General features: G+C 42.3%; 1 long non-coding RNA gene across 2 annotated transcripts; it reads left to right on the top strand.

The window, feature by feature from the left end:
• Positions 1 to 33,633: 33,633 nt before the first annotated feature.
• LOC134808827 (uncharacterized) lies at positions 33,634 to 63,992 on the top strand. Of its 2 annotated transcripts, none has more exons than XR_010152652.1 (3): positions 33,634 to 33,934; positions 34,052 to 34,292; positions 63,605 to 63,992. It is a non-coding gene; the product is annotated as an uncharacterized LOC134808827 (long non-coding RNA). The 2 variants fall into 2 exon arrangements; XR_010152653.1 differs by lacking the exon at positions 63,605 to 63,992 and adding an exon at positions 54,837 to 55,190.
• Positions 63,993 to 72,089: the final 8,097 nt, after the last annotated feature.

Here is a 72,089-nt window from a genome sequence, read left to right as displayed (position 1 = left end):
AATCTCAATTAATGAGAGAGTCAGAGTATTTTACTCTGCTGAAACCACACCATGACTGCTTTATAGATCTTCAGTGCTTTACTTCCTTGGACAAAGACTACAATGCATTTGGAGATCCTGTACGTTTTACTGAACAAATATTGCAACTTCTTTCAAAGATATGTTTTCGGTATGCTTTTCTAAAAGCCTGAATGAAGTTTGCTAATTTATGGCAAGGACAACCTTCCTCTCCCCCACTGCACATCACAATACTTCATCTTTCTCTTCCAAATGTCACAAGACCCCTTCATCCCCTGACAACCACAGGCCATGTTCACTGGGACTTTCTGTTGTATTCATGGATTCTTAAGCCTGTGACTTGAGATGTTAAGGGGTGCAGTAGCTCCAGACCCCTGAGTGGTCAACACTTCCCTCCTTCCTGAGAAGCAGTTCTCATAAACTACAACATTTTCTTAGAAAAACAAAATAAAAAGGATTTTTTTCCTGCAAAAACTTTTACTCCATTGATTAAAAGCAAAAAACTGACTTTTCTAACTTGACCCTCAGCTCTCCCCGGCACAGAGCTTGTACCCACTATGTTAGTTATCTATCGCTACCCCAAAACTTGGTAGCTTAAAACAACAATAAACATTTACTATCATTTAGAGTTTCAATGGGTCAGGAATTCAGGAGTAGCTTAGCTGGGCATTCCTGACTGGGGGGTGTCTATCAGCAGCAAGGACTTGGCCAGGATAGCAGCCACTTGAATGTTTGTCTTTGGAGGATCTTTCAGAGTAGCTGCCCACATGGCTGGCAAATTGGTGCTGGCTGTCTACAGGAGACCCCAGTTCTCCTTCACCTGGGCCTCTCCAGAAAGCTGCTTGAGGTTCCCCAGGTCATGGTCACCGGATGCCCTCAAAGTAGGAGACCCAAGAGGCCAAGGTGGAAGCTGCCATGCCTTTTATGAAAGCCTGAGAGATTAACAAGCTGTAATCATGGCCATACTTGATAGGCTCTCTGAGTTACTTCACGAGCAGACTACACAAAGGCATGAACAGTAGGGGGCCAGGGTCACTGGGGGCCGTCAGGGAGGCTGGTCCTCCCACACTAGCCCTCCGGCCCCTCCCTCCCCTCTCTGCTTCCAGTCACCACTTCACCAATCCCCGCTTAAGTTCCTGGAAACCCATATAGGTTGTCCACCTGGCTGGAGCCTCATCATGCCTGTTTAAGCCACTGAAATTTTACATTATTAAAAAATATTAATTACAGAAAATTTCTTCCCTTATCTTAAATACAAAATGGAAAAATAGTGAGAGCCAAATTGGTACCAGCTCATAAGAGAAAAGATTCATGAGTTGACTGTAAGCTCCGCCAGCCCAACATAAAACACAGCTGGCAAAAAGAAATGGCCAGTGTAACTCGAGACGATATCAACAGGTATAAAGTGTGTTTTTCAAAGAAGGTGATTATCTTAGTGATGACTGAAATAGTTAAGGCGACTGGAACCTTGAGCTTAAATCTTTTATCATATCAAGAGGGACTTGGACAACCCTAAGTTCAGAGGTAAGGAAGAAGGGGTGAAATCCAAACTTAAAACATATGAAGGTCTGGGCACAGTGGCTCACATCTGTAATCCCAGCACTTTGGGAGGCCGAGGTGAGTGGATCACTTAAGCCCAGGAGTTCGAGACCAGCCTGGCCAACATGGCAAAACCTCATCTCTACTAAAAATACAAAAAAATTAGCTGGGTGTGGTGGTATGCACCTGTAATCCCAGCTACTCAGGAGGCTGAGGCAGGATAATCTCTTGAACCCGGGAGGTGGAGGTGGAAGTGAGCCGAGATCATGCCACTGCACTCCAGCCTGGGTAACAACAGAGCAAGACACTGTCTCTAAAATAAAATAAAATAAAACAAAATATATGAAGGATGCCAATTATCATGTCCAATGCACTGACCCCTTCTTTTTAATCATTGCATCCTCCCTTCCCTTCTTACCCAGCTTTTATCCCACTTGAAATTCCCTTCCCCATAGCCTCTCCCCTGGCCTATGGAAGCTTCCTAGTTTCACCCTCTTTTTTTTCTCAGTACCCCACGGTAGACCATCAGACTCATGGGTCACAGCAACGACAATGCTGCACACAGGCACAGCACTTTACAGTTTACCAAGTGCTTGCACATCTATTATCTCATCATCACTGGTGTAAGGCAGCTTAGCCTTGTCCTCTGGAGCCCCACAGGACAGAATCACAACCAATGGCAGGCACTTTCAGGAAGATAGCGGGAACTATGTATTTCTTTCTTTATCCAAGGAAGAATATCTTAACACATGGACTCATGCAACCTTGTGAAGCAGGAAGAACAAGCTTCTCTACCCAGAAGGAAACTGAGGCCCAGAAAGCTTCAGTCACATGACCACTGCCTCACAGTATGTTGGTGGCAAAGGCCAAACAAGGAACCCGGGTCCTGGGACAGGAGTCTGCTGCTCTTCCCCCCAAAGAAACTCCTTCATGGGGAGGCAGAGGAGACAGGAGGACCACAGAGAAAGTGCTTTGCCTGTCTCGGTGCAGAAGCTCAGGTGGTGGCACCCCTCACCTGCTCCCAAGAGCTGAGGGAGATAATGGTTTGCTCTTATCAGTCCTCATTCATCTCCCCGTCCCCCTGTGACACTCATTATTGAAAACACAAGCAGCAGGGAAGGGCAGGAGCTGGAATTGGAAGAATGCAGGGGCACCCTTTATAGCCGCTAGCGGCTTTCTTTTCCATTTATAATAAACTCTGTTAAAAGCCTGTGCCCGGGAGTGTAAAAAAGTGGAGTGGAAGGAACAAAGGCAAACATCTATTTTATTTGTGTAAGAAAGGCTCATGGGAGAAGCTAGCTTTAGCATAACAACGTGCCTCTTGTCCGAGATGTTACAGGAGCGAGAAAATTCAAAAGAGCTTATGGAAAGACATGGGATAAGTTGGAGCCTTGGTAGGTTTAGGGAGCAGAATATGACAGACTCAACCCAGGTGAGGGGCCTAAAAGGGTAGAAAGGGTTTCAGAACTGGGCAGACGGAAGCACGGCCGCCTCACCCCCAGAGGCCCGGTCCAGGGGGAAGAGGGCTAAGGAGAGGTTGCCAGAGGAAGCAACCACCTGAATGTGGCCCTGAATTCATAATCCCCCAGTAAGGTGTGAAGTGGTTTTGTCCTTCCCACTCCCATGACACAGCGTGGTAACTTCTCACATCTCAACACACAATCGCAGAGTACTCACCAGGTCCAGCAGTATAAAGGACTCTTCTAACAACACAGAGGAAGCAGCAGTAGGAAGATGGAGGAGTCCTCAGTCCCCAGGGCACCCATAGAAGAGGACCTCTGATGCTAAGGTGCCTACTTCTGCTCATTCCACTCCCTCTCTTCATGTCTGCAAAGAAGACCCAGGTCTCAACAGAGTTTCAGTTAGGATGAGTAAGTCAGCGCTTCCCCAAGTGTAATGAACAGCCTGGAAATCAGGGTGAAATGCAGGTTTTACTTTAGCAGGTCCAGAGTGGGGCCTGAGATTCTGAATTCCTAACAAGCTCCTAGGTGAGGCTGATGTTTCTGGTCCACGGACCATACTTTGAGTAGTAAGGGAATCAACTTCTGTTCTCCCTGCTGTAAAACAGATTTGATTAATAATGACTAATGTTTAATAATGGTTAGTGATTAATATGGTTATAATACTGTTACCAGAAATGGGTCCCAATCTTGACCCCCAAGAGAGGGTTCTTGAATCTCATTCAAGAAAGAATTCGAGGTGAGTCCATACAGTAAAGTGAAAGCAAGTTTATTAGGAAAGTTAAGGAATAAAAGAATGGCTACTCCATAGGCAGAGAAGCCCCGAGGGCTGCTGGTTGTCCATTTTTATGGTTCTTTCTTGATGGTATGCTAAACAAAGGGTGGATTATTCATGCCTCCCCATTTTAGACCATATACGGTAACTTCCTGATGTTGCCGGGGCATTGATAAACTGTCATGGCGCTGGTGGGAGTGTAGCAGTGAAGACAACCAGAGGTCACTCTCATTGCCGTCTTGGTTTTGGTGGGTTTTAGCTTGACTAAGAATGCCTTAACTTACTGGGAATGCAGCCCAGCAGGTCTCAGCCTTATTTTACCTAGTCCCTATTCAAGATGGAGTTGCTATGGTTCAAACACGTCTAACAATACCATCCTCACTCTCTCATCACCAGAAGTAACTAAAACACTGGTTCCAAAACTGAGGGGAACCTGTAAAGAACCCTACATAGGTAGTTAATATTTCTGGGGTCCTCAGTGCACTGCCCAAACAGACTTGAAATCCAGAGAAATGTGCTGTAGAGACACAATGGCAGGGGGAAATGATGGGCCACTGGAACACCTAGATGATGTTTCTCTCCATACACTGGAGGGGCAGATTTGGGAAAGAAATTCAATTCCACAATCCTGTGTCCAAATCCCTTTCTCCTTTTGCTTTTTTACTATAATTGTAATAGAACCAAAATTAATCATCTGTAGGGATTCACCAACTTTCTCCTTCCCCAACTCAGACAGAGCTTTCAGGTGCCAAAGATGATTGAACAGGGCTGCCGTGGGTGAGACAGGGCTAGGAGGAGTGTGAGACCACAGGCCATGTGACAGATCCAGACACCAGAAGAAAAGACCATCAAATTGACCATGGACCCTCAGAACAGACGCTACCCCTTAACACCAATTCAGAGCATGCTGGCAGCTTCTTACTGCAGAAAACTGCAATAGATATTCTGCCTGATGGCATTCTCAGGCACAGAGAGCTCATTCCTTGGGTGCACAGAGCAGGCCAGAGGAGCCAGAGACTTGATGCCCCCAAAAGTAGCCATCAAACATTGACTGAAACATACGGTGCAGGCAAACTCCAGTTTCCTTGCCCTGCAGGTGAGACCACCAGAAGTGCAGTACTTAGGTCTCCAGGAGCCCCTCAGTTGCCCACAGAAGTAGCTGGTTTATTAACACACCCTCGATAACTTCCTTACCTTCCCTGTCGTATTAATTTCCTGTGGCTGCTGTAACAAATCCTCGTAAATGTGATGGCTTTAAGCAACAGAAATGTATTCCTTTGCAGTCCTGGCGGCCAGAAGTCTGAGATCAGGGTGTCAGCAGGGTGTGCTCCCTCTGGAGGCTGGAGAGGAGAATCCTTCCAGCTCTGGCAGCTGTGGGGATTTCTTGATTTGCTTCTACACCACTGCAATCTCTGCCTCTCCCATCACATGCTCTTCTTTTCTCCTGTGTCTCATCTTCCTTTTCCTCCTTCTTAGAAGGGTATATGTGACTGTATTTAGGGCTCACCCAGATAATCCAGATCATCTCCCCAACCTAAGAGCCTAATGTTATTATATCTGCAAAGATTTTGCAATAAAATGTAACACTTACAGGTTGCAGAGATTAGGACAGAGATGTCTTTTGGTGCCATTTTTTAGCCTACCGCATCTGCATCACTCTCCTACTTCCCTACTGGAGCTTCCTGGGATTATTTCCCGAACAAATTCTTTGCACTCAAATCCTAGTCTCGGGGTTGGCTTCTGGGGAAACCAAATCAAGACAAGCCCCCTCAGTTGCTTGAGAACATGAAGAGAGACTGGAATTGCCACCATACTAGACTTTGAAAAATACACACTCACCATGGGATTAGACCACATGGGCCAGGGCTTTCTCAGTGCCACACAATGAAAGAGAGACTCCTCACAGCAGAGGCGGGGTCTGCTGGCTCCCCTGCATGCTCTGGCCCTCCAACTTTCTCAGCATCCGAGCGGTCCTGAGGGTCTCCTCACTGTCTTGGTGTTCAGTCTTCTCTCTTTGCCACCTCCTTCTCCAGCAACCCACTCTCCTGCCTTTCCCATCTTAGACAGGAGGTGCCACCTGCAGATAGGAAGCAAAGGCAAACCAGGATTGAGGTCCAAGGGGCCAGGTGACAGCCCACTTCACTGGGAAAAACAAAGCAACCTTACTTTTTTGCCCTTCCCTTGCCCTTCTCTCACTGAGAGAAATAAGGGGGAGAAGCTCAAAGGATCACTCTGGCCTCTCCCTTCTGAAGCCTTAAAGTATGACCCCACAGGGGATATCAGCAGGGTTCTCTATTATTTTCCTCCAGATCCCTCACATTTTCTTGAAAAACATTGTGGACCAAACAAGGCTTGCTTAGGAGGTAAGGCCTGGAAGGGCATCATAAAAGCTGCTGTTCTGCAAAGCACCTTCTCTGCCTGTCACATCCCTGGGGAGTAGTTTTATTTCTAAAGTCCCCATTATACACATAAGGAAACTGAGTCATGTAGAAATTAGCAAATGAATTCATAGTCTTGCAATTAGGAAGTGAGGGAGCAAACATTCCAAGCAAGTGGTTGCGCTTCTGACCGCTACTGCACACACTGCCCACATCGCAGGGTCAGCTCCTAGGCTCAGGCTGTGGCTGCTCGGGACTGCCCAGGGCTCCAAGCTCAGCTCCACACCCACTACCAATCCCCACGTACTCACCCCAAGTCACCTCCCAGTGCCTCACTGGTTCTCTGAGCTGCCTCTGACTGTTTCCTGGAAACTGACATCAAGGTTGACTGATAGGGACAAGAGCTCAGCCTTGGCCAGAAGGAAAAAGAGGAGGCCTGACTGTAGCAAGGGAGTGTCTCTGACTCTCTTGGAGGGAGTCTGCCAGCAGGCACCTTATTATGCTGTGAGAGTACGCGCAGGCCCCCCTCTGGCCCATTCATCATTGTTCCGCAAAGTCCATTGCTTTGATGCAGTAGCCTTGAAGGCGGTTTTTCCTGCTGCTCCTGGCTTCAGCAATCTAGAAAGCAGGGCAATGGGTAATCAGTCTCACCGTCACTAGGCCGAATGGGAGAAATGCTCCTGTGGACATGGCCTCCCCGTGTGGGTGAGCAAAAGGGCAGGCTGAGGTTTTTAAATGAAAAGGCTGGCTTGTGGAAGCCTGTCTCCAAACAGAGGCAGCGTGAAGATGAATGGTGTAGCTGCCTGGAGCCCAGACAGTGTCCTTCTGCTCAGACTTTGTCAGAATCAGGGATGGGCTAGGGATAGGCTGTGCTTGGAGAGCTCAGTCACTCTGGATGGCAAGAGAGTAGGCACTGGTTTCCAGAGATAGCCATGAGAGGCTGCCTGGAGAAAGTTCTGCCACATGTAGGACTAACCATCAACAGGAACCCAGCACAGCCGTTAGCACACAAACTCCAGAGTCCGGTAACCTAGGCTTCATTCCTGACTTCCCTATTTTTCTAGCTGTATGATCTTGGCCATATTACTTGGCTACTCTGAACCCAAATTTCCTAAACAGTGAAATAGACAAAATAAACATCACTGGATTTTTGAGGTTCACAAGGTATAATCCATGTGCATAAAGTGTGCAGGACATAATAAGTCTTTGATAACTATTAGCTGTCATCAGCCTTATCATGGACAGAATATAGGGCTCACTCATAAGGATACTCTGGTCAGCCTTAAAGATGAGAAAGACATATTTGGGTCCTCAAATCGTCACCATGTCCAAGCAAAGGCCCTGGAGGCATGGGAAGGTGAGAGACTTTTATTATGAGACTAAAAAAATAATAAAGTGCTTTTAATCAGCATAGCACTAACTGCTTGAACAAATAAACCCCCAAATTCCAGTGGCTTAACAAAATATAAGTTATTTTTTACTCGTGTAACCGACCAGGTGTTCCCGGTTGGTAGGCAGCTTGGCTCATCTTTAACCCATGGCCCCAGCCCCACCCTGCTCGTGAGGACAATGAGCTGGTAGAAAGGGAGAGAGTGTTGAGGAGAGAGTGTGGGAGGTATGCATCAGCCAGGCCTGGGAATGGAGCGAATCCCATCAGCCCTCATTCCATTGGTCAGAACTCAGTCACATGACCTCATTGAGCTGCAGGGGAGGCTGGGAAATATCTTAGGGAACATTTGCAGAAAAAGGAAGTGAGTTTGATGGACACATTTGATGAACAGAAATGTACAATTAGAGTATCACTTCTCAAGAGGCCAGGCCCACTGCTGGAGCCTTGTCATCCAGGTTAGTAAGGGATTCGGTGTGGAGAGGCACTACTGAGCCTCCATATCTTAAAATTTATCAGAGTCATGTGGCCCCTAGTTGATCCTTTCCTTTTTTGGCCTGCCTTCGGATTCTGAGCCCATGCACATGGCAGGACAAATGTGGGACATGTCCTCTCCTGAAAGAGTAGCAATTACAGACATGACATCAAAGAGAAGTGAGAGAAGCTGACCTCTGTTTTTCTTGAGGATGAAAAGAAAAAGAGGGACCCAGTGCTGAAAACCAAGCTTTAAGAAACTAGTTGATACAAGAGTCCATATTCTTTCATTTGAGTCCATGAGGTGACACATGCCCAGTCTTAGTTGGTTTTCCATTGCTATAAAAGAAGACCACAGACTGCATAATTTGTAAAGAATAGAAGTTTATTTGGCTCATGGTTCTGGGTGCTGGGAAGTTCAAGAGCATTGCAGTGGCATCTGGTGAGGGTCATCTCATGGCAGAAGGGCCGAAGCAAGTATGCAAGACAAGATATGGGAGGAACTTGTATCACTCCTGTGATAACTAAGCCACTCCAAGGTAAGAGCATTAATCCATTGGTGAGGGCAGAACCCTCAAAAGTTAATCACCTCTTAAAATCCCAACCTCTTAATACTGTTACAATGGTAATTAAGTTTCAACGTGAATTTTGGAGGGGACATTCAAACCATTGCATGTCCACATTATTTTGGGCAAGCTGACCAAACCAGACTCACTGAGATTATACTGACACTGGACTCTCAGTCATCTTGGTAGCTGGGAAAATGTGAGTCAATCCTTGAACAACAGATTATGTTTGCCACATTGTCACAGCTTGAAGCCAGAAGATGGTCATGGTATGGTCTCCTAAGAACAAGGCTTAGGTTTTAATGAACAATTCACTGATTTTTGGAAAGAGAAAAGATTCAAGACTGTGTCATGTAATCCAGTCACAAGCTATCATCCAATTATCTGATGGTCATTTTAATCAACTTTCAACAGGTCACTATGTGGTCAATGACATCCAGGCATTCACTGGATGATAGGAGAGTCATTCTGGCTCTTTCATGAGAATAGCTATATTTGATGACCAAGTATATGGAATGCAACAGATAGCCTTGTGAATAACAATTTTATTGTTAATATAGTATGTTTTCTCTGAGTTTCAACTGCGAACTATTATACAGACATGGCATTGATCTCAATGTGTTTCAATTTTCACATCTAAAAAACAGAAATTTAATGTTACTCCCCATACAGATTAGCTTTTTAATAAATATTCACTCTCTTTCCCTAAACTTTATGGGAGCAGTGCACTTCCCTGTCACGCAATATTAGACTCGACCATGTAACTTGCTTGGGCCATCGGAATCTGGATATAAGTGACAGTACACCACTTCTGATCCTAGGTCCTGAGAAACATTGTGTAATTCTACTCACCCATGTAAGGACCTCCACCATAAGAAGGCCTTCCCTCTGCCCTAGATAAATGCTGCCCCTTCACCGTGGCCCCAGTAATGAAAATGTGTAGAACAGAGCCACTGATCCAACACCAGCTACCTCACAGCTGTATAAGCAACAAATACTTATTGTTATATTCTGCTGAGTTTGGGGATGGCTTGTTATACAGCATTACGGTGGAAAAGGCTAACTGATACATTCTGCATATGGCAAGAATATAGCAGCATGGTCATTTTGTAATAGAAGACAACTTACATAATCAAGGCAATGATCGTGAGTTTCTTAAAAGCCCTAAGGTTGGACCGTGTCTTTGAACATGAGCTCTTCTCTATTGTCAGATCAGTTCTGTGGGTCAGGTACCAAGGAACTTGTTTTCCTTCCAGCAGGCAGTTTTGCATATGGCTCTGTCTTCATTTGCCGGACAAGCAAAGTCAGAACTCAGAGCTAATTCTGTTCTTCATTTGGAAAGTTTATCATTTTATTTTATATCTCGAAAGTCAGGTTGGCCACACAAATCCTGTTTTTGAGAGTGCAAATTTTCTCCTTTCCAAGGAAGGCAGAGATAACGACTCTAGCACAGATGGAGGAGATTTCTTCAGGGAACGAAAGCAGCATTTAGGTTGGTTAATGCCTTCCCTGGTGAGCCATTGTATTCTTGTTTGGGGTTTCCCCGCCCTCAATTTGGATACAGCAAGGCTCTTCATTGAAGATTTATGACATGGAAACAGTCAACAAGAGCACATGAATCAATCTGGGAAGCCATCTTGCCCTCCACATAGTACACTTCCTTCTGCTTCCCCCAAGTATTTACCCTTTTCTTGCAATCATTATTTATCTGATGAACCATATTAAAGCAGTTTCATGGGTATATTTAGACAAAGGTTATCATAGTACATGCGTTAATATGATTGCTGCCTTGCTCAAATATGTGGTTTTATTTATGATCTATTTTACAAAACATCGTATATTTCTATTATGAATATGTGCTACGGAATATCACCTTGGGTCCAGTCATATTCTACATTGCAGAGGGAAGTGGGTAACTCTGAAATCTCCTTAGTTGTTTATTCTTCACACCAATATTCTAGGAGAACTCTTCTCTAGCCTGGGTTCCAAACAAGGAGTATTGTTAATGTTGGGAAGATCTACGTGGAATGCTGCCACTTCCCCTCTCCAGCCTGTGCTCTCCCCAATCCACATACCTTTCCTAGGTGATTTCATCAATTTCCATGGCTCGCTTATAGTTAGACCTCCAGCCAGAACACACCCCTGAGCTCCAAATTCACAAAAAACAACAGGATACTTGACATCTCCATTTTGATCACTTATAGACATTTCAAACATACTATACCCAAATGGAATTCTTAATCCACTCTCTCCACCCACAAACAAACACCACATCTCCAAATATGATTTTCTTCCAAACTTCCCTACTTTCAGTAAATGACATTTTTATCCTTTAAGGCGATTAAGTCAAGAGTCTGGAGTCATCCATGCCCCTCTGTTTCTCTGAGCCCTGATAACTAATGTCTTACATACTGAGTCCTATGGAGTCTATTTTCAAAACACATGTAGAGTTCATTCACTTTTCTCCACCATCACCACTCCAGCCGAGCACCATTAACTCTTCAATGGGCTTTTACAAACTCTTCTACTTGGTCTTCCTCTTCTTGTTCTCCCCATAGTCACCCAGTTGTGTGTGTGTTTTCTTAGTGTGAGTCGGTCTCTATCATAATTATCTTCAAAACTTTCCAGTGACTTCCTCTTGTAAAAAAAAAAGTCACAGATTTAGTGGCTTAAATCAACAAAAGCTGATTATTTTACAGCTCTGGAGGTCAGAAGTTTGACATGCATCTTGTGAGCTAAAACCAAGGTATCAGGAGGTCTGGCTCCTTCCTGGGAGCTCCAGTTGGGGGATCAGTTCCTTTCCTTTCCCACCTTCTGGAAGCTGCCTGCATTCTTTGGCTCATGGCCCCATATCACTCCAACCTCTGCTTCTGTTGTCCTATCTTCTCCCTCAGTCTGACTCTCCCACCTCTCCCTTATAAGGAAATTTCCCACAACATAGGGATCACCCTATGCCTAAAGACATTTTAAGATCCTTAACTCAATCACATCTTCAAAGTCCCTTTTGCCGTATAACATATTCACAGGTTTTGGGGATTAGGATATGGGGACCTAATTGGGGACCATTATTTCATCTATCACATTTCCTATCTCACTTAGGACAAAATTAAGTTGTTTTCTTGGCCTATAAGACCCAACACAATCAGAGACCTTCTACCTCTCAAACTGCATGCCCTGGACTCGCTCCCTTATCCAGTCAAACTCCAACTGGTTTTCTCACCATGCCTCAAACATGTCAGTCCTGCTCTATCTGCTGTAGCTAGGAAGCTCTCCTAAAATACTCACACTTCCTCATGTAATCCAGGTCTCTGCTTAAATGCAACTTATGGAAAGGGCTTCCCTGACCAACTGTCTAATATAGAATCCCTAACCATACATGCACAAACACACACACACTCACATACATATATACACACGCATGTGCACACATACCCCACAAATACCCCATATATGAACATACACACCACACAAACACATACCCCATCATTGTCCTCACGTAATCTTATTTTTCTTCTTTGCAGCTCATATAGTATTTATTTGTTTGATTCTTTATTTATTATTAAGTTATTTCTTCTATGTGTAAGCTCCATGAGAGCAGGGACTTTGCTTTTGTTCACTGCTCTTCATACAGCCCCTCAACAGTGCCTGGTACACAGGAAGCCTTCAGTACATATGTAGTGAAAAAAAAATGAAAGAATAATAGAATTTTATAGGTGCAGTGGGTTACATACAAGGGGTTTAGCTAACTATAATTGTTTAGAGTAAGATTTAATAGAGAAGGGAAAAGCTAGGCAAAATTTTGAGGAATAAATAGACATCCAGCAAGTGAACAAAACACTTATCAACCCTCCCAGGGTTGATACTCCCTCGGTGAAAGGAGAACATTGAATTTGTGGACCAAGAAGCCTGAAAACTCTTTTACCTCAAGGAAAGGAACCAAAGGGCTTCTTCTCTTGGGCCACATCTCTTGCTCAGATGTTCATTGGTTAATAACTGTTTTTTTTTTTTCAGTTCACCCAGGGCTGCATGCCAGTGCCAACCAAGGCAGGCAAATGAACTCAGGTGTAATTGGGGGAAAATATCCATACTGAGTGAGGCGCCAGGGCCTTTCTGGTGGGAGATTTTGAGCAACGGTAAAATGGAGTTTAGCTAGGCTGCATCTTGGGAATGCAGAATCTGTCATTTTCCACTGAATCACATACTGTTTAAGTCCCTATAATGTGCCACATATCCAGAGTGCAATTTTGGCCATTCCCCTGAGGTGCCTATGGTCTAGTGACCCTCTTCATGCTAGTTCTCTGCCCAGGGTGAGGGTCACGGGAGTTAAGATCTCATTCCTCCTGGAAAGGGAGGGCAAGCTCAGCCAGCTGGACTTCAGTTTGAAGTTAGACAAGGTAACTGAATATGGTAACGGGACAGTCAACAGAATGGGGGATTGTGTCTATATTGATTACATTAAAGATCCTACTTTTCCATGCCTTCCTGATTTTTTGGTAGTGTCCTCACACTGATTCTTGTGGCGTGCCTTGACCAACTGGATCAGAGATTCGATAAAGTACCTGAGCAATCTGTTTCTCTCTTGGACCTGGTGCCACAGCTGTGAGACCATGCCCAGGTTTGCCTATAGGAGGAGGTAAGAAATACATGAGGGAAAGCTAATGTGTCCCAATAAAGATCATCCATCCTTAAACAACTGCCCCAAGCAGTTCTGCTAACTGACCACAGATATATTAATGTACCCAGCCCAGATCATCGGAGCCTCAACCAGATCAATGGAACTATCCGGTTGTCAGTTACTCATGAGAAATGTTAAGCAGTTGTTGCTTAAGCCACTAAATTTGGGAGTGGTTTGCTATACAGCAATAACCACCTTATACAGGGTAAAGACAGACAGATTGTCCTGTGAAGGGGCCAACACAGAGAAGTATGGTTTGGTTAATTATAACTGTTTAAAGTAAGACTTAATAGAGAAGGGAAAAGCTAGGCAAAATTGTGAGGGATAAATAGACATTGAGCAAGTGAACAAAACACTTATCAATCCTCCCCATGGTTGATACTCCCTCCATGAAGGAAGAACATTGAATTTGTGAACCAAGAAGGCTGAAAACCCTTTCACCTCAAGGCAAATAACCAAAGAGCTTCCGCTCATGGCCCATGTCTCTTGCTCAGATATGCTTGTTCGTTAATCACTTTTTTTCAGTTCATCCAGGGCCGCTTGTCAGTGTCAACCAAGGCAGGCAAATGAACTCTGGTGCAATTGGGGAACAACACACCAGAGTTCATTTGCCACTGTGTCCCACAGCTCGGTTGCTGACTGCTGGCCCACTGGACAGAGTTCCCTGGCCACAGGTACACATCTAAGACCTTCAAAAGGCAGGATGTGCCACTTGCCTGAGGGTGGTTGGCTTAGTTGTTGTGGTAGTTCTGCCCCCACTGTTCGGACTGGTCAGTCATATTATTTTAGGCATCTAGAAAAACAAGTCTGGGCTGATGCTGGCGGCCTGTGAGAGGCTCAGGAAAAGAGAAGAGAACAAAAAGAAGTTCTCTCTTTACCCATAAGGAAGGATGCTCCTTAGAAATCAATGGCAGGGTGTGATGCTTAAGTCACCCTCCCCTGAAGACTCAGCTGCTACCCAGACATGACCCTGAAGAAGCAACATCTACAGCAAAACAAGCACAATTTCAGCGATTCCCACGACAGTTTTACCAATGTTTGATGGACACAGATAGATATTCCTCAGACAGCAGAGATTTCTCTCTCAGATTCGCCCTCTCCTTGGAAGAAAATCAGCTGGACAGAATTTTTTTTTCCCAAATGTAAAACATCGTTTCCCAACAAAAGAAGTGAGATGTTTTCTACAGCTGCTTCACATCCATTATGCGTTTGCAGAAGCATTGTTTGTGAGGTTTTTATGATGCAAAAAAATAATTAAGATGAGAGGCACTTCTTGTCTCTGAATCTTTTTTGTTTAAACATGTTTTGCAAATGGCCAATATCTCCTGTTACTTAGGTTAGCTTCCAGAAAATGTTAGCACTTGATTATAAAATCAGCAGCTAATGTGCTTAATGACTTTCCATTATACCCAACAATAGCTGCAGTGTGTTTTAAAAATTCATTTGCATTCATACTTCTTCGACCTATCCATCAGAACATTGAGAAAACCATGCTCTAACTGTTTACTAATAATTGCCCTGGTTAACCTGGGGGCCTTCCGTGTGGTGTACCCAGAGAGGGAAGAAAGTGCTTTCTGGAGAGAAGAACAGGACTTGGCTCACAACCCAGCTTTGTCTTTCAAGAGCCCAGAGCCTATGTGTTTAATATTTAATAGGATGCTGGGCTCCCCATGAGCTAGTGAACCTCATGTCTCAATGGGGAAGGTCACAGGGAAAAGGGCCAGGATTGGTGCTGAGGGGAACCCAGTAAAGAGGAATGGAAGATCTGGATGTTGACGGGTGCCTGGGGGCAGAAAACAGAAGAATGAATTGTGTTTCCCCAAAATTCACATGCTGATGTCCTCACCACCAGTACTTCAGAGTGTGGCTGCATTTGGAAATAGGGGCAGGAGAGAGGTAATCAACAAAAAATTAAGTCATATGTGCAAGTCCAAATTTAGTATGACTGTAGTATGACTGCTGCCTCTCCTTATAAGAAGAGGAAATTTGGACACAGACATCTACAGAGGAAGACCACACGATGACATGAGGAGCAGTGGCCAGCTATCTGCAGGCTAAAGACAGAGGCCTCAGAAGAAATCAACCCTACCAACACTTTGATCTTGGACTCCTGGCCTCCAGAACCGTGAGAACATAAATTTCTGTTGTTTAAGCCACCCAGTACTTTGTTATGGTAGCCCTAGCAAACGAACACAGGCAGACTCTAATAACACCCACATCACAGTCCAGACGCTGAGTGGTTTCTGATGGTTTTCAATACCTGTATTCACCAGTGTGTTTCCTTTATAAGCTTCGCTACCCATTTCCATAAAACAAGCTACATGCAATGGGGATTCAAGCTCTCCTTAGAACCACTAGCCCCATCCCATCCCTCACATCACAGTCCGTCCTGTCTTCCGTGCCCCTGGCTCCTCCCAGCACTGGCCACTTATGTCCTCTCCTGCCTTGTCTTCCAGACCTGTTGCTCTGTACTCAGCTAGTTTGCTGCTGTACCTTTCCTCTCTTGCCATAATTCCATAATCACTTTTTGGGCTTTCCTTCCTCACACCATATGTCCTGTTTGTTCCAAACTTGGCCTTTCCCATTCCAGGGCAGGCCCATCAGCAACGTTGCAGACACTCAAGCACAAGCCAAGTAAGTTTTGTTCTAGCACATGGCTTCTCAAACTTTAATGTGCATGAGACACCTGGGGATCGTGTTAATCTTGTTAAAATGCCAATTATGATTCAAGGAGGCCTGACTGCAGCCTGGGATTCTGCATTTCCAAAAAGGTTGTAGGTGTCTCTGAGGCTGCAGGTATAAGGATCACCTTTGAATAGCTCTAGCTTATGGCTTCCCAACCTTAGCACTGTTGGCCTTTGGGGCCAGATAATTCTCTGTGTTAGGGGCTGTCCTGAGTATTGTAGGATGTTTAGCAGCATTCCTGCCCTCAACCCACTGGATGCCAGTAGCACCTCCAGTTGTGACAACCAAAAATGTCTCCAAGTATTGCCAAATATCTCCAAGCGGGAGGTAAGGGGGAAATGGCTTCTCAAACCTCTATGCATAATTTCTAGTGTTACTTCCTGAAGTCTTCTGACCATAGTGTCTATTGAAAAGGAAAACCAACAAAGAAAGCATCCATGATGTACCAGGTAACTGAGGAGGTAGCTTGCTGCAGAAAATGACCACTCCAAGGACTTCAGTGCCCCAGACCCATGATGGCTACGAGGAGCAACTACTTGATTTGTGGGCCCCAGTGCAAAATGAAACTGTGGGGCTTCTTATTCATAAATTATTAAGAAATTCAGGATAGCAACAGCAGAGCATTAAACCAAACGCTATGTGACTATACAGTTCACACATATATAGGTGGCACATTCATAAAACTGGCCCTGCTGGCCATCCTGAAGGCCAATGGAGGGATTCATACTCATCACCTCCACTGGGTGGGATGATCTCCCACAAAGCAATCTCTCTCCCAGTAATGTTAAGATCACCAGTAGCCTGGTGCAAGTTTGATGAGCTGAACATTAGAAGAGCAGCTGTTTTAAACCTATTCTGTTTTGTTCAATTTGTGGTTCAATATATTTCCCACCAAGAAGGTGGAGGACTTGACTCCTTTGTAAAAGCCCCAGTTGGTAGGAAAGGGCCAAAGAAGGCTATAAAGATGCTGAAGATGCTCACTCTTAGCAAAGCTATTTGGTACAATGACAGAGGGGCCAGTGTGGGTGAACTGAGAATCGAATTCATTGACATATTGTGGTAAAAGTTTCCCAACTCAATTTCTCCTGAATAGGAGGAGACTTTCCATGTATTCTCATTGTTTAGCTTCCACTTATATGTGAGAACATGTAGTATTTGGTTTCTGCACATGTACCCATGAGCCTTAAATTAAAGAAAAAAAAAAGAAAAGGAGACTGTCGTGGAGAACTCAGGCTACCAGCATAAGTAGAAAGCCTTCATTATCTCTTCTCACTTTGCTTTAACCAAGATGTAGGGAAATCAGAGCCAGGATTTAGACTAAGGGGCAGCCAAAGAAGGACGCAGAAAAGCCAGGTTCAAATATTTTCTCCCATTCTACAGGTTGTCTGTTTAGTCTGCTGATAGATTCTTTTGCTGTGCAGAAGCTCTTTGGTTTAATTAGATCCCATTGGTTGATTTTTGCATTTGTTGCAACTGCTTTTGGCATCTTCATCATGAAATCTTTGCTAGATCCTACGTCCAAAATGGTATTGCCAGATTGTCTTCCAGGGATTTTATAGTTTTGGGTTTTACATTTAAGTCTTTAATACATTTTGAGTTGGTTTTCGTATACAGTGTAAGGAAGAAGTCTAGTTTCAATCTTTTGCATATGGCTAGCCAGTTATCCCAGCACCATTTATTGAATAGGGAGTTCTTTCCCCATTACTTGTTTTTGTCAACTTTGTCAAAGATCAGATGGTTGTAAGTGTGCAGACTTGTTTTTAGGCTCTCTACTCTGTTCTGCTGGTCTATGTGTCTGTTTCTGTACCAGTACCATGCTGTTTTGAAAACTATGCCTCTGACAAAGGTCTAATATCCAGCGTCCATAAGAAACTTCAATTGATTTATAAGAAAAAAAGGGCCAGGCTTGGTGGCCTACACCTGTAATCCCAGCACTTTGGGAGGCCAAAGCGGGTGGATCACGAGGTCAGGAGATCGAGCCCATCCTTGCTAACATGGCGAAACCCGTCTCTACTAAAAATACAAAAAATTAGCCAGGCGTGGTGGCGAGTGCCTGTAGTCCCAGCTACGCAAGAGGCTGAGGCGGGAGAATGCCATGAACCCGGGAGGCAGAGCTTGCAGTGAGCCGAGATTGCACCACTGCACTCCAGCCTGGGCGACAGAGCGAGACTCTGTCTCAAACAAGAGAGAGAGAAAGAAAGAGAGAGAGAGAAAGAAAGAAAGAAAGAAAGAAAGAAAGAAAGAAAGAAAGAAAGAAAGAAAGAAAGAAAGAAAGAACCCCACTAAAAAGCAGACAAAGGACACAGATAGGTACTTTTCAAAAGAAGACATACACACGGCCGACAAGCATATGAAAAAAAGCTCAGTACCATTGATCATTAGAGAAACATAAATCCAATCCACAAGGAGATACCATCTCACACTAGTTAGAATGACTATTACTAAAAAGTGAAAAAATAACATGAGGCCAGGCATAGTGGCTCACGCCTATAATCCCAGCACTTTGGGAGGCCGAGGCAGGTGGATCACTTGAGGTCAGGAGTTCAAGACCAGCCTGGCCAACAGGGTGAAACCCTGTTTCTACTAAAAATGCAAAAATCAGCCGGGTGTGGTCGCATGTGCATGTAATCCCAGCTACCTGGGAGGCTGAGCCAGGAGAATCGCTTGAACCTGGGAGGCGGAGGTTGCAGTGAGCCGAGGTCACACCACTGCAGTCCATCCTGGGCGACACAGCGAGACTCAGTCTCAAATAAATAAATAACAAATGCTAGAGAGGTCATGGAGAAAAGGGAACACCTATTTACTGTTGGTCGGAATGTAAATTTGTTCAGCCATTGTGGAAAACGCTGTGGCAGTTCCTCAAAGAGCTGAAAGCAGAACTACCATCTGACCTAGCAATCTCAGTACTGGGTACTGAGGAACCCAAAGGAACATAAATCATTCTGTCATAAAGACACATGCACATGTATGTTCATTGTAGCACCATTCACAATAGCAAAGACATGAAATCAACCTAAATGTCCGTCAATGGTAGAGTAGATAAAGAAAAGTGGTACATACACCATGGAATATACACCATGGAATATACACCATGGAATACTATGCAGCCGTAAAAAGAATGAGATCATGTCCTTTGCAGGATGGATCTGGAGACCATTATCCTTAGCAAACTAGCACAGGAACAAAAATCCAAACACTGCATGTTCTCACTTATAAGTGGGAGCCAAATGATGAAAACACATGGACACAAAGAGGGGAACAACACATCAACACACACTAGGGATTACCTGAGGTGGAAGGTGGAAGGAGAAAGAGAAACAGAAAATATAATGAATGAGTTGTAGGCTTAGTATCTGGGTGACAAAATAATCTGTGCAAGCAACCCCCCGTGACACTAGTTTCCTTATGTAACAAACCCGCACGTGCACCCCTGAACCTAAAAAAGACAAAAAGAAAAATCAGATGCCCTAGAAGAGCTGGTAAGCAGAAGAGAGCTGGATCATCATCACTCACAAGGCGCCTGCTGCCTTCTGGCACCAGCCAGAGCAAACCATCAGTGGCGGGATTCATAAATAAGCTGCAGTGAAGCCCCAGTGAAGCCTGGATGAAAGAAAATTACAAGTGGGTTATGAACAGGGGGAAAAATAACTACAGCTCTAAATAGGGATAGGAAACAGCTGAATTTAGAGCAAAGGTAAACAGCCTAATCTCGATAGTCTCGTCTTTCTAATTTGGACTAGAATGCCATTTTCTTCTTTCTTTCTTTTTTGTTTTTTGAGACGAAGTCTCGCTCTGCTGCCCAGGCTGGAGTGCAGTGGCACGGTCTTAGCTCAGTGCAAGCTCCACCTCCTGGGTTCAAGCCATTCTCCTGCCTCAGCCTCCAGAGTAGCTGGGACTACAGGCGCCCACCACCATGCCCAGCTAATTTTTTGTATTTTTAGTAGAGATGGGATTTCACCGTGTTAGCCAGGATGGTCTCGATCTTCTGACCTCGTGATCCGCCCGCCTCGGCCTCCCAAAGTGCTGGGATTACAGGCATGAGCCACCGTGCCCAGCCCCTTCTTTCATTCTTACAGTAAACGTGTAAGTTTCCTAGGGCTGCTACAGCAGTAACCCAAAACTGGGTGGCTTAAAACAATAGAGATTTATTCTCTTACAGTTCTGGAGCCCTGAAGTCTGAAATCAAGATGTCAGCAGGGCTCTGTTCACTCTGGAGGCTCTAAGAGGGAATCCATTCTTGCCTCTTCCAGCTTCTGCTGGCTCCAAGCGTTCCTTAGCTCGTGGCAGTGTCACGCCAAGCTCAGCCTCCATCCACACATGCCATTGTATTCTGTATCTTCTGTCTTTTATAAGGACATTTGTCACTGGATTTAGGATCTACCTGAGTAATCTAGGGTAATCTCATTTTGAGACCTTTAATTTAATTGCATCTGCTAAAGTCTTGTTCTAAATAAGATACCATTCTCATGGTTCAGATACTGATATGCATCTATCTTTTGGGGGCCCACAATTTAACTCATTACAGTACACAAAAATTAATAGCCTGATTTTTTGGAAAAATCCTTAATTTTAAGGAAAATATCTAGAAAGCCAGATTATGTGCTATGTTGAGGAAGACCCAATTCTCCTGCTTGCATGTTTCCATGAAGGGATTTCTATCCCATTCCCTAGAAGAGAGCAGGACTGGGTGCTTCTCGTCCTCCGCGTACCCCCTTACTCACTCATTCTGATGGGAGGGTCACAGGCTAATCTGTTTGGGAAGAGTAGGGAAGGTTCAACATCCCCTGGGCTGCTGACCAAGAATGGGTGAGCATTCAGAGTAACACCATTCCTCCCCCAGATGATGGCCCCCTGGGTAGCTGGAGACCCTCTGCTGGCTGGGAACTTGCTTGGACTAACTCCTGAAAACCTAGTTGCTGAAGACAGGTTCAAGGTCTAGATTTAAGGGTTACCTGTAAAAACACTCGCTTTGACCTCAGGCCTAAGCTGTGTTCTCCAGCACAGCTAATAGGAGACCCTAAATATGAAAGGATTGGACACTGGCCTTGCTCATTAATATAATACAACTGATGTTTCACTTGACAGTCCCCTGGTTCTTCAAGTCTGTGTTCAACTGGATAAGAGTTTAGAGGGGAGAAGAGGGAGGAGTAGAACTCTTAAATCTCCAAAATGCCACTTTTCTCTTCTTTTCTTTTCTTTTGAGATGGAGTCTCACTGTGTGGCCCAGGCTAGTGCCATGGCACAATCACAGCTCACTGCAACCTCTGCCTCCCGGATTCAAGTGATTCTTGGGCCTCAGCCTCCCAAGTAGCTGGGATTACAGGCACGTGCCACCATGCCCAGTTATTTCTTTGGTATTTTTAGTAGAGATGGTGTTTTGCCATGTTGGCCAGGCTGGTCTTGAGCTCCTTACCTCAAGTGATCTGCCTGCCTTGGCCTCCCAGAGTGCTGGGATCACAGGCATGAGTTACAGTGCCCGGCCCAAAATGTCATTTTCATATTTTCTCCGATTTATGCATCCTTAAGCATTGCTCTCATAGCCAAGGCAGGGCCACTACTGCTTACGGGCTCTTAGCCATGAAAACTGAAGTTGTGTTATCTAGAAAAGATAGTCAACATTTATAGGTGTGGCCTTGCCAACTAAGACGGAGAAAGCGATAACACATACTATCGTAAAATCCAAAAGGTGAATTGCATAATAAAAGTTCTGGACTTGACAGCAAAATGTCAACATAAAATCTTAAATATTTACTCAGCCATATGTTGACTGTAAAATATCAAGCATTCCCTAGAATGAAAGACTAAAGAATTACCCTCATAATACTGAAAAACAAGAAACCACCTAAATGTCTGTCAATAACAGATGGTTAAATGAATCTGGCACCTCCATCCTCTGGGGTAGCACACAGCCACCAAGAAAAATAAGCCACGTTATGTAAAAAGAGAAGTTGCAGAACAATATGTAGCATAAGACCCTATTTTTGATAGAAAAAAGAAACCATATGTTTCTATATGTTCCTATAAATGAAATGGTAAGCAAAAAGCTACAGATATTCACACTGAGCTGATAGCAGTGAGTACCTCTGGGAAGAGCAGATGGCTAGGTGGCAGCAGGGCATGAGTGAAAGGAGAGTTTCACATTTGGGGAATTATTTAGATGTTTGATGATTAGAATGTATTCTCTTACTTCTTGAACAATTTAAATAACCATATCAATTAATTATTTTATTTCTTAAAAAGGGCAAGAGGCAGCAATAAATCTTTCCAGAGGCTGTATGAGTCAGGGTTCTCTAGAGGGACAGAACTAACAGGATAAATGTATATATAAAGGGGAGTTTATTAAGGTGTATTGGCTCACACGATCTCAAGGTGAGGTCCTACAATAGGCCGTCTGCAAACTGAGGAACAAAGAAGCCAGTCTGAGTCCCAAAGCTGAAGAACTTGGAGTCCACCGTTTGAGGGTAGCAAGCATCCAGCACAGGAGCAAGATGTAGGTCAGAAGACTAAGCCAACCTAGTCTTTACACGTTCTTCTGCCTGCTTTTATTCTGGCCTCACGGGCGGCTGATTAGATGGTGCCCACCCAGACTGAGAGTGGGTCTGCCTTTCCAGTCCACTGACTCAAATGTTAATCTCCTTTGGCAATACCCGTACAGACACACCCAGGAACAAGACTTTGCATCCTTCAGTCCAATCAAGTTGACAATCAATATTAACCATCACAGAAGCTGTGTACAGGGATAGTTAGGTTTTATCTAAATAGTAGATACTTTATATTTAATAATGATTTATTATTAAATTATTAAATTAATATATTAAATTATTATATATTATATATTAAATTATTGTATATATTATATATAATAAATTAAATTATTATTATATAAGTTAAATTATTAAATTATTATTAAATTAACCCAAACTATATATCTATATAAGCAAATACATATATGCGTATATATGGAATTTTATATATATAGTAAGAATTTATTGACAACCATCTAATTTCAATTTACAGATTACATGGAGCAACTCATGATTCTTTTTCAGAACCTTTTTTTTTTCTTTTTTTCTGTTTCTTTTCTGCTTCCAAATAAACCCAAGTTGCATTTAACAAAAGAGCAATTTCCTACTCCCCCTCCATCCTGGCTCTCCAAGGCACGCCCCTGGATGCCGGTTGAAGTGAATCAGCTCTGTACCCTGGGAGGTCCCAGCAGCCAGACCTCCTTCATGCGATTGGTGTAGGTGGAGAAAGCTCCAGTCATGACTGTGGAATTGAAAGAGAAGGCCACATGACGTGGTAGAATCGGCAAGGATTTGGGAGTCAGATCAACGTAATTTAGGATTCTCACTCTGCCAACTTGTACTTAAATGACCTGGCAGAATAATTCAATCTCACCTATACATTGAGGGATAAAAATAAATACTTCAGAGGGTTAGCATGAAGATTCAAGGACATATAGCAGACATCCAGCTAGACCTGGGCCTGGCAAGAAGTTGGACTGCAAACGTTGTCCCTTGCTATCCACCACCTTTGGAGGATGAGGAAGTCTGTCTTGGTCTTTCATGAGTGAGAAGCTCTGTGCTTTGGGTTAATAAAAGGTGGCATAGAGTAGTAGGGATGGTTTACTTACTAACTTTGTGCCCTTGTGTGTCTTGACCAGGATTGGATATAAATTCTATTATTGGAAGTTTCCAGGACCCTGGTAGACACACACCACCTTCCTCACATCTTTCAAGGCTTTTGTGTGATTTAAAGTACCCCACAACCCACATGAGCTTCATTCTTTATTTAGTCTAATTAACGTATGCTTTCCTTCCTCTTATTTCTGGGGCAAGGCCAATTGCATGAAATCAGTTTCTAGAATTCCTTAAAGAAAAATACCTTCCATTCCAATTGGCATTTAATTAGTTTAAAATTATGATCCTTATTAGTAAGGCATCATTGTCGTTCTTCTTGTTTTCTTTCCCACTCCTCACTGATATCTTCAGCCGCTGGTCAGACCTTCCTTAGTATTCGCAGTTTCTGGATGCTAGGGACACTGCTCAAAATTTCCTTGGGTGAATCAGAAGCTAAAATTAGGGCAGCCACTCTTCCCTTACAAAACCCAGGCTCTGTCCCACCCTCTCATCTCTGTAATTTGCTCATTTGCTGCCAGTCCCTGCCAGCACCTCCCTTTGCCATCTGAAGCTTCCTACGCACCCAACAGACCATGATGAAGAGTCGTGAAGTGGAAGTAAATATTCAAGTGTCAGGCGGACTTTGCTACGCTCATACCAGAAAAAATTAGAGGCAGAAAGGGCGGGTGAGTATTGGCTAGGCTTGCTGTGAGCATTAAATTACATAATGTACGTAAAGTGCCCAAGATAGCACCTGGCACATATTGCTGGTGATGGCAATAACTTGTCTCCTCTTTCTCCTCCTCCCCACTTCCACTCCTCCCCTTCTTTTCCTCCCTACTTCTTCTTCTTCTCCATCTCCTCCGCTTTCTCCTCCTCATTGTTATTATTTTTACATTAATAGCAGCCATCCTTACTTACGGGGCTCTTATTAAGCTAAGTGTTCACCTACAACATTGCATTTAATCCTCAAAATCACTTGGCAAGGCATACATTATTGAGCATCTCCAATTATGGCAAAGGCAATAATTAATAGTTAAGACATTGAACTGCTGAGTCCAAACACCCAAATTTGAATCATCACTTAGCATTTATTCATTGTTGGGCTCTGAGCAAACAGTTTCTTCTCCAGAAGCTTTACCGGTAAAACAGTAAAATAAATACAATAGTTCCCAACTTGGGCTGCCAAGAGGCTCACAGGGCAGGGGCCTAGTGTCTGGCAAATAGTAGGGTTCTCCTTGTCATGACCTTTTCTCCTTATCCCCTTCTACCACTCCTAAGTCTGTAGACCAGCACTGCCTAATGGAATAATAAACATCTTGCAATTATGTGTGTTGCACATACATTAAATTTTCTAATGGTAACATGAAAAGAAAATAAAAACAAACAGAGGAGATCAACTTTAAAAATGAATTTTATCTAACCCAGTATATCCAAAATATTATTATTTCAACATGTCAAGATGTAACCCATGCAGGAAATTATTAATGAAATATGTTACATTCATTTTTTTCATCCTAAGTGTTTGTAATCAAGTGGGGACTTTACATTTGCAGCACATCTCAGGACACACCAGCCACACTGGCCTCATTTCAGCAGCTCCATCACCACATGTGGATAGCGGCTGGTTTAAAATTATGATCCTTATTAGTAAGGCCCTATTGTCATTCTTTTTGTTTTCTTTCCCACTCCTCACTGATATCTTCAACTAGTCACACCTTCCTTAGTATTCATGGCTTCTGAATGCTGAAGACACTGCACAAAATGTCCCCGGGTGAAAGTGTCAGAAGCTGGACAGTGCTGGACAGGACAGTAAGAGATGAAGAGGATGGAGACAGGTCATTATGTAATTGAGTGAACCCTCCCAGCCTACATGACTCACACGTGGTTCTTTCAGGAGTCAGATCATGTCTGTCTCGTTCCACAGGCTGCCACAGTTTCTTGATAGTCACACAATCCATTAGACAGTGGCTCAAGGGCCTAGTTTTATTCCTTCTAGATCTCCAAGTGGAACGATAATTATATTCAAAGGGGGGTGGGAGAGCCACCCCTTTGAATCTGGCAGGCTGCACCCCATCTCTCCAGCCGGCTGCTGTCACGCTGATGTGCACAGGCCTTTCTGTTTGGAAGCCACCTATCTCTCTCGCCCTCTAAAGAAACAGAAGGTTAGAGATGCAGCTGAGCCCCACCTCCCTCACCGTTCTCTGCCAGAGCTCACCTCTTCCCAGAGGCTGGTATGTCCTTTCCACTTAAGACCAGACTCATGTCAGCCTTGGCAAGTCTGAGCTATCCTCAGCACACTTCAGGGTGTGCAATGACTAATCGGTGCTGGTCTCCAGGGACAGCGCGCCACTTGCTTACTCACCACAGTGAAGGACACATAAGCCTCGGGATTTCTCTTCAAATCACTTTGAATTGCTTGGCTCAAGTTCATGCATCTCTATCCCACCACACATGCTCCCTGATCCTTGAACACTCTGAAAAGCTTGTTGGTCTGGGATGATCTTCAGAACAGGAGCCCTGAGGGGTCTGTCTTCACCCTCCTATCCTATTCACTCAGAGGAGGTCGCTGGGAGCCTTGGATTGTTCTGAAAGGTGACAGTTTCCTACGGTCTATACCAACAATTCTCGAGATCTGGTTAGAGATCAAATTTTTGTCCATCCTCAGCAAATGGACAACATTTCTAGTTCTGACATAGAGCTAAATTTATTCAGCATGCAGGCTGATCTTTTTCTGGTGTTCCAGTCACACACTCTTGCTATTATCATTGCAACCAATGTCAGTTAGGTAGGTACCCGGATGGCACAGCCTGTGTCCCTTAAGTGAAAAAAATCTAATTATCTTCTTTCACATAGAACTGAGGATCCTGGCATCCCGGAAGCATGTATCTCAAACACCTGAGCTAACCACTCATGTTAAAAAGAAATGAAAAATCCACAACACTGCATGTAATTTTAGATTCTTCTATGAAATAGTGGAGAGAGTAGATGGTGGTGTGGTGTTTGTCTTTGAATGTCCTTAATTGGCATAAGTTGACAATTCTATTTAAGTTCTCCAGAGTTATATATGTGTAAGTGCCCACACACAATATTGTATTTAATCCTTAAAACTGATCTGCAATGTAGACATATATAGAGCTATAAAATCTCCATGTCTGGGAAATACTGATCGGATACTTGCATAATGACATGAGATGTGGAAATTCTTGAAGACTAACAAGTAATGTACAGGTGAACAACTTTTTGAGGGGCAGCAGTAGAGGAGAGTGACTCAGCTCTGCTCTCGGGACTCATTGCTTATTTCCTTTTCTGAAATGGGTGAACTAGCTCCTTTCTACCAGGACAGCATCACGTATAGCAGCTAACATTGTTTCTGCCAGGCATCGTGTAAAGGACCTGTGTGCATTACCTGTGCAAAGTGCCTGTGTGCGTTACCAACTTTTATTATTATTATTATTATTATTATTATTATTATTGAGACAGAGTCTCACTCTGTTGCCCAGGTTGGAGTGCAGTGGCATGATCTTGTTTCAAACTGCACCCTCCACCTCCCGGGTTCAAGCGATTCTCCCATCTTAGCCTCCCAAGTAGCTGCGATGACTGGGACTACAGGCATGCACCACTATACCTGGCTAATGTCTGTATTTTTTTAGCAGAGATGGGGTTTCACTATGTTGGCTAGGCTGGTCTCGAACTCCTGACCTCAAGTGATCCACCTGACTCAGCCTCCCAAAGTGCTGGAATTACAGGCATGAGCCACTGTCCCTGGCCACAACTTGAATTCTTATAATAACTCTGTTGGATAGACAGAGTATTCCTGCTATGGCAATAAGAATATCAAGAGGAAGCAAGGGAAGGCAACTGATTCAAACCTGGGATTCAAATCCAGTTTGTCTGATTCCAGAGCTCATGTTCATACCTACTGTGTTATAATATATTGTGTAGCTATGTAGAAGTAAACATAACATTATGGGAATGAAAAGTATGTAGAGTATCATGGATTTGGCATTTCTTTTTAACTTGGATGGTTAGCTCAGGTGTTTGGTATATATGACTTTGGGATGCCAAGATCTCCAGTTCTGATGTGGTAAAAATTAATTCGACTTTTGACTAAGGAGACTCAGATTATACCATCCTAGGCACCTACCTAACTGACAGTGGTCACAATGGAAGCAAAGAGAATGTGACTGGCTCGGGGCAAATCCATCCCAACCACTTGCCAGGATGCACAAAGCACACACTCCATTGCAGAAGACAAAGAATTATCTCACCATCTCCCTGAGTCTAGCCTGAACTCTGCAGGCATGGTGTACAAGGATTTTCTGGGTACTTATCATTTCATCACCAACTTCTCCATGTTGCAGTCTTGCTAGAGGAGTTATTATAATCACACTAAAAGTATGAGGTCTAAATGAGATGGTTTGAAGTGGAGCCTCAATCTGTCAGAAGTCTTTACTCCTGCTTTCACTACTGTTTCTCCACACCCCTCTCTTCAAACTGGAATAGTAACCACCACAGAAATAGTCAGCAGATTTAGAGTACCATGCTATGGAAGTTACGAATGCACTTGGCTGCAAAAAGGGGACTCAAGTGAACTCAACTAATCAACATGGCGAGCCACATGGCACATTTCTCCAATTTAGTTCATCACTCAGCCAGCTCCAGGCAGGACTTGAGTCCTTCATTGTAACCTAAGAAAATAGACTTGGCTCCCGTTATCCTGGAAGCAATCTCAGCCTGCTGCTGATCAAAAGCAGAACAACCACACATTCTCATCTGCATAACCTTTATGAGTATCTATCTATGGTTTGGTTCAGATCCAGGCACAAACTTGAATTAAAGGTTGAGATCGATGACTCAGAGCTTAGCTAGAAATGCAGGCGAGAAAATGGAGCTGTGAACTGGAAGGAGAATATGTCTGAGGGTGACAGGCAGAGATGGAAGCACCAAAAGCTCAGACCTACATCCCAGCTCATCTGCCCCAGGAGATCCCATTAAGCTGCGGTGCTCTGGGCAGCAGAGGGCACTATTAATACACTCTGAAGTAATTGGCACACTTAAGGAAGAAAGACGGGTTTAGAATAAGCTTGTGTGTGGCGTTTGGGTGGGGAAGGTCATAGGATTATCGTTTTCACCTTCAGTCTCTCTTGTTCTCAAATTCAAATATTAACAAGCATCTTAAAAAAGGCTACAGGGTGAAACTGACTCTTGAGTGGAACTTCAAGTTTTTAGGATCTAAAGAACACACACACACAAATCCACGTTAAATAGATCACTGCAGTCCAACTTCACGGGGCTAAATGCCTTGCATGCATTATCTTATTTATCTACAACTCTGTCTGAGTAGGGACTGTTTATTATCTCCATTTTATAACTGAGAAAACTGATACCCAAAGAGGTCAAGTGCCTTGCCCCTAGTTACCAACTCATAAGTGGCAGAACTGGAATCTAAGCCAATTTCAGATGCCAAAGTCCATGCTTGCAACCTCTGTGCTATACCTCCTCAAAGATATCTTTTCCATAACGTGAGAAGAAAACATCACCTCCTTAACCACTAGCAGGAATGGAAGGTGAAGTGAATTCAGTGTTGTTACATCTGTGCTTCAGAAGTTAGGAAAGGCAAGGATACTTAAACCCTGCTGTAATCTGTCTTCCTCCACTAGCCAGCTCCTCGACTTGTTTTGACAAAAGTTGTGGGTTAGGAAGTAGATGGCTATGTCAGAGGTTAAACAGCCTCCAGATTATGAAAATCTGACTGTGGCCCGAGAGTTTTAACCTTAACGCCAACCTAAAGGTGTGGAACCAATCAGGGTTTTGAGGTTGCTAGTCACAGAAGCCAAGTCAAGCCATGCTTAGAAAATCAAGGGGGTTTAGTTGGAGGAAACTGGTAACTCACTGAGCTAAAGGGGACTTGAGAGAAGTACAGAAACCAGGACCACACCGTCACCATAATGGCCAATCCCTTTGGACACAGCCTTTGTCCTGTGACCGGCCTAGCTTGGACCCTGTGCCCACTCCTGTAGTGGGTGGGAGGAAAGGGTGGACAGTATGTGCATTCTGCTGTCTACAAGAGCTTCATAAAATGGTAGAAATTTCCTGAAATAAATATAGGGGCTTTTTTCCAGAAAAGAAAAGGAAGAAGGCTAAATGTTATACAAGCGAAATCAATTAAGGTCCAAGGCAGATACCTTCAAGTGGCCCAATTTCTCTGGAAGGCATAAAGTTAGGAGTTGTTCATCATTTGATCCATCTCTATCTTGAAAATCTAGCACAGAACATGGCACATAGTAAATGCTCAATAAATGATGAAAATACACATTAATCAAGCAACAAACCAACAAACTCAATGACAAGCAAGTGGCACCAATGAAAGAAACAGACTTCCTAGGTGGTCGACTTTCTAGAGATATCACCAATGTGAACTTACAATCCTCCCACCTCTAAAATAGTCTATTTTGGAGCTCCTACTACACCTAATTTCTGGACCTTCCTGAAGCACTGCTCGGGCTAATATCGCTAATCACGTTCCCATGAAGTATTTAGATGAAGATACAGAGGCCACTCATCTTGGTACTCTCATTGTTCACAGTGCATTGCAATTCTCTAGTTCAGTTCCCTTCCTAGGGATGACAAATACATGGTGTGTGTGCCCCCATCCTCCCCACTCTCCATATCCAGGACAGACCTTGTTAATGGATCATGATATTCATCCTACTGAGCCCAAACAGCCAGGAACAATCCATCAGGCTGGGCACACAAGGTAAAACCCACTTATTATGCCTGACTCAAGACATCTGGAATCACTACTTCAGCACACAGCCAAATGATGACCCAGCTCGTGCCTGACCACCTTCGTAGATGGGAAATATGATTTCATGGAGACAGCATATTCCATCTTAAGAACTCTGAAGTTTTTTCCTTTAGGGACACTTTTGGGTGAACATAGAGACAACACACCTGGGCCTGCTGTGACTGCCTCTTCCCAAATTTTTATGAAATAATCCTGAAGAGACAAACAACAGACTGCAGCTGGCCCTTGCAGAAAAAAAAAATGACAAAAATCCTGGGGAAATTTTTACTAACTGCACTGATGAAAGGGATGGATGGAAAGGCACAATTTTTGAAATACATACCATATGTACTACCCTTTCATTCATAACAGCATAAATGCCCTCCAACACACACAAAGGTAGGCAACACACCAGCCCCTCAGTCCGTTAAATTTTACTTCATTCCCTTATTCCTGCACTTCTCAGGAAAGAAATGGAAGCCAATCTCCAGGAACACCCTTCTGAGATACCCAGAACTAGGGTCAGGGCGGTCCCTTTCTCCTTCCCCATCAATTGCTCTTCCTTATCTCCATTCATTGTAAGAAAATAACACTGGCATGTGCTGTGATGATAATTAGGTTTCATTTTAAGATACTTCACTACCTGAGGAAAGGTCCTTTTGGTAGCAATGTGGTTTCTCATGCCCACATTGTACAATGAAAAACTGCAAAAAGAGTCTGAGAAACCAAGTTGAAGGAAGAAGCTTCCTCCTCACTGCAGGAGGGCTGTAGTAGAGCTACCTGCCTGCTGAGCATGAAAAGTGAGTTTGTGTATGGACACATCACTAAGATCTCATTGGAGACGAAGAAGTCAACACCTGTAGGGTGTTCTTCCCAGTCCCTTGAGAAGACATCCCTTACCCTCTAAGGAAAGGCCAGTACGATCACACCAATACAATACCCAGAGCAAAGGGGTCACTAACAAAATAACGTGTTGAGCAAATGAATAAGAGAATGACCAAATGAATGAATGACAAAATGAACACACTTAAAAGGATAACGGGCATAGGGACAAAGAAAAACACATCTTTCAAAATTGTATTCTTTAAGAAATGAGCAGAGCATGGGTTTTGCAGAGCCAGGTCAGGGAGCTGCAGTGAAGGACAGGTGGAAAGGATGAGAAAGATACAATGCTGAGTTCACTACTGAAGCTCAATGGGAATCCAGATATTCAATAGCATAATTAAGGTTCTCCTTGGAGGCAGGGAAGAGCAGAGTGGAAAATGTGAAAATTCAATTAGTATGTGTCTGTGAGAATGGAGGAGCTCCTAGAGGGATGAAGAAGCTGGGCCTGTTCCTGGGGGTGCCCTACCTCCCATAACTCAGATGTCTACGTGCAAATGTCACTTCCTTGGAGATGCCTTCCCTGACTATCTGAAATAGAGCCTCTCTTTTGCTCCCTGTTTACTTAATACGCTGTGCTTTGCTTCATATTTATTTGTACATATTTGTTGTCTGTATCCCTGACTGGAAGTTCCACAGGGGCAAGGTCCTTATCTGCCCATGGGTGAATTAGCACCTAGAATGCTGGGGATGTAGGTGGCACTTAATGAGTATTTGTTACATGGATGCATGAATAAAGAAGGAAAGAAAAAGTTGTTATAACCAAATATGGTTTACTCTTTCAGAGCAAGGGTGGATTAACAATAGGAAATCAACGATACAATGCATCATGTCAGTAGATATACTTGTAATTATCTTGTAGTCTTGTAAACTTGTCAAAGGGCAAATAGGACCATACTACTTTCTTATACAAATCCCATCAATGCTTACCATTGCTTCTGGAATAAAGATCCAAATCATAGCATAGCCTACATGGCCCCCTGTGGTCTGGCCCCTGCCTCCCCTGAACCTTATGTTCCAAGATGTGTTCCCCTTCAACAGGAGCCTTTCCCTCTACACTCAATGCGTCTCATTCTCTCTCACCTCATGTTTACAAGTGTGGTCCTTGTGACTTGGAAACTCCTCCTCTTCTGCCAAGTCACCTCTATTCTACCTGGGTCTGAGCTGAATATTCAGTTTCAAAGGAAAGTTTCCCTGGTCTCCCTGAATAGAAAAAAAAGTTCTCCTAGTAAAGGTTCTTTGAACACCATGGACCTTTCTGTCCTGGCACATATCACATTTTTAATTTTATATTTATTTGGGTGGTTATTTGATCAATATATCTCTCCTTCTGCAGTCTGTGGGCTCTCAGAGAGTAATGGCCAATCTTTTGATGTTTGGTACTATAGACTATCTTGGACCATAGGAGATGTTAAATATTTTCTGAAAGAAGAAAAACTGCTCCAGCTTTCTTGCCTTCTCCTAAAATAACAAGACTTAAAGCCTCATCCATGTATGGTTTGCTAAGGCAAAGAGGTGAGGACATTCATATTTCATGATACAGCCCTATTACAGGATTGAACAACAGTGACATTACTATCTTCCAATATGGTGCCATTAGACTACATTGTCTCCAATTTTATTCTTATGTACTTACATTCCTGGACTCCAGGGTAAAAAGTTATGCTTATACTTACCAAACTTCCTCTTCTTAAACTAAGCACGATATTTTATCCTTTTTATGATCTTTGTGAATCTGGTTTTGTCGAATTACATGTTTCCTATCATTCTTAGATTTATGTCACCCACAATTAGTTTCTTCTAAATTATTGATGAGCGTTGTAGAATTACAGTGATGATTATGAGGATATCTATCATTTCCTGAGTTGTTACTAAAAAGCACTGGATCCATGCAGTTCATTCACACATTGGATCCTGTCACCTTTGTAACAACACTGTGAGGTGGACATTCCATCTCAGTCTCTAGAGATGGTAAATCTGTGGATCTGCTCATCAGTTAACTTCTCTAAGATCTCATAGCTCATAAGTGGAAGGAAAAGGATTTAAATTTAGATGTTTATGCCCCCTTAGCCTCTTTACATTCCTCTAGTGATTTTCAAATTTTTCTCACCCATGAAGTCCATTGTTTCAGCTAAATCTTACATAAAAGCATGCAAACCAGCTAAAATCAGAATGGATCTCTTCCTAACACAGCTTCAGAATCACTAAAGCATATCAGGCTGATTTTCACCAAAGAAAACCTTAAGCCAGAAGCCTGGATAAACTCCTTAAAAGCCTCTGTTAGAGTCATAACATAGTAGTCACTTGCTCTAGAACATTCTAGAATGTTCTGAAATATTTTAGAATGCTTGAGAAAACTCTGTACTTATGGAAATGTCCCATATTGCACTATCCAATATGATAGTCACTAGGCACATGGGCTGTTGAACAATAGAAATATGGCTAATGTAATTGAGAAACTGAAAATTTAATTTACATGTACATTTAAGATGAAATAGCCAGACATGGCTACTATTATAATGGACAACACATTTTTACAAATTATGAGTTGACTTTATTATACCAGCCTCTATCTCATACTTCCTTATTATCTTCAAAACACAATCGATCAGGAACAAAAACGTAATCTCAAGCTTCTAGAAATTTGGCACACTCACCAAAGAACTGAATACTCCTTTGCAGTCAGGTGGGGGCCATGCAACTAGATATGGCCAAAGAACTCTGAGTGGAAGTGACATGTGGGTCTCTCAGGCTGAGGTAATGAAGACTTAGTGTGCCTTAACACCCTTCTCCTCTCTTGCAGACCATGTGTTCCAGACAACATAACTAGAAAGATGTGAGAAGGCACTTCATGTGGGAGATAAGCCTTGTTTTACTTAATACACTGAGATGTCAGAGTTAATTGTTACAGCAGCAGCCTGTTGTATAGGCTGACTAACACATGGTAACTAACAGAACACTTTGGATTCTTGACAAAATAAGAGCAAGAAAGCATCAGCAGAAGCAGAATTCAGAGGGCGAGAAACCAAAAGCAACAGAGCAAGGTGAGCCATAAATAAATTCCACTAACAGTAGCACTTACTTTTTTGCCTTACCCTGGTGGAGGAAAGAGGCATTTTTACAATAAGCATCCTCCAGGTTCATGGTGGCAGGTGGTTAGGAATGGTAATCTCTGTTCTGTTATCACACAGCTTGCTTGTAAAGAAAAGTTGTCCACAGTAAGCACCATTTTGCTTCTTTCCTTGGGAAACAGCCTTAATCCAATCATGTTACATGAGTGGAGATTATAAAACCTGCATTAGCAATGATTCTTCTGGCAGCCTGGTGTCCTGGGATCTGTCACTTGGAAATTGTTTAATGGGACATATGTGGACCTTTGGTATTGGGGGCAATGCGGGAAATAGACATTTATGGCCACAGCTTGTCAGACTAGGACTCTTTTTTTGCTAGAGGCAATTTCTGATGGTGATGATGATTCTGCTAAGCCCCATCAGTTCTCTCTCTTCCCCAGCCTGAAAAGTCAGTGCCCAGTTTGTCACCATTAGTTAAGATCCACTGAATTTTTTGCTAAAAATGTGCATTCATTCAATACATATTTACAGAATATCTTTTCTCCTAGATTTGCATGGTATTCAGAGATTTCTCTGTGGGAACTTCTTGGGTCAGAACATAATCTGCATATCCACTGTTATCTCCCAGACCCTCAATAGTGCAGGAAATCATGAATTGTAATTCTCAATGTCATTGAGAGTTGCAAGCCTTGTGAGAGTTGCAGAGCCTTCAGGACAGCATACTACCATGTAGTGTTGGGAGCCAGCTCTAGGCCACGTAGCCCAGCTGTGAATTCTGGCTGTGCGACCTGCCAGTGCTGTGACTGTTGGTGAGTTATTTTCTCTGTGGCTCAGGGTAGTGAATACTGAAGGTGCTGCCTAAACCTCCTTGAATAATCCCCTTATCAGTTGGGTGTGTCCATGGTGCACCTACTTCAGCACGCTTTCACCTTATTCTCTTCTGAAGATCACCCATGGACTTCTGGAGCCACTTTGCTCAAACAAACAGAGTCTAGGAGTTTATGACCCCAGCGGCATCTGTGATCAGTGACTCGTGCAGGAATATCAATGTCCAACAGCCTCAACTATGGACAGGATAAAGTCTGCTGTGCAATTTACCTCCAGAGCTCCTGCACAGGTTCAGGCTGAGGCTGGGTCTTCACTCAAAATCTCACCCTGTTGTCCTGCCCTACTCTGTTTCTTTCACTCCCATACCAATTTCCTCGGGAAACACTTTCTCTTTTTTTTAATATAATAATAAAGTTTTCATTTTAGAGTAGTTTTATGTACGGAAAAATTTGCAAAGATACTACAAGATTTCCATATACTCCACATCCAGTTTTCTCTATTATTCACATATTTCATTAATAGGATACATTTGTCACAATAATGGACTCAATATTGATAGATAATTACTAAGTAAAGGCCATATTTATTCTGATATCCTTAATTTTCACCTAATGTTCATTTTTTGCTACAGGAGTCCATCCAGGATCCCACATGACATTTAGTTATCAAGCCTCCCTAGGCTCCTCTTCGCTATGACATTTTCCCAGGCTTTCTTCATTTGGGATAACCAGTTTTGAGGTATACTGGTCCATTATCCGGTAGGATGCTCCTCAGTTGAGATTTGTCTAATATGTTTCTCATAATTAAACTAAAGGTGTGGAATTGAGAAAAGAAGACCACAGAAATAAAGTGTCATTTTCATTACAATATATAAAGACTATACACTCTCTAAAGTTACTCTCCTCCCCACTCTCCATACTGTACTCTTCTTAAGGAAGTCACTACTTGTAGCCCACACCTAGGGAGTAGGGAATTATAATCCACTTCCTTGCAAGTGAAGTATCTATGTACATTATTTGGAATTCTTCTGCATGGGAGATTTGTCTCCTATTTATTAATTTGTTCAATCATTTGTTTATATCAACATAAACTCATACATATTTACTATATACTTCAGGCTATACTACAATGTACACCAGTTTTTGCACAAATTGTTCTAGCTTGGGCCATTGAGAACTCTTTCAGTTGGATCCTGTGCCCCTCAACATACCACCATCATTGTGCAGTTTTTACATTTTTATTTCCATCACTTTCTTATTTTCTGGCACAAGAAGCTGTGAAGCTCATTTGTGTAATGCTATCCAAGTCCTAGAATCAGCAATTTCTTCAAGGAGCCCTAGTTACTTTTATTTGAAAATTGTATTAGAAGCCAAGATCTGTGTGTTAGATGGCTACTGGGGTGTCATTACCCCTCAACTGACAGATCAATATTGACAGGTTATATTGGATTATCAGACCCCACCTGAGAAGCATTCTACCAGATAATGGAGCAGTATACCTCAAAACTGATCATCCAAAACATATTTTTAAAATATATATATCAGTATGTACGTATGTATATGCATACATATATATGTACATACATGCATACATGTGTACATACTTGCATACATATGCATGCATACATATGTGTACATGTATGTATATACACTAATCTCTGTATACACATATATACACATATCTATATATTAAGCCAAGCATGTTCACCCTAATGTCTCTGACTCTAATTCACTATCTAATAAATCATTCTAGCCATCTTTCCTTGCTTGTCTATAACCTCCAGCACCAACAGTGATAAATGATGGCTTCTACTATCTGTCACTGATTTACATTTCCACTATCTATGAATAGAGATTTCAGAGTTGTTAACCCATACTCCTATAGGAAACAATTTTATCAACTAGGGGACAGTGCTTATATACTTAATCTTACAGACTTCACTCATTTCAAAGTTACTTAGATCAGCAACTTTTTCTCTCTTTTTTCTCTCAGCCCCTTCAGTAAAGTTGGTTTATACATTTGTAAAACAGTTAGATTCTTTTGTTACATTCTACATTTCATCTTGGAATCTTACAACTTCCTAAATACTTCCATTTGCATGCACCAAAGATCATTCTTTATACTATAAACTTATGAATTTTAATGAATGCATAGTGTCATATATCAACCATTAATGTACCACATAGAATAGATTCACTACTGTAAAAAACCTTTCAAACTTGACTTACACAACCCTTTCTCCTTCCCTCAAACCCCTGGCAATTGTTGATTTCTTTTTCAGTATTCTATTGGTTATTCTAGGTCTTTTGCCTTTCCTAATAAACTTTAGAATTCTTTGTCAATGTCTACAAAATATGTTGCTTGAATTTGATTGAGATTGCATTGAATATACATGTTATGTTGGGAAGAACTGACATTTTAAAAATAGTCTTCCAATCTATGAACGCACAATATATCTCAATCTATTTAGATCTTCTTTGATTTCTTTTATCAGTGTTTTACAGTTTTCCATGTATACAGCTTGTACTTATTTTACTTACATTTAAACACTTCATTTAAAAAAATTTAATGCTATTGTAAATGAATCTTATATCTCACAACGTTGCTATAGTTACTGATTAGTCCCATGACTGATTTTTCTTTTTCATGGATTCTTTGGGATTTTCAGACAATCAGATCATCTGTGAATAAAGAGCTTTATTTTTCCCTTTCAACATGCATATCTTTTATTTCATTTTCTCGTCTTATTGCAGTAGCTATAACTTTCAGTACAATGCTGAATAAGAGTGGTAAACAACGGCATTCTTGCCTTATTCTGTTGAAGGACAATGTCCAATTTCTTACCATTAAGTATGATATCAGCTGTAAATAATTTCTATATATGTTTTTTTAGTTGAACAAGTTCCCCTCTATTCCTAGTTTGCTTAATTTTTTATTATAAATGGGTGTTGAATTTTGTCAACTGCTTTTTGTGTATCAGTTGATATTATATAATTTTGCTTCTTTAACCGATTGATATAATGGATTACAATGATTGATTTTTGAATGTTGAACCAGCCTTGCATACTTACAATAAATTCTACTTGGTTGTGGTATTTTTTTATAGATTTTTATATTTTATTTCCTAATATTCTGTTGAGGGTTTTTGTTCATGAGAGATACTGGGTCTGTAGTTTTCTTGTAATGTCTTTATCTTGTTTTGGTATTAAGGTAGTGCTATTCTCATAGAATGTGTTAGAGAGGATTTCATTTACACCTGCTTGAATTTTCTGTAAGAAGTTCTAAAGTATTGGTAACACTTTTTTTAAATAAACCACATAAATCTAGTCTCAGGATCTGTCTCTGAGACACACAACCCAAGATGTTGCCTCATCTGTAAAATGATAATTATAATGACTTCTTCCTCATAGGATTGTTATGAGATCATACAAGTTAATGTAGCAGATGCTCTGATCACCCCACCCAGGCCCCTTTACTAGTCAAGTAAAGTTGCTATGAACTCTGGCTACTAACAGCTCACAGGTGCTCTCCATTTCCATCATATGCCCTAGGAGGACAAGAACCGTTTCATCCAAAGGAAACGCCATTGACCAGAGGCAGCCCACGGTTCATGACTGGCAATCTCCTTGCTTCAAGTAGCAAAGACAACTTCATGGGGCAAATTAAGGCAGGAATACCCCCATGGATCAGGCCAAGACTAGACTTTACCTGTGATTACATCTTTACTCAGCATTTCCCTTCCCTATCTTCATTCCCCTTTTCCCTCAGTTATTTCTTAAGGGCATTCTCTCAACAAATTGCATGTACTTGAATCCCTGATCAGACTTGACCTCTGGGAAACCAAAACTAGGGCAGTTAGCAAACAGAAGCGGTCGTGGGAAAAATAAACGAGAGTCTACTGTTGAGTCATTGCCAGCTGATGGACAACAAGGATTCACATGATTAGAACGATGTGGAATACTGATCACCCTGATGGGTGAGGAAAATGCAATTGCAGACTTTCACATATGGTGAGTTGAAACAGGCTACCACCAGGTGCGGTAGCTCACGCCTATAATCCCAGCACTTCGGGAGGCCGAGGCGGGCAGATCATCTAAGGTCAGGAGTTCGAGACCAGTCTGGCAAACATGGTGAAACCCCACCTCCACTAAAAATACAAAAATTAGCCAGGCATGGTGATGAGTGCCTATAATCCTAGCTCCTGGGGAGGCTGAAGCACGAGAATCACTTGAGCCCTGGAGGTGGAGGTTGCAGTGAGCCGAGATCATGCCACCGCACTCCAGCCTGGGCAACAGAATGAGACTCTGTCTCAAAAACAAAATGAAAACAAAAGCAAGCAAACAAAAAAAGAAATAGGCTATCAGTGGTAGGGAATGCACTATGTCATGCAATATCACTGATGTTTGAGAGGTGAGGGGTGGGGGGAGTTAGTATGCACAAGAACAGTAGAATTGAGTGGTTGTTGCTAAAGACAACATTTATTGAGGCTTTGATGAGAGAAAATGACAGAGAGAAAATGCATCTTCAAATCTCAGGAAAAAATAGCCTAGAATGTAACAAAAGGAATTCTTCAGATTCTCCTCCAGATTATCCTATGATGCTCTAGGAAGCCATGCCACCTAAGCGGGTTTCCCCAAATGACCCTGTGGCCTTTATATGTGTGACATCAAAATTTCTAGCTGCTATAGCAAACATATTAAAAAAGAAAATCAGTCAAGTCAGTCATTCAGCCTTATGGACCTAAACAAAAAGGATATTGAAGAATCTTTGACTTTACAGCATGTGGTTTTGTCAAAGAGATAGTTCCACCGTCACGGGGCTTACAGCTTTTCCCAATTCAATTAATTGAAACCTCACAGAAAAGCAAATGCTGTAAAATAAAAGACTCAAACATCTGGGACCTCATGCACAATCCAGTGGAAATCACTAATATGATGCAGTCACAGCTTGTGGATGGGAATTTTAAGAGCCTTTATTTCTAAGAACTCCTGCTCAGAGAGAGTGTGGCTTCTTTTTATAGCTAGTGCACAAGGCAGGTTTAGGTGGTGGTTCTTCTTAGAATGCAATTTAGTGAGGCATCCCCAGTGTATTCCTTTGATAGAAATATATTTATCAAGCACCTCTTTTGGGCCAGACACTGTGCTGGGGGTACAGTGGTGAACAGAGTAGACACTGGTGAATGTCTCCTCACAGAGCTTAGAGTCTAGCTTCATTCAAACAACTCATGGCCCAGCAAGACAGCATCATAGAGAAAAGTTGCTCCCGACCGGACATGTGACATTAAGTCAAAGGACACAGTCAGCCCAAGGTACCCTCACCCTCTTTGCTCCGTCTAGCGTTCTCCATTAGCCACCCAACTAGAAGCAGGGGGCCCAGGAGCCCCGGTGAGGCAGTCTGTAGCCTCCAAGGCACTAAGCAGCAAGAAGGGAGCAGAGTGAATCTCCAGGGCAATGAAAGATAATGGCACACAGCCATGACCCAGTGATGATGAATAACTATTATCTCAGCAAACTACTCCCCTCTAGCCATACAGGCTCCAGGATACTCTTATGGTGTCACTTGTATATAATTTTTCTCTCACTTAATTCTAAACCAAATAATCTGCTCTAATAGATAGAACTAATTTTTGTCTACCTATATACATAGCTTCTTGGAGGGTAATGTTCATTCCCCTTCTCCTTTTATGTGACCTAGTTCTTTGGAGAAAATTAGTCCCTTTGAGAACTCTCAAATTCCTAAAAGATCCTATTTAGCCTTTTGGTATAAAAATATTGTTAGAGATAAAATCTGTAAAATCCCAATTTGACTGCCAATTTGTGTTTGGAGCCACTTTCATGTGAGAGCTCATGAGATTGTTGAAGAAAAGACAATCTAACATGGTAAATATATGCCTAAAGAGTAATGGTGCATGATCAGAATTGTTATTATTAAGTGCTCACTTGGTATCTCCCAAAAGAGGAGCTTTATCGCATAGGACAACCTTGACAGCAACACGTTCTAACAGTGAGGAGATGTTGTGGTAGTACAATGTCAATGATATTAACAACAATAACACTGGAGTGTATTTTTCAAGTGCTTATACAAAGTGTCTGACACCATACTCAGCCCTTTATACATATTATTTTACTTAATATTTGATTGATAGCATTAATATTCATTTTATACTCATCCCATTCAATACTCAAATTGCTTTTATTATTATAGGGTTTGTGTTTTGTACATTTTATTGGACTCAATACTTAGTTGATATTATTTCAACATTTTTATTCACATAATTTTATGCATTTTTATGCCTTTTATCTCATTTAATACTAAAATTGTTATTATTCTAGGATTTTTATACATATTATTTTATACTTTTTATTACATGTACTACTCAAATTGCTATTATCATTCCAGCTTTACAGCCTAGGGAGTATGAGCGATCACTCAGAATCACGAAGCTGATGAGTAGTGGAGCTGAGCTGAAACAGTCTGTCTCTCTCTCTCCAACACAAATAAAGTGCCTCCCTCTAACTGGAATAGCTGACGTGCAGAAATCCTCACTACATGCCAAGGCCAAGTACTGTGATAACTGTCCTTGTATGCACTTTTTGCATTTGATCTTCACTACAGCCCTATGAGGTGGGTTCTATTTTCAATCTCTATTTTGGGGATCTCAAAAATGGCACCCAGACAAGTTATGGTAATTAAGAGAGACGTCTACTATCCAGACATCTGCTAGGAATCTAATTCAGCTAAAAATAGAGGGTCTGGAGAGTTGCTACGTTGAAGACTGCTTCAACCTCTTGGTGCCGATGAACCTATAAAGCAACCTGTGACTGAGGACTAAGCCTGGGTTTGAAAAGAAAGGCGTTAGTAGTGACAGAGGGGAAGTAGGCCATAAAAAGGTAACTCTACTTTCCTGAGATTTTTAATAATAAGGGAAGAAAAAACACCAGCACTGGAAAGCAACAACAACCAAAAAAACTACTTTCCTAAGAAATTAGATTATTTTAAAACCGTGGTATCAGAGTCCTATGGTTGTAAGTGACAGAAAGTGACTCTGGCTTCTTGAGCAAACAACAACAAAGAAGATAAAAGTACAGCTGTCTACTTTACACAGAGAAAGTATGGGCATGATGTTTGGTAGGCTAAATAGTTACACGACTTAGAAGGGCCAGAAGATTCTGAAGGAGGATTGCTGAGATGAAATCACAAACTACTCAGTGAAAAACACAAGAATTGAAGCCAGAAAAGCAGCACCATGGCCCTCAGAAGCCATCAGGTCTGAAAAGGTCCCATAATAAAGGCAGAGCATGTGATCAGAGACAAAGATGGGACATCCATGTTGACCTATAGGAAGGGCTTGAGGCAAGGCAAGCCCAGAATTAATGTAGGCAACAGCCAAGGGAAAAAAAAACAAAACAAAACAGGAATTCACAGCACATTTCTTGGAGAGGACTGAGCAGGGAACTAACATTTGTTGACCTTGGTTATTGTGAGTTTGGGTTCTGCAGTCTGACAGAGCTGACTTGGAATCCTGGTTGTGCCACAACCAAAGCTAGTGACACTGGAAGGCTCTTCTCTCAGATGTCTATGGGGCTGACTTCCTTGTTTCTTTCAAGATTTCATTGATACCATCACCTTCTCAATGAGGCCAACCCTGATCACTTCTTCCCTCCCTCAACCTATCTCCAGCACTTTCAGTCTCCCTTTCCCTGTTCTACTTTCATTTTTCCATAGCAGTAATTATCTTCTAATATATTAAATATATTTGTTATTATTGTATGTGTTGTTTATTGTTTGCCTCCACTCTCCACACATATGAGGGTAGGGACATTTGTTGGTTTTGTTCAAAGATGTATCCCAAGTGCTAGAATAGTACTTGGGATATAGTACCTGGCTTATAATAGTGCCTAAAAAATACTTGCTCAGATTTCCCCTTCTTTGAATTGATTGTTTTCTTGCCACTGAGTTGAATTTCGTATATATTTTGCATATTAACCTTTTATTAGATGCATGATTTGCAAATAATTTCTCCCATTCCATAGGCTATCTCTTCACTCTGTTGACTTTTTCTTGGTTATGCAGAAGTTTCTACTTTGATGTAATCCCATTTGTCTATTTTTGCTTTTGCTGCCTGTGTTTTATGGGGGTTAGATCCAAAAGAACTATTGTCCAAACTAACATCATGGAGCTTTTTCTCCATGTTTTCTTCTAGTAGTTTTACTAGAGACAGGGTTTTTTAGTACAGATGGTGTTTCACCATCTTGGCCAGGCTGCTCTTGAACTCCTGACCTCGTGATCCACCCACCTCAGCCTCCCAAAGTGCTGGGATTACAGGCACGAGCCACCGCGCCCGGCCAATATTAACTTTTTAGTGTACTTTGAGATGATTTTTTATATGGTGTAAGGCAAGGGTCCAATTTTATTCTTTTTGATATCCAGTTTTTCTTTTTCTTTTCTTTTTTTTCTTTTCTTTTCTTTTTTTTTTTTTTTTGAGACCCAGGCTAGAGTGCAATGGCACAATCTCAGCTCACCGCAACCTTCACCTCCCAGGTTCAAGTGATTCTCCTGCCTCAGCCTCCCAAGTAGCTGGGATTACAATCATGCACCACCATGCCTAGTTAATTTTGTATTTTCAGTAGAGATGGGGTTTCTCCATGTTGGTCAGGCTGGTCTCAAACTCCCAACCTCAGGTGATCCTCCAGCCTTGGCCTCCCAATGTGCTGGGGTTACAGGCATGAGCCACTGCACCCAGCTGGATACCCACTTTTTCTAACAACTTTTATTGAAGAGACTGTCTTTTCCCTAGTATGTGTTCTTGGCATGTTTGTCAAAAAGTCAATTGACCATTAATGTGTAGATTTATTTCTGGACTTTCTATTCTGTTCCATTGGTCTATGTGTGTATGTTTTCATGCCAGTACCATGCTGTTTTCATTACTATAGCTTTGTAGTATATTTTAAGGTCAGGTAATGTGATGCTTCAAAATTTCTTTGGCTCTTCAGGATCTTTTGTGATTCCATATAAATTTTAGAATTTTTTTTCTACTTCTGTGAAAAGAGTCACTGGAATTTTAATAGAGATTGCACTGAATCAGGAGATCAGTTTAGGTAGTATGGACATTTTAACAATATAAATTAGTTCAGTCCGTGAACACAAGATATCTTTCCATTTATTTATGTCTAGTCCAATTTCTTGCATCAGTGTTTTATAGTTTTCAGTGTAGAGATCTTTTACCTCCTTGTTAAATTTATCTCTAAGTATTTTATTTTTTGTAGCTATTGTGAGAGTGTTTTCTTGCTTTCTTTTTTAGACAGCTCATTGTTAATGTATAGAAATAGTACTGATTTTTTTGTTGATATTGTATCATGCCACTTTGCTGAATTTTTATATTACCTCCAACAGTTTTATTTGTGGAGTCTTTAGGAGTCTTCTATATATAAGATAATGTCATCTCTAAACATAAATAATTTAAGTTCTTTCTTTCTGATTTAGCTGCTTTTTATTTCTTTTTCTTGCCTAATTACCCTAGCTAGGACTTCCACTACAAGTTGGATAGACATTTCTCAAAAGAAGACATAAAATGACCAACACATGTATATAAAAAAGCTCAATATCACTAATTATCATGGAAATGCAAAGTAAAACCACAGTGAGATATCACCTCACACCTATTAGATTGGTTACTACCAAAAAGATGAAAGCTAAGTGTTGGCAAGAGTATGGAAAAAAGTGAAACTCTGTTGGTGGGAATATAAATAAAGCCATTTATAGAACACAGTATGGGGTTTCCTAAAAAAAATAAAAATAGAACTACCATATGATCCAGCAGTCCACTAATGGGTATACATCAAAAGCAAATGAAACCAGAATGTCGAAGATCTATCTGCACTTCCATGTTCACTGCAGCATTGTTCACAACAGCCAAGCTATAAAACCAATCTACATGTCCATCAATGGATAAGTGGATAAAGACAATGTGGTATATATACACAATGGAATACTATTCAGCCTTAAAAAAGAAGGAAACCCTGCCATTTGTAACAACATGGATGGACCTGCAGGACATTATGCTAAGTGAATTAAACCAGGTACAAAAAGACAGAGGCTACATGATCTCACTTGTGTGTGGAATCTAAAAAAGCTGAATTAATAGAAGCAGAGAATAGAAGAGTGGTTACCAGGGGCTGGGGGTGAGGGAGTAATGGACTGCAGAGACATTGGTAAAAAGATACAAAATTTCAGTTAGACAAGAGGAATACATTCAAGAATTCAAGAGATCTATCATATAACAACGCACTGTATATTTAAAAATCAGCAAATAGATTTTAAGCATTCTCACCAAAATAAATATGTGATGTAATTCATATGTTAATTCACTTGATTTAGCTATTCAACAATGTATACATATTTCAAAACATTATGTTGTACACCACGAATATATACAATTTTTGTTTGTGAGTTAAAAAATGAATAATAAATAAAATGAATACTTGCTTAAGGGACAAATGAATATATCTGTATGTTGCCTGTAAACTGGGGGCAATTTTCACTATGTTTTATGAGAATTAAATGAGATAATGAATGTTAAAATTTCTTGGCACAGTGTCTGCAAAAAGCATTCACTAAATGTTGGTAATTATAGTTATTTTTACAGCGACTAATTATCTCATCTGATCCTCATATTAACTCTGAAAACTAATATCTTATAGATGACAAAACTGTGATCCAGGGAGATAAAGCCAACCATTAGCTTAATCTAGCACCAAAGGGTCTCCATTTGTGGGAATGGGATAGAGAAGAATGCTACAGAAGTGAAAAAGAGGTTCACTCCTCATTTTTTCCAAGCCTTTTCCAGCACAGAATGGTTAACCCCAGGCTCACTATCACAGGGATAGAATTCCCAAAACAAGGATCACATATATGTTCAGTGAACATTTTGTTTCCTAATGTATTGATCACTAGAAATCCGTTGGGTTCACTAGAGGCATTTGTACTATAAAATTGCATTTGCCTCCTTGATAACGTTACTTCAATGACAGAGGTAAGAGCACAATGTATCTTGATTTCAACAGGGCACATAACAAGGCTCAGGGGAGGCCTTATGCACAAGACGGTGGCATGTAGTTCACTGTTAGATTTATCATCTAAATCAAGGATTGATATGGTTTGGGTCTGTGACCCCACCCAAATCTCATGTTGAATTTTAATTCCCCTTTGCCTTCTGCCACGATTGTACATTTCCTGAGGCCTCCTCAGCCATGCTTCCTGTATAGCCTGTAGAACTATGAGTCAATTTAACTTCTTTTCTTCGTAAATTACCCAGTTTCAGGTAGTTCTTTATAGCAGTGTGAGAACAGACTAATACAAGCATCAGCAAAATTTTTCTGTAAAGGACTAGATAGTAAATATTTTAAACTTTACAGGCCATATGGTCTCTGTCACAACTATGACTCGATTCTGTCATTATAGAATTTCACACAATGAGGTGTGAAAGCAGCCACAGACAGTATGTACCACATAAATGTGGCTGTGTTCCAATAAAACTTTATTTACAAAAACAAGCTGCAGGCCTGATTTGACTCATAGGCCATGGTTTTCCAATTCCTGGCCTACATGGCTGATTGTACCCCTAAGTAAGCCATGGACTGAGCAGGCAAAAGTCTCCATTACAGTGATATGAGGGAAGATTGGCTACGTTTATGACTGATACAAAGCTAGAAGAAATATCCAGTATGATGGATGACAAAGTCAAGTTTTAAAATCATGCTGAGGAGCCAAAACTATTAGTCTAAATTAACTTATATTGTTATGTGATTAACAAAACATTATCACAACCAAGCTAAGCTACATTCTACCAACAAAGTAAAGAGTAAGTTGGATTTAGCAATAATTGCTCAAAAACAATCTGGTGTTGGTAATATGCTTCACTAATTATTCATTCACTAATTCATTCATTCATTCACTCAGTCACTTCGTTTTCAACACTAAGCCTTAATTGTTTAGTATGATCTCTGCATAGTGCTGGAGTGGTTTTGATGATAAATAAAACAGCCTTAGTCCTTAAGGACACATAATATGGTCTATTGGACAGGACTGGTGCCTTTTATTTCATTCATTTATTGTTTTTCTTTTCCCAGCAAATCAATATCACAGCCAATAATGTGGCAGGTCCAGAATGTGGTGTGGAAATGACAAAGGCAAATGAGACTTGATCTTTACTTTTCAGGAACTCAGGAAATAGTCTTGGAAACACACACACCTATGTAAACCGATAAATTACAGTGCAGCATGGTGCAAGCTGTTTCAGAAATACTAATCAAATGTTGCGAGAATAGAGAGGATGAAACAGCTAATTCACTTGGAGTCCATGAAACCCTAATATTTGGGCTGTTTTTAGGAAGTGGATTAGGAGTTTGACTATCAGACATTAATGTATTATCCAGTGTGTGAGAAATGTTTGTGCCTGGTGACAAACAACTGTGAATTCCTGTGCTTTGCTTAGCGTTCCAGTTAATAAAATTATCTGTTAGATCATAGGCAATTTTTTAAAGACAATATTTTCTTGATAATTTAAATGTTGCTTACAAATTTTACTATCAACCCTTAAATACTAATTATGCCACGAATACAAATATAATCTCTTAGCTGGGGTTTCTCCAGAAGCATTCTCTGATAGGAGTTTGAGAATATAAAATATATTTGGAAGTTGTAGGGCCATCGGCAAAGGAATGGGCAATCAATTTGAGGAAAGAGAGTCAGCCCCTACGGGATCTGTTATCAAGCCAGTAGGTGACTGACAGTCCTGTGAGGAACAGATGGAAAGCCATGCCTCAGAATTATCCTGGCCAAGAAGGCAAGGGAGGTGGGGTTTCTATACCCCTACACCTGTGAGTCATTGGGTAGAGCTGCTGTCCCAGGTTGGTAATGAAGGCAGTCAATTCCAGGGCACTTCCAGGCCACCCTGTGCTCATATGTGGGTGTTCTGGAAGCCTGTGGGTGGCCCACGGACAAAGATGCAGTTCAGCCTCAGGGAGTCAACTGGAATGCACAAAAATAGGGATGTGAAGGCACAAGGCTAGAACATCAGCACCAGCAGGACCTGCTATGCACACTACATCTGAGTCTTTTGAAAATTTTAGTCACCTTCAAGAGCACACAAAACATACAAATAATGCTTGCAAATGTACTAAAACACACTAAAACCGGTTCTAAAATAGCATTTCATTCATTGTTTCATTATATGTATACTTGAACGAACTTTTAGTTATCTAGAGTTATTGCAATGCAGTTTGTATTACTTCCTAGAGTTTTCATTATAATATTTTGACAGTTTCCTTGATTGCATGTATCATAAGCATACCCAAAGTATAAGAATAACTTCTCAGACCAGCTGAGGTTAAAAATCCCCTAAGGTAACGCAAGCCTGGCCATTAGGCTGAGTAAACCCCATTCAATACACCCTTATGATACAACTTCCTAGGTACATCTTTTCACATACGTTTTCTTCTGGGCAACTTTGGGATCTCACCACAAACTGTGTGCTTTGAACGTCTTGTTGGGCCGGTATTATACCTCTTTGCCGCTTATGCTGTCATTTTAATTTATTGCTCTGGTAGGCTAGCATTATTAAAAATCCACAAATTTCTATTCAAATTTTATTATAATCTGTACAGCTTTCCAGAGGTTTCAACTCCTAGTAGATGAGCAATTGGGTCTGTGTACTTAGTGTGAGTCTCGAGGACTTTTGGCTAATTAATCATTTTGGAACATCTCCTTCTACTTGGTCATTTACACATGACCATCAGTGCTGACCTGTCCTGCCTGAACTTTCAACATAATCTGCTTTGTTATTTTTGGAGTTATTTGACTTATGCACATTTGTCTAGCTTATTCTTTCTTAATTACTCCGATAAAAGCAAGTACGTATTTCTATGTCATATTCAAGTACTTGACTGAAGAAAATAAAAATATTCATTTGTGTGGGAAGTGCCCTAGTTTTGTAATAAAAGGACAGACCGTGGAGCCAACAGCCTAGGTTCAAATTTAGGGTCCCTCACTCACCAGCTGTATGGACTTGCAAAAGTCACTTAATTTCTATGAACTTCTATCACCTCATTTGTAAAATTGGATTATTAGAGCCTATTGGGGATTTTTTTGTTTTGTTTTATATTATATGAGTTATTTGATGCAGGGCATTTAGCATGGCACCTAGTGATATGGGCTGGCTTTGTGTCTCCACCCAAATCTCATGTAGATTTGCAGAAGAGGAGCCTGGTGGCAGGTCATTGGTTCAGGGAGGCAGACTGCCCCCTTGCTATTCTTGTGATAGTAAGTTCTCATGACATCTGGTTGTTTAAACGTATGTAGCACCTTCACCTTCACTTTCTCTCTCTCCTGCTCAACCATGTGAAGATATGCCTGCTTCCCAATTTGCCTTCCACCATAATTGAAAGTTTCCTGAGGCCTCCCCAACCATGCACCTCTACAGCCTGCAGTACTGTGAGCAAATTAAACCTCTTTTCTTTATAAATCACTGTATTAGTCGGTTCTCAGGTTGCTAATAAAGACATACTTGAGATGAGATAATTTATAAAGGAAAGAGGTTTAATCGACTCAGTTCCACAGGACTAGGGAGGCCTCAGGAAACTTACAATCATGGCAGAAGGGGAAGCAAACACATCCTTTTCCACAAGGCGACAGGAGAGAGAAGAAAAAGAATCAAATGAAGGGGGAAGCCCTTTATAAAACCACCAGATCTCATGAGAACTTACTCACTATCCCAAGAATAGCATAGGAGAAACTGCCCCCATGATTGAATTACATGCCCACTAGGTCTCTCCCATGACACGTAGGGATTATGGGAATTACAATTCAAGATGAGATTTGGGTGGGAACACAGCCAAACCATATCATTCTGCCCTTGGCTCCTCCCAGATCTGATGTCCTCACATTTCAAAACACAATCATGCCTTTCCAACAATCCCCTAAATTCTTAACTCATTCCATCATTAACTCAGAAGTCCAAGTCCAAAGTCTCATCTGGGACAAGGCAAGCCTCTTCTGCCTATGAGCCTGTAAAATCAAAAGCAAGTTAGTTACTTACTAGATACAATGGAGGTACAGACATTGGGTAAATACACCCAAATGGGAGAAACTGGACAAAACAAAGGGGCTACAGACCCCAGGTAAGTCTAAAATCCAATACGGGAGTCCTTAAACCTTAAAGTTCCAAAATGATCTCCTTTGACTCCATGTCTCATATACAGGTCACGCTGATGCAAGAGGTGGGCTCCCATGGCCTTGGGCAGTTCTGCCCCTGAGGCTTTGCAGGGTATAGCCCCACCCCTGGCTGCTGTCACAGCTGGCATTGAGTGTCTGCAACTTTTCCAAGAGCGCAGCGCAAGCTGTTGGTGGATCTACCATTCTGGGGCCTGGAGGACAGTGGCCCTTTTCTCACAGCTCCACTAGGCAGTGCCCCAGTGGGGACTCTGTATGGGGGCCCCAACCCTACATCTCCTTTCCACACTGCCCTAGCAGAGGTTCTCCATGACGGCTCTGCCTCTGCAGGAGACTTCTGCCTGTACATCCAGGCATTGCCATACATCTTCTGAAATCTAGGTGGAGGTTCCCAAACTTCAGTTCTTGACTTCTGTGCACCCACAGGCCTAACACCACGTCTAAACCACCAAGGCTTGGGGCTTGCACCTTCTGAAGCAATGGCCTGACATGTACGTTGCCCCTTTCAGCCACAGCTGGAGCTAACACAGCTAGGACTCTGGGTACCATGTCCCAAGGCTACATAGAGCAGGGGGGCCCTGGGCCTGGCCCACAAAACCATTTTTCACTCCTAAGCCTGTGGGTCTGTGATGTGAGGGGCTGCTGTGAGAGTCTGTGACATACCCTGGGGACATTTTCCCCATCGTCTTGGCTATTAATATTTGGATCCTTGTTACTTATGCAAATTTCTGCAGCAAGCTTGAATTTCTCCCCAGAAAATGGGGTTTTCTTTTCTATTGCATCTTCAGTCTGCAAACTTTCCAAATTTTTATGATCTGCTTCCTCTTGAATGGTTTGCTGCTTAGAAATTTTTTCCACCACGTACCCTAAATCATCTCTCTCAAGTTCAAAGTTCCACAGATCTCTAGGGCAGGAGCAGAATGCTGCCAGTCTCTTTGCATAACAAGAGTGACCTTTACTCCAGTTCCCAACAAGTTCTTTATCTTTATCTGAGACCACCTCAGCCTGGACTTCGTTGTCCGTATCACTATAAGCATTTTGGCCAAAGCCATTCAACAAGTCTCTAGGAAGTTCCAAACTTTCCCACATATTCCTGTCTTCTGAGCCCTCCAAGACTCTAGGAAGTTCCCAAATTTCCCACATTTTCCTGTCATCTTCTGAGCCCTCCAAATGGTTCCAACCTCTGCCTGTTACCCAGTTCCAAAGCCACTTCCGCATTTTCAGGTATCTTTATAGCAGTGCCCCATTCTCTGCAATACCAATTTACTATATTAGTCCATTCTCACATTGCTAATAAAGACATGCCCAAGACTAAGTAATTTATAATATTAAAAAAAAAAAGAGGTTTAATTGACTCACAGTTCCACCGGGCTGGGAAGACCTCAGGAAACTTACACTCATGGCAGAAGGGGAAGCAAACGCATCCTTCAAAAGGTAGAAGGAGAGAAAAGAATGAGAATTGAGCGAAGGGGTAAGCCCCTTATAAAACCATCAGATCTCATGAGAACTCACTCACTATCATGAGAATAGCATGGGAGAAACTGCCACCATGATTCAGTTACACTCCCACTGGGTCCTTCCCATGACACATGGGGATTATGGAAACTGCAATTCAAGATTAGATTTCAGTGTGGGCACAGCAAACCAAATCAATTGCCAGCCTCAGGTAGTTACTTATAGCAATGTGAGAATGGACTAATACAGAAAATTGGTACTGGGAGGTGGAGCATTGCCATAAAGATACCTGAAAATGTGGAAATAGCTTTAGAACCGGGTAATGGGCAGAGGTTGAAACAGTTTGGAGGACTCAGAAGAAAACAGGGAAAAGAGAGAATATTCAGAACTTCCTGGAGACTTTTAAATTGTTGTAACCAAAATGCTGATAGTGATGTGGACAATGAAGTCCAGGCTGAGGTTGTCTCAGAAGGAGATGAGAAATTTATTGGGAACTGGAGTAAAGGTCACTTCTGTTATGCATTAGCAAAGAATTGGAGGCATTCTGCTCCTGCCCTAGAGACGTGTGGAACTTTGAACTTGAAAGAGATGATTTAGGGTACCTGGCAGAAGAAATTTCTAAGTAGCAAAAACGTTCAATATATGGCCTGGCTGCTTCTAACAGTGTGTAGTCATATACTTCAGCAAAGAGATGACCTGAAACTGGAAATTATATTTAAAAGGGAAGCAGAGCATAAGAGCTTAGAAAATTTGCATCCTGGCCATGTAGCAGAAAAGAAAAACCCATTTTGGGGGGAGGAATTCAAGCTAGCTGCAAAAATTTGCATAAGTAAAGAGGAGCCAAATGTTAATAGCCAAGACAACAGGGAAAATGCCTCAAAGACATTTCAGACACCTTCATGGCAGCCCCTCTCATCATAGGCCTGGAGGCCTAGGAAGAGAGAATGGCTTCCTGGGCCAAACTCGGGGATCTGCTGCCCTCCACAATCTCAGGACACTGTTCCCTGTGTTGTAGCCACTCCAGCTCCAGCTGTAGCTAAAAGGGTCCCAAATACGTCTCAGGCCACTGCTCCAGAAGGTATAAACCATAAGGTTTGGTGGCTTCCATGTGGTATTAAGCCTGTGGGTGCACCGGGGGCAATATTTGAGGCTTAGGAGCCTCTACGTAGATTTCAGAGGATGTAGGGAAACACCTGGATGTCCAGGCAGACGACATGGAAATGTTCATGCAGGAGACATGGAAATCCTCTACTAGAGCAATCTGGAGAGGAAATGTGGGGTTGGAGGCCCCACACAGAGTTCCCACTGGGGCACTGCCTAGTGGAGCTGTGAGAAGAGGGCCACCATCCTCCAGACCCTAGAATGGTAGATCCACTGACAGCTTGCACTATGTGCTTGGAAAAGCAACAGGCACTCAACACCAGCTATGAAGACAGCCGCAGAAGCTATACCCTGCAAAGCCACAGGAGCAGGGCTGCCCAAGGCCTTGGGAGCCTACCCCTTGTGCCAGTGTGACCTGGATATGACACATGGAGTCAAAGGAGATTGTTTTGGAGTTTTAAGATTTAATGACCGCCCTGCTGGGTGTCTGACTTGCATGGGGCCTGTAGCCCCTTTGTTTCATTTGATTTCTGTTTTTTGGAAAGGGAGTATTTACCCAATGCCTATACCCCCATTATATCTCGGAATCAACTAACTTATTTTTTATTTTACAGGCTCATAAGTGGAAGGGACTCACTTTGTCTCAGATGAAACTTTGGACTTGGACTTTTGAGTTAATGCTGAAATGAGTTAAGACTGGGGACTATTGAGAAGGGATAATTGTATTTTGCAATGTGAGAAGGACATGAGACTTGGGAGGGGCCGGGGGTAGAAAGATATGGTTTGGATTTGTGTACCTGCTCAAATCTCATGTTGAATTGTATTCCCCAATATTAGAGGAGGGGCATGGTGGGAGGAGATTACATCATGGGAGCAGATTTTCCCCTTGCTATTTTCATGACACTGAGTGAGTTCTGATGAGATCTGGTTATTTAAAAGTGTATAGCACCTCCCCATTCACTCTCTCCCTCCTGCTCTACCATGTGAAGACATGCCTGCTTCCCCTTTTGCCTTCTGCCATGACTGAAAGTTTCCTGAGCCCTCCCCAACTATGCTACCTATACATCCTGCAGAACTGTGAGCCAATTAAACATTTTTTCTTTATAAATTACCCAGTTTCAGGAAGTTCTTTATAGCAATGTGAGAATGGCCTAATATATTTGGCATGTAGTAACTCCTAGATAAGCATTTGCCATTATTGTTTTGTTTATTCACCTGTTCACAGGTATTTGAGTGGCTTCTACCTCTTGAAATATACTTACCATAATACCATTTTAAAGGGTTTAGAGAGAAAAGGAAGGAAGGAAGGGAGGAAAGAAAGGAAGGACAGATAGATGGAAGGAAGGAAGGAAACTGAGAGTGAAAGGTAAAAAGGTGATGTTCTAGACAGCAACTAACAACCTACCCAAGTGGTGAAACTCTGAGATGCAGTAGCCCCCTAGACCCACAATGAATAGAGATCTGATCCACGCAAGCTTCATCCTTCTTGCTCATCCCTTAGGGGCAATAATGGTTTTGAAAGGCTGCTTCCAAGATGCCCAAAGTCCTATGTGTCTGATGGCCTCCTTTTGCTGAGAGGTCTGCAACATGGGCTTTTGTGCACTCTGGATTCAGAACATGAGTAAGTGCCCTAAAATGCAGACATGCCAACTCCCACAGAATTTCCAAGAGCTCCATTTCCAAATCCCCATTCTTTTCCTCTGGGATATTTCCAATCTGTGAATATGGAATGAGGCTTGTGATTATAAGTTCTGGTGTTGAGATCAAACAGACCTAGGTTTGCAAACTGGCTTCTGCCTTCACAATCTGTGTGTGTTTGAGGAAGTTAATTGATTTGCTTGAGCCTCAGTTTCCTTGGCAATGAAACGAGAATAATGTAAGTTCTCTCTTGGTTCTTTTCTCCAGATCTACTCTCTACACATCGACATCCTGCTCTCTTCCAGGGAGAGTAACCTACATGAACCATACCAGTGGTTCCCATCCAGGACAGTTCCCACTCACCTCCCCAGGGACATTTAGAAATATCTAGAGACATTTTTGCATATCACAAAATGCAAAAAAAAAAAAATGTACCCTGCAAAGCCACAAGAGCAGAGCAGACCAAGGCTTTGGGAGCCTATCCCTTGCATCAATGTGGCCTGGATGTGAGACATGGAGTCAAAGGTTTTCAGTGTCTGATGGGTAGGGGCTAGGGATGCTGTTAAACATGCTGCAATGCATAGGATAGTTCTCTACAATAAAGAATTATTCAGTCTTAAACGACAACAGTTCAGAGGTTGATAAACCCTGGACTACCCCAGCAGGTTTTCTTGCCCTCTGGATTCTGGTTGACTTCAGCCAGTGGGTAAGCCTAGCAGGAATCAGCAGAGGAAGGAGAGGAAGGTTAAGCTATTGATTCCCACTGCTCCCACTCCAAGGGGTTACCTTAAGCTGGCTGTGTACCCCCATCAAAGGCCCCTACTCTACCCGAGGGAGACTCTTCTCCTTCTGGGTTCTGGCAACTGCTACCTCTCCTCATGTTTTTGGCTTAGGAGTGGTAACATCTCTGTTGCTACCTTTGTAAAGAAGGTAAAAAGTGAAAACGTGATGTTCTGGACAGCAACTAACGGTCCACTCCAATGCTGAAACCCTGAGATGCAGTGACCACCTGGACCCACAATGAATAGAGATCTGATCCACCCAGGCTCCACCCTTCTTGCCCTCCCTTAGCAGCAATAATGGTTTTGAAAGGCTGCTTCCAAGATGCCCAAAGTCCTGATGGCCTCCTTCTGGGAGGTCTGCAACATGGGCTACTGTGCACCCTGGATACAGAATGTGACTAAGTGCCCTAAAATGCTGACATGCCAACTCCCACAGAATTTCCAAGAGCTCCATTTCCAAATCCCCATTCTTTTCCTTTGTAAAGAAGGTAGCAACAGAGCTGTTACCACCCCTAAGCCAACCATTTTTTGTAAAACATAGTACCCTTTCAAAGTAACCCTCCTCTAGTTATCATAATTTTACTGTATCGTCTGTTTCCATGTAGGATTCTGAGTGGTATCAGTACCAACCTCATATGGCTGTTACAAGCTTTCAATGAGATAATAGATAGAAACGTTTGGCAGAGAGAGAGTCCTGTTGTAAATGCCCAGTAAATCATAGTCTTCTCACAGGTCCACTTTGGGCATTGCTCTGACTCTGGGTCCTCTTGACAGATGGTCCTCCCTTCACATGAACCACCTGAAAATTTCTTTTTTAATTTGCAGCATACTTAAATCTTAGGAGTAGATCAATTTTTTTTTCACAGCTGTGCTCCAGTGTCCAGAGAGAGCCTTTCTGCCATAGAGCTCAAATATGGCATTAAAATATGTTGTGAGTTGGAAAGCCTTTGCAGAAATTCCAGGCCTATATCTGCTGTCAGACGGCACGACATTATTTGTGTCCCTGTCACATAAATTTGGGAGCCCTGTCCATGCTGGCCTTTTTCTCTCCAGGTTTCCTGATTCAATAGTAAAAATCGATGAGCCCAATTTTTATTCCTAGTGCCAGGAGGAAAATGGTAGGGTTATAGCCTACTGCAGATATAGTTGGACAAGATTCAAACCAGCCAAGGGAAACTGCCATGCTTCTGCCCAAGAGAGCATGAGGCCTCGGGCAGCTTCACCGTGGGTGAAATGCAAGACCAGAGTGCAAGCATAGAGCCTGTTTGAGAAAATGGAGGAGCCTATGGGGCAACTCATTCCTTCATCCCAATAGTATACATTGATATTTTAGAGTACTTCTGATGCTTTGGCATTTAAGCTTCTTCCACACTCTTACCTCCAGGTTAGAGAACAATAATAATTATAGATACTATTCACATTCACATCCATGGTCTCATTTAGAACTTGCAAAAGCTCTATGAGTTAGGTGTTCCTATTGGCCGATTTTAAAGATGAGAAAACTGAGAACTGGGGAAGGTAAATCATGTACTCTAGTTTAGTGGTGAATTAGGGTTCATATGCAGACAGTTGGACTCTAGGGTCAGACAGACCAGTATGAGCATAAAAAAGTTACTTTGCCTTGCCGACTTTCTGTCTTCTATGTCACAGAGATCGTGGTACCCATATGACTGTCCCGTCTATAGCCAATACTAAGGACTGGCAGTTAGCACTATTATTAATGAGTAAGGAACTTTCAGTCTGTCATCCCTGAGTCCCAGTCCTCATCTGCTTCTTAACAGCCATGCCCCTAGGGCAAATCATTTAACCTACTTGGGCTCATTTTTCTCATGTCCAAAATGTCCGCCTTACAGGGTTACCAAGAGGACTCAAAAATCAATGCAAAGCTCTCCAAAGTGGAGCACACACACTCCAAGGTGGGGCTCATGATGGTCCACTGTGGTACAGAAAGAATTCGAATTTCTACTTATAATTGATTTGTCTCCAAAGAAAATTAAGCTTTCCTAATATTTATGTATATACAGACACTTGCCACCCACTTTTTTTTTTTTTTTTTTTTTTTTTTTTTTTTTGAGATAGGGTCTCACTCTGTCACCCAGGCTTGATTGCAGTGGCGCAATTATGGCTCACTGCAGCCTCTATCTCCCTGGCTCAAGTGATCCTCCTACCCCAGTCCCCTAAGTAGCTGGGACTACAGGCATGTATCACCACACCTAGTTAAATTTTGTATTTTTTATAGAGACAGGGTTTTGTCATGTTGCCCAGGCTGGTCTCAAACTCCTGAGCTCAAGGGATCTGCCCACCTCAGCCTCCCAAAGCGCTGGGATTCCAGGCATGAGCCACCGTGCCCAGGCTTATATTTGATCAGTATGTCAACTTTTTTCTTTATTTTACAATGCAAAGTAGCTGCTGACATCCCCTCATTCATTCACTCGTTTTTCGTGGGTAAGTTTAAGGGTTATAATACCAAGTTTTATGACTTAAAAGACATTCTTGCTAAGAATCTATTTATTAAAGTACTAATAGGTAAATATAAGTGAGAAGCCGAAAAATGATGGAACTTACCCTTCTTCCACTTCTGTTTGGGTTCTTCATGCACCACCTTAAAAGGCAAAATAAATGATGATATGATCCATGCTGACAAAACACTGCCCACCACCCATTCAAAGGAAATTATCATAAACTGGTTTGGAATATGGATTTATACCCATTCTTATTAACCACAATTTTTTCTCTATGTCTAACTTGTACCTGGAGATACCATCTAATGATAGTACATGGCCACCACGATTAGCAACACATCAAATATTGTTTATTGTAACTTTATTTCCTCCTTTAAAAATTGCTTAAAAATTGCGTATGTTTCATAAGATACTCAAAACACACTGTTTGAGATTGTGTAAGTGGCTAATCAAATGTAATTCTATCAGTGGCATATGCTTCAAATCACTTTTGTAGATGGGTGTACAATTTTAAAAGTGTAGGGACACCTAAGATTATGTATATAATATACTAATTAACTCGAAATCTGCCATGCAGTAGCTTCTCAATAAACAGCAACTGCTATTAACAATTTCCTATTCATTGGGCATTTACTTCATATAATTTTTTTACAAATCTTAAAACACTTTTGTTATGAAAAATTTCAAACATCCAAAATATAGAATCATTTAATGACCCTCATGTACCCTAAACCCAGCTTCAGCAATCAACATCATTTTGCCAATGTTGTTTTATCTCTTCCTCCACTTATTTTTTCCAAACTATTTTAAAGTAAATCTTAGATCCTTTCCCCTGTAAAGAGCTCTGCATAGATCGCTAACTGATAAAGACTTTTGTTTAACCACCTTCCCATTTTCACACTAAAATTGTCTTAATGTTACATTATGCATTGTAACACACACACTAATTATCTTAATGTCATCACTGTGCAATTATTATTATTATACTTTGAAAATGCAAGTATGATCAGATTCCTCCAGGTGTACCCCATCTTCTCTCCTTCACAACCATACCCACTCTCTACACAGAGGCAAAATCTAATACCACCTGCTCCTTCTGCCCCCACCCCCAAACCCCTACTTTTTCCTCCACGCTCTGGGCACATTCCTTCTGGAGTCCCTGAAATACCTTCCTCAGTCCCTCCCTGCTCAGCACTACACCTGGCTGGCTCCTTTCCCTGTTCTCCCCAGAGCCAGCTCCTTCTCAACCTTCAGGCCTCAGCTCTAGGTCACCTTGGCAGAGGGGCCTTTCCTGACTATCCACGCAGGACCCTAGCTGCCATTTTTGCTCCTCCACTGTGATGAGTGCTCATATGTCTCTGAGCACTCATCACAAAGCTGAGGTTTGCAGCTTGCTTCTTGCCTGTCCCCATGATTGACTGGGAAGAGCTGGGTCTGTTCTATTCACTAGCCTTGTCCTGGGGTTGAGCTCAAGGCTTGAGAGACAGCGGCAGCCCACACATATTGTTGAACAAAAAGGAACATTGAAACCATGATCTTACCCCCTGCTTCCTGCTCATTCCCATCTTATCTTCCAGCATCTGTTCTTGCTTCTCCTCCAACCTGTACGGTCTTCCACCTCCCTCTCAACGGCCCACCTGTCCTTCACCACATCTTCTCCATCCCACAAGATTCAGATAAGGTGAGACCTCCTTTGGGAAGCCTGAGCTGCCTCTGTCCTCACTTCCCTCACCAAGTTCATCGAATCATTCGTGCATCTCTCACCCTCATGACATGCTGTGCTCCTTGAAAACCCATGTTCCTGTCCTACTCATCTTTGTAGTCCTGCACAATGCCTGGAGCACAAGCCTGGGATCTCCATCAAGTTTTTAGGACCAAAGAAAGGAATTATTCAGGGTTGGAAGGCAGAGTTAACCCTAAAGGGCCAGGGAATGCAGAGTAAATAATATAGCAGGGATCAAGGACACGGCCCAAGGACATAATGGAATGTCATACCAGGAAGGTTTGGATCAGTTATTGAGATCTAAATGCTGAACAAGTGAGAAGGTCCCAGGCTTCCATTTAAGGATGTGCCACATGTGATCTCGGGGAGATGAAACCCTTTAAACAAACCTAGAATAATCAGAATATAAGCTCCACTAGGAAGAAGCTTCTTTAGGGGAGGAATTTTTACCTGTACCATTCACTGCTGTATCTACCATGCTTGGTACATAGTAGGTGCTCAACGAAGATTTCTTGAATGAATAAATAAATGGATAAATAAACTCAGGGCTGGATGAAGACAAAGCAGAGATACAAACTGGAGACAAACAGAGGCAGGATAATAGCTATTTCCTCAGCAGCCATGGGAAGCGCCTAAGAAACAAGACACAAACCTGCCAACCCTATGATGGTCAATACCAAACCTATTTCATTTAAACTTGTATTTCCAATACCCAACAGTCTCTGGCTCCTAACAGTGCTCAAAAATTTGTTGTGGAATACATGGCTGCTTTTGCAAGATGAATGCCACCATTATTTAGCTTCAAATGAATTAGAGTTTTCAATGTTCTTCATGTCTTTAGTGAAAATTCTATATTAGTTCAATTTCTAAGTTTTTGTTAGCTCTGTTTTTAAGTGTTGGATCAATTCCAACTTATCAATCAAGGTCAGAGTTGTCATTAGAGCATCTGCTTTGCTAACATGAGTGTGTTTATATTTTATTGAGCTTTCTATTTTTACAAGCCTGACATACTAGTACATGCCAGGCCATGTCCAGATCAAGAAACTATAAATGCAACAGCAACATCTTATGAGCTATTAAAAGACTGTCAATGAGGAAAGAGGAGAGGTTTTGAAGATACATAGATTTGGCAAATTTTACATTAAACAAAGAATTATTCAGTGCAGGATTGCTCAGAGCCTTTGTTTTATTAATGTGAAATTATGATTCCACAAAGAGAGGGTGTCAGAAGATGTAGTTCTCCAAGTTGTTTATTGGCGGAACCCTATGTTAGGTGTTTTTCATGGGACACCATTTCGCAATTCTGAGGTTATTGTTCCCAGAGCATGGCTTAGAAAATGCTGTTTTCCCGAATACCAAAGCATAAAGCTATTTGCATTTTCCAAACCACTTAGTTTGCTTAAATAACCGTTCTACCATAATTAAGGGAGGTGTGCAGTTATTCACACTTCACACCCACTCCTCTTAAGAACAGAAGCACAAGAATCCAGAGAGATTGGGCTTTGATATGAGCTTGACTTAGTACAAATTACAGCTTTGCCACTTAACAAATTGTATAATATCCTACAAATTAATTACTTCTTAGCTTTAGTTTTCTCATCCATAAAAATAAGAACAATGACAGCACAGTAGACAGACGCCATAGTCATCATGGTCAGTGATATCTTTGACAGGGTATGGCAAGGCCTGGCACAGAGGAGGTAATAATTCATTCATGGAGTGTCGGGCACAGTGGAGACTCTGGATGCAGCTATAAACAAAACAGACTGAAGTCCCCTGCCCTTGGGAGATACTAGCCCAGCAGTGATAGATAGAAAGGTAGACAGAGGTGGACAGGACTCCCCAGATAGTCCCCATAGTGCAGCCAGGGTGGACACCAGAACTCTAGGGCAACATGGGAAGTCTCTGGCCAAGTTCCTGGTGAAAGGAAAGCTATGAATTGTCCTGTTGCCAAGACCCACCTGAATGCTGCCTGTGCACTGTCGCTATAGCCTAATTAGTGGCAGAAGATGCCTTGATCCCTCCCGCTCCCCAGTATGATGGGGGCTCAGAACAGCAGAACACCTGTGCAGCCTCACACTACAGTGTCTTTGGACACACATGCCAGCCAGCCCCATAGTGAGGACCAAAGACACAAGGAGATCATTTCCGGTCAAATTCATCAATTGTAATGAAATCTCCACGTTTGCTGCTAGAGACTGATTGCACAGATACTTGCAGATGATAAAGCCAGACCAGGAGGCTAGAGCCCCATTTATTACGAAGAGGCTCCTGCAACTTTTTGAAATGGCAACCCACACCTCAATGAGCAGATGCTGTATGCTGTTTTGTACTTGTCTCCCAATGATGGAGCCAAATGATCCACCGAGCTGCCTGTATCTTCTCCATTACCTGCCTGCCTGGAAGATGGAGAAGTTAGTCTCTAACTGCACTTGATTTTTCTCCTTCTGCTTGCCTCCCTCCCATGGCAGCTTTCTTACAGGCGCTGGGCATTTAATTGTACATGCCACTATTCGTCGTGCCCAGAGCTCAAGTAGGGGCTGCTGGCCCTAGCTTCTTCACACTGCAGGCTGAGCGTGCTCTCATTCCTGTCCCATCGGCTTCATGAATCATAGTTCATGTTCTCATAATTATCTCATGTTTTGGGCTCAAGAGGGAGATCCTAGCAAGCTCAAGAAGAAGGTGAAGTTTTTAGTCTGCACCAAATGAGGAACACAACTGTGCATATTTCCTTTGTATGTCAATTAGCAGCATATGGTGAGAGCCAAACACACTAATAAAGTTATAAAGAAATATAGGGGTTAGGGAGACAGATGCTTCCTCATAGGTGCCGGCAAGAGCGCATGCTGTTAACGTTGCAATTTCCCAAACAGATTGTCTGAACACCTGCGGATGTTCAAGGGCCCTCGTACTCTCAAGTACTCTCCTTGGTGTCTCTTTCAACAAGATCATCATAATTCAGGGAGGGGTATGGTGTTTAGGGTGGAGAGGCTATGTGACAAGTTTCATCTCACACCTGGGGTTGGCTGGAGTGCTGTGTTGAGAAGGATTCTGAGGCTGCACTTGGGCTCAGCGGGAACAAAGACAGTGTTCAGTTATTATGTTTGTCACAATGGGGCACGGAGCAGGAAAACGCATGTGCACGCATTGGACCTGTCTGCGAATGGAAAAGAGCCCTCACTGAGAAACCGAACATCTTGCAGTCCTGAGTAAGTCATTCCCTTTCCTCAGCCTTGGTTTCCTGATCTGTAAAATCAAGATGGTGATAATATTTCCATTATGGTGTCATGGTAAAGATCAAACCAATGAAGTGTGTAAAAAGGCTTTGAGAACTAGAAGGCATTATGCAAATAGGAGGTAATATACTTGTAAAAATATCTATGTATGCACCTGAGTGTATGTGTGTGCTTGCTTTTCTAATGCTCTAGAGAGAGGTTCTGAACCTTGGCATTTTGACATTTTGTATTGGATCATTCTTTGTTAGGAGAGGATGGCTTCTGCCTTGGCCTCCACCCACTCAATGCTGGTAGCACCACACCCCTCAACAGTTATGACCATCAAACATGTCTCCCAGACATTGATTACCAAATGCCTGCTCGGGGAAAAATTGCCCCCAGTTGAGAGCCACTGGCCTAGCACAGTAGTTTCTCCTCTGGCTGCACATTAGACTGACCTGGGGGGCTTTTATAACTATGTCAACGGCAGGCTTCAAGCTCCAACCAGGAAGCTGGTATTTAATTGGCCAGGGATGGGTGGGGCATCAAGAGTTATCCCAAGGTGATTCCAATACACATTGCAGAATGGACAGCCTTTCACAAAAGAAGGAAGGAATCCTTTCTGAGGGAACATAGGTTCTCCTCTCTGGAAAGCTACAATCCCATGGGTTCCCCAGCTGTGTCTAAGACTCGAAGCCACATGCTCTTCTAGGGAAAGGCCAGGGGTCCTTCCTGTGGGGAGAAATCAAGAAGGTTCCCCATGCCCCAAACCAATATGCAATGTCCTTCCTCCATTTAACCACAAGAATTTTATTTTTTTTAATGAGTCTATGAACAATGTATTCTTTCACAGATGACTGAGAGAATGTGACGAAGGAGATAATGAAACAGGATGGATATCCATGCACATCTATCTTGAAGCAACTTTTCAAAGACAATGGAAGCCCTAACATCCCTTTGATGAAACGAAGCTACACAGAAACATAGCAAGTAACATATGACTGGGTACAAATGGTAAAATTAAAGGCAAACATTGTTGATGAGCTCACTAGAGCTTGAAGTATGGAAGCACAATATTAGCCTTGGTGGAAAATAACTTCATTGAAATATGTCCTTCCTGCCACACAGCTTTGCTAAGATTCTGAAGCATTCTGTCTCTTTCAGCCTCTGGCTGTCTGTCACTAGGCATTTTCAATAGAACGAACAGAGAAGAGAGTTTGGGAATGAAAGTAAAGGATAATTGAAGTCTTGCCTTGATCTATTGTTACAACCGAATAAGCAGAGACAAATACACGGTCCCTGCTTAGACCCTCATGGAAGCCCTTTAGCCCCTGGGGCCAGTGAAACAGTCAGTCCATCAGCATATACATACAGGACACCCACCATAAATAAGTCACCGCGCTACACTCTCCAGGGGATACAAAGATGGATAAGATGTAGATCCTGACTTCTAGCTGTATGTAGTCTAGTTAGGGACCTATAAAGACATAATCAATAATCCTGCATGGCCTGAGCTTAAGTCCAAATGAATGACATCAAAGAGAGACACCAAGCTGGGGGGCTTCACAGGAAACCAAGTAAACATTGGACATAGAGACCCAGCAATGCAATCAGTCCCCCGGCATTGTTTCTTGTGAATTGATGTGCACGGGGCTGTTAGTCTCCTGAATGAAGGAGGAAAGCACCCAGCCGAGAGTCATGTGACAGAAAAAGCTGGAATGATGCCTGTCTCCTCCTTGGACACAGCAATCAGCTGTGTCCCTGTGTAAGAGATGGGGGGATGGAGGAGGCACAGGCAGAAGCAAAGGGGGTGAGACAGAGGGTAAGAGGAAAGGGTCACCTCCTCTCTCTGAGTGGTGAACAATGGCGAGACCAGCAGGGACTTGTGGAGGGTGCAGAGAAGGTGAAGCTCTTGTCCTTTGCCATGGAGCAGAAGCAGCCTTCGAGGCAGACCTTGATTTTTCAGCAGAGAAAAACAGGATCTCAGTATGTGGCAAGGATATGACCAGGGTGCTGCCAGGAAAGCAGAATGAGACTGTACATGTGTGGCCCCTGTGTGTCACCCTTTGGGAATTGCTGGACATATTTGGCTTGTCTTTTAGGGATCTGTCAGCAGATACCTTCATTCTGAGCTTGGGAGCTGGGGGAATGCTCTATGATACTAGTGGATGGGCAAAACGAAGGTAACTAAGCAGAAAACACATAGGAGGAAAGCCTGCTTTGAATATGTTTGCCTGTGAAACTATGTGTGAGGCAAGCAGTACTGTAAATAATCAGCACTACACAGGCCGAGACCAACATGTCACTAGGACCAAGCCCCTGAAATCTCTCTTGGCCAAGGAGATTGTGCTTGAATCATGACCCCTAGCCCTGGGGGTGTCAAGGAGCCTGATCTGGTGCCTCCTGTCACCAGTGAGGCTTCGCTTGGGCCACTTGAGACTCCAGGGGGGACTTTTGGATTGTCGCTATGGGGTTACCGCCTAGTCTAAGCCCCTTTGTCCACTTGGGGCTGCCACTTAGTCCAGGCCCCTTTCTCCACTACCTCTTAACTGGTCTTCTTGCCCCAAGAGCATATGCTTCACACAGCAGCAGAGTAAGCCTTTTGAAACTCCAATTAGACCGCAGCACTGCCCTGCTCAAAAAACTTCCAGTGGCTTTCCTTCTTACTTATGGTGAAATTCACATTTCTTTCCACACCCATTTGCTCCACAGTGTCTACCCTGCTTCCTTCCCAAACTTTTCCAAACTCTGTTTTGCTCATTTCACCCCAGTGCCAACGGCTCTGGACCTCTAACCCATTTTCTACCCAAGAGTCTTTGCACTTGCTGCCAACATATTATTCCCCATATATCTCATAATTGTTCCATCTCCTCATTCAGGTCTCTACTCAAATATTATGTCTCCAGAGAGCCCCTCCCTGACCAAGTTCCCTAAAGAAGCCCCATTGCTTTCTAGCTCTTTATCCTAATTAATATTTCTTCATAGCACTTACCTCCCAAAATCACATTATAAATTTACTTAAGTGTTTATTGTTTGTCTCTCATATTAGAATATAAACTCCAAGAGGACAATCTATGCCCGGAACCTAGAATAGTGCCTGCCACATACTAAGTGCACAATAAATACATATTCAATGAAAGATTGAACAACAACCTCTTCCAAAACTATCAGACAAATTGCTGAGAGCTCTCATCCCTCTTTTGAAGGAAGCCACTAACATGCATTGAGCTTCGTGGCTACAGAAGCTCCCCAGGACTTTTGGCCCTAACTGAACGGTCCTGTTTGTTCCCCAACCATCCCAGCATGCATCAGCTCTGGTGGTTTATTAGCTATTTTTGTTTATTTGCTTTTGCTTCTCTCTGCCCAGGTGAGTATCATCCCCACAAAACAAGAATCCTGCCTGGTTTGTTAACTGCTACAACCTCAACGCCTGGCAAAGAACAGATGCTCAGTAAATATTTGCTGGATATAAATCCAGCTAAGCCAAGATTCCATTGGTTGGTTAATATTTTGCACCCAAGGGCCACATCTTACATTTACTATTATTAAATATTATTGTGTTAGGTTCAACTCATCATTCCTGTCCACTCAAATCTTTGAGATCCCGCTTCTGTCATTCAGCATATCACCATCCCTGGCTGTCTATGGAAACTTCATAAAGCCGCCGCCACATCATTTCCAAGCCAGTGACGACAGTAGCAGACAAGTGCTGTCTGTTCCTGCAGACAACCCTCTTCCCGCTTCCTTTGTCTCATTGCTGATCAAGTTGTAAAACTCAGGGTTTAGCCCTGGCCCCCTCCTCTACATACCGCCCTTTTGCTACCCCACTCTCCAAAAGGAGGAGGCACAAAATACACTATGGGCTTGGGAACAGGCTAGACCAAGGTTTGAATCCCCCATTCTTCACTTATTTGCTTTGTAAATGCTGTTAATTCCCTTTGCTTCTTGCATTTCAGTTTCCTTCATCTGATACATAAACTTAGTACCTCTAGAAGTATTGTGTGGACTCAACGCAGTGACAAAAAGTACCCAGTCCCATGGCAGGCACTTGAGAACTGTGTGATCTATGTGAATCTAAAACAAAACAAACAACTCTGGCAGAGGACAAATTTGGAAACAAGAGAGGAGAGTGAAACCCAGATATTTCACTAACACGTTTCTAAGACAAAGCGGAAAAAAAAAAAAAAAAAAAAAAAAAAAAAAGCCCAGTACCTCTACAAAATAGTCTCCAATCAAAGGTCCTGTAGACAGTTGTGGCCACTGGTTTAATGTTCCCATTAAAGTCCCCATGCATCCATGTACCTGAAGAAGGGTTGTGGGGCTTGCACATGGAGGACAAAAAAAAAAAAAGCGGTGAAGTGCATGGGAACACGGGGATACTGGTGGACAGGGCCAACTGGCAGGCCTGTGACTCCTCACTCCGCCCCGCCGTCCTTATAGCACCTATTCAGCACGCTCACCCACCTGGCATTTCTGCATGTACCTAAGACTCATTTAAATAATGGGGCAAACGGTTAAGATGGGGAAATAATCATAAAAAGCTCAGGGAAAGGTATGCAAATAGAAAACTCCACAAACGTGGAGGAGGCTGGGAGAACAAAGATAATCAAAAGCATTATCAACACACCCCAGGTGTGCGCTCACTGGGAGCCTGAGTGGGTGCCAGGAGGGGAGGAGGGGCAGCCCCTGCCTGCTCAGAGTCTTGTATCTGATTTTATTTATAAGCCTGCTGTCTCTCTTGAGCTCCAGAGAAGCCTGGCAGATGGAGCTCCACCATCTTTGGGAGTGGACGAAAGTGTAAATTAGGTGTTTCCCATAATGTCTCTTCTCAATACCTTTCTGATACTATGTTCACCCTGATAAGGCAGCCCCAGAGATGCGTTAAAAATGACGTCAAATGTCACTGCGCCTCGGCTCAAAGCTCTCAGTGGCTTTCACCTTCCTCAGAATAAAGGCTACCCTCCTTTCCCTCCAGCTAAGACTGGCCCTCTGACTTCAGCCCCACCCTCCTTCCTGGCTCTGTCTAGCCTATTCTGCTCTTTGCAGATCCATAAACCCACCCCCAGGGCTCTCATCTCAGCTCTTTGCTCATTTCTCTCTCTCCTCTTTCAGTCTCGGCTCAAATGTCTTGGTCTTTTAGAGCCTTTCTCTATTCATGCAGACTAACTGCAAACCCTCCCTCCTCCTGAATCTCCCTTTCCTGGGTTTGTCTTTCTTGGCACTGACCACCATCTAATATAACTCATATTCTGCTTCTTACTTTCACAATCTCTCTCTCCTAACTAGAATGTAAGCGCAATGAGGACAGGGCATTTGGTCTGTATCTCCACTGGTATCTCCCTAGCATTGCCAACTTTACCTGGCACGTGGTGGGGACTTAATAAACAAAGATTTGTTGAATGAATGTCTTTTTGTGGAGTAAAGCTATACACGTTTCTCCCTCTTTTTCTTTTTTCTATCTCATCACCTGCTGAGCTAAAGGAGCTAATTCCTGATGAAAAGCGTATGTGCTGCACCTGGCACAGGATACATACTTAACAATTATTGGCTGACATTATGACTGGACAAGTTTAACCTCTGTAAAGTGAGCATTGGTAGCAATGCTGTCCTCAATGTGGTGCTCAAGGAGAAACTGAATGAAGATAGTGGCAGAGAGCAAGGCCCGGTTTGGAGCTACTGGCACAAGAAGGAACTGGGAGCAGGGCTGAACCAGTGGGTGGGACCCTCAGACGTCAGGCGGAAAAAGCTGAGAAGACAGAGGGTACAAATTATAACAAGGGTGACTTACTCTAGCCTGTGGTCCTTCAAACTACAGGAATAGCCATGCCAGCAGTTGCGTGCATCTTGGTTACAGCTAACTATAGATGGGGATCCCTTCCCACCTCCATCCCTGTTCCCCAAGGAAAACCGTTTTCTCATCACCCAAGTAAGTAAGGCCCAGTGCTGAGTCTGATTCCTACAGGGGCTCCCACTCTAGCCAGGCTACATGGATTGGCATATCCAATATGTTAAGCCACATTTCCCAAAGGGCAGCCAGTTGCATGCTATAGAGCTGACGGCGATAAAGGTAGGTGCATAAGTGGACACCAGCCCCTTACCAACACCGTCGTTATACACAGAACCTCAGACGGGCCTCACGGGCTCTGCATGGACTGGTCCCTGGCCCTGTTGCTCCCCTCCCTTCTCAGGGCTACAGTCACACTAGCACCTCCAGTTCTTTGAGGGCCTTTTGTCTGGACACTCTTTCCCCTCTCCGGCATCTGTTCACCTCCTTTTCCTCTTTTAGGTCACATGTCTAATGCCCTCTCCTGACAGAGGCTGTTTCTCCCTTTCCAGGGCTAAGTCTCCCACTTGTATAACCTTCCCTTTGTTGCATCATATAGGCATATTGTAGGCAGTGTGTGTGTGTGTGTTTGTGTCATTATAAATTAGTTAATGAGAATCTCACTCATTGGAACCCATCTTCCCAGAAACAAGCCTAAATTCTCTCAGTATCATTAGCCTCAATTTATCATCTCTTCTCACTTTGTTTTCAGGCTCTCCATCAAGACAACAGTGGGTCCCAGCAGTTACACCCACAACATGCTCTCCAGACAATTGCAGTCCTGATTTTTAGCCTGACTCGAGTACCCAATATCTCTTTCAGAACTTACCTCAAAAGCATCTCTTTAGCAATATCTGCTGACTACCCCATCTGCAAAGCAGTCCCCTTCCCATCATTAGCTGTAGCCTTCATAATCCTGCTAATCCTCAAAAGCTGGTCCTTAGACTACGAGCAGTAGTATCACCTGAGAACTTGTTAGAACTGCAAAACCTCAGCTTAACCCCAAACTGAGTAAGCCAGAATTTGCATTTTAACCGGGTTCCCCAGACCACCGGCATGCATATGAAAGCTTAGAAACAATTAGAGCACTTCTCACAGTCTATCGTTATCTAATTTATTTAATAGTCACCTATCTCACTTTCCACCAAAAGGAAAGTTCTATGAAGGCAGGGAATCTGTCCTGTTTATCATTGTATTTCCACTGCATAGCACAGTAACTGACACATGGTAGGTGCCAAATAAATATGAATGATTTAACAAATAAGTAAAAGAAAGAATGACTGAATACATTTCCAGTTTCTTCAAACTCTAAAGATTTATGATCAGTGGTCATCTCTTTCCAGTTCATTTTCCTTCTCCCTGTAGGCTAAGTTGAGCCCACCTGCCTTCATCAGGCATTTATATAACATCTCCTATGCAGGATGTCCTGTGTGTTGTTACTGGGAACAGCGAAAAGCACTGCCTGCTCTACAAAGATCTCACAGTTTAAAAGCTTCGCTCAAAAGAAACAACTGCTTTCTTTTTTCTGACTACATCTTTGGTTTCTAACCTCCCATCTCCTGAAGTCTAAACAGTAGGTATATTTTTCAGTCCTCACTTGCCAAAGAATGGGCCACACTGTTTCTCCCCATAAAGCCTTTTTCCAACTAGATAAGTGGGTTTTTTTTTCAAACCTGTCACTCTTCATGCTTTTTCATCGCTAATGAGCTCTTAACCAGCTCCTGAAAATGCCGCAAGCTGTCCTGCCTCCATCAGAAAACATCAGAACCACTGATGCTTTCAGAACCACAACCTCACATATGCAATGAGCACCTTGAGTCCCATGAACTTCCAGCCATCACAGCCCAAGCATCCTCATTTGCTCATTTTGCGCGGCAGATTCCCTACCCTTCAGACTCTAGAGAGCTGTGTTTATGTCTAGCTTTAACCCTAGCTTCCTTGCTTTTTCTTAATTAATAGTTCCCCTAGCCCCTTTTTGCCTGATACACTCTTCTCCTTCCCTCTAAGGGGACTCCTCTTTATCCTTGGAGATACAATTTATAATGTAAGAAACTTTATTCCCACAATTTTTTACATCAACAATAAATGAGAAAAACTATGATCACATTAGCACAGGCTAAAAGGGCATTTGATAAACTTTTATGGCCATATGTAATTTAAGTGAAAAACACAAAAAAAGTAGGAATCAAAAGGAAATGTTTAAATATGATAAATACTTTTTAACAAAAAGTAACAACAAATATTAAAATAAGAATAACTTTTCATTAAAATCAGAAACTAGACAGCGATGCCCACTATCACTAACATATTAGCATGGTCTAAATGGTTCCAGCCAAGGTAATAAGATAAGAAAAATTAAATAAGGAGCCCAAAACTGGAAAAGAGGAGAAAAAATTCTACTTTTTTGGCTGATGATTTGATTGCATATGTAGAATGCCCATACAAGCTAACTTTTAAAATCCTATAATTAGTGAGAGTATTTGATAAGGTTCAATGATATAAGAAGAATCTAAGAGGAAAATAGATTCTCTAACTAGCGATAAGTACCTAAAAATGGAAATAATTTTAAAATTTACAACAGTGAAAAAATGATACAAAGGTAAATTTATGTATTTATTTATTACTGAGATGGAGTCTCCCTCTGTCGCCCAGGCTGGAGTGCAGTGGCCTGATCTCAGCTCACTGCAACCTCTGCCGCCTTGGTTCAAGTGATTCTCTTGCCTAAGCCTCCCAAGTAGCTGGGATTACAGGCACCTGCCACCACACCTGGCTAATTTTTGTAGTTTCAGTAGAGACGGGGTTTCACCATCTTGGCCAGGCTGGTTTTGAACTCCTGACCTCGTGATCCACCCACCTCAGCCTCCCAAAGTGCTGGGATTACAGGCATAAGCCACCACACCTGGCCAAAAAGGTAAAATTTAACAAGAAAGCCATAGAACCTATATGAACAAAACTATAAAAGCTTATTGGAGGACATAAAACAGATTTTGAACAAATGGAAAGAAAAATTAGGTTCTTCATTAGGGAAATGTAGTATCATAAAAGTGTCAAAATTATACATATAAATATATAAAATTTAATGATACTCCTATTAAAACATGAATAGCATTTTTCTTTGCTTTGAAGGTAAAATTAACTTCAGTTCACATAGATTTGAAAATTGCTCAAGAATACTAAAATTTGCGTACACATATATAAAAGTTAAGATGAAGGATTTGCCTTACCAGACACTAAAACTCAACTATGAAACCTCTCTAAACAAATCAATATAATAATAGCATAAGAATCGAAAAATTAATCAGTGGAAAAGAAGATCCAGAAATAGATCCTAATGAATATAAGGTTTCTAAATATGGCAACAGAGATATCTTCATCCAATGAGGAAAATGTAGTTTATTTAGTAAATAACCATGCCCAAATGGCTATTGGATTAAAAGAATAAGGAGGTGGACTCTCTCATACCACATAAAAAATAAATTCACATGGATTAAACAAAGCTCTCTCTATAAAAAGT

This window comes from Pan troglodytes, chromosome 18 (assembly GCF_028858775.2).
Source record: "Pan troglodytes isolate AG18354 chromosome 18, NHGRI_mPanTro3-v2.0_pri, whole genome shotgun sequence".
Lineage (NCBI taxonomy): Eukaryota > Metazoa > Chordata > Mammalia > Primates > Hominidae > Pan > Pan troglodytes.
This window is presented reverse-complemented; position numbering and strand designations above follow the sequence as displayed.